Raw genomic sequence first — 71455 nt, 5'->3', positions numbered from 1 at the left:
ATTAGACAATACAAAAAATAGTTTATTTATCGTATTATAAACAGTGAACACTTGATTTACCGGAAAAATCAGGGGGGAGGAAAATTTGATTACAATAAATCTGGATGTATCATGTAAATCAGCTCAGGTTACCAATCAAAAGTTTTGGTACCCATGGCCATGTAAAGCACAGATTCGTGAACTAGCTGATTAGCTTTTCTAAAAGCTTTTAGCTTTTCTTAGAGTATTTGGCAATGATAGGTACCATTATACCACTGAAAGCTAAACGAAGCGGTTGGATACACTTTGTCAAAATCATCGCCAACCCAAAACATGCTGCTTTAGAAGAAGGTGCTCCGGTGAGAAAAGAGCGATCGTAACCTGCCTTTGCTAGAAGGTTGTCGACGTTTATGAAGTTTTCAGCAAATGAGATGAATGGCGTTGTATCAAGCCCCCTGAGGTTGTTAATCTTACATGAACATGTAAAATGAACATTAAACAATGTTAAATAACAATATATTATTTGGATTCAGGAATCAGAAGACACTTTTTTCAGCAAATTTTGGGGAGCTGGTTTACCTGTAGATGAGGATGAAGAAAGTTGTAATAGAAAGAACAGAACAACTGGTGTGAAAGACAATGAAAAGCGTTCCATACTTTTGCGTAAAAGCTTTCACAGTACTACTTAAATTTGAAGATCCTGAAAATGTTCTCCTGAAACCCAAATTTACTCTCTGATAATGATTAGCTGATAGCTGACATTTGTTCGCCGAAGAGTATTGCCTAAAAGAGCTTGCACTCAGGGTTTGAAAGGAAACTTGCAAATTATTTCCTGTTGCAAGCTTTTGTTGACAGGATACAGAAGAAAGTGACAAGGGAGCAGTTGGTATTACAGAACTTATGATTCTGCTTATCTGTTGGAATCTGACTTGAAACATGATTCCTGACTGACCATACCATGTACCTAGTAATTATCAGTAATCAGTAATTATCAGTAATTATCATATCAGTAATTATCAGTAATTATCAGTAATTATCAGAAAGTATATTAGGACTAGTATACAGAAAACTTGAAGATGATCAAAAAGATAAAAATCTTTTGAAAATTACAAAATCAGTCTAGCTGTTTCCAAGCACATATTATGTACAAAATACATCTGCAATGTACAAAAAATGTATTATTGGAAGTTTAAAAGATCGTTTCCTTCGAATCTGTGACACACGGAACACAATTCCCAACAGTTGTATTAAGCACCCCCTAAGAACCCTTGCCAGCAAAACCCTTTCCAAAGACAGCATGGCTGATCTGCTGGATAATCTCTACAGCAATGATGAAATGGAGAATGAGCCCCCGGAGTCTGAGCCACCCCCACACTTAACCCCACCCTATCCATCTCCACCACTCCGTCAATCAGGGTGGCATGTTAACAGACATGCCACAGACAGATGTGAGCACAGTGTATATCAGCAGCAGCATGTTTAGACATCTGGATGAAAAACTGTTAAGCTCTTCGACTCGTGGACCAAAGTATTTTTCTACCCAGGGGCCAACTCAGTCCAAATGTCCCAAAGACTCTTCAGTGACAGTCAGTTCAAAATTCTAAACAAAGAAAAGGTTAAAAAGGTTGTTCTACTAACTGGTACTAACTATGTTGATTCCATTGACCTCAACACAATGAACTTCAACAGTGCTACAAAAGACATTGAAGAATTTGTTGAAAAATTGTGGGCAGAATTTAATATTGCGAAAATATATATTTTAAACATTCTGCCTAAAGCTGTCACTAGATAGATATTATCCAGGGACTGGGAATCGATACTTAGAAAATATGTGTTATAAGCATGGGCTATTATACATAAACACAGAACACGAGAATAATCTCTTTACTTAATAAATAATAATAGAAAGGACAAGTATTTTGGCCATTAATATTTTATGATATAAACTGCAGTATGGTTGCTGCTTTTTTGTGATTCTTTTCAATCACCACTGGTGACACTATTTATCTCACATTCTCATTTTGCTTTATATGCACACATTGATAAACAAAAATCTTGCTATTGGTCTATGTAATATACAGGGGGGCTTAACTAACTTGGCAAAGACCCTTGAACTTCAAGAACAACTAGATATTATCGGAATTAATGAAACCAACCTTAAATCTGATATTTAAAACACTAGCACACTAAACTTCGACTTTTTAAGATGTGATAGACCTAAATGACAAGGGAAGAGGAGGATGTGGTATGTTGATTAACCAAAGTGTGAATTACAAATTAATCAACCTAGATATAACCTACTCTGATCTTTCAAAAGTTGAAGCCATCTGCCATATGGATACAACTCAAGGATGCTAATATCTACATTTGCTGTTTTTATAGATCACACAACTTTTGTCATTTAGATAAATTCGTTGATTATATGACTGAATGTATGATGAAACTTCAAGGAAAGAAAGTAATATGGATCGGAGACGTAAATTTTAACCAGAACTCCTTGTCTGATTTAGACTATAAAAAACTAGATATCACAATTTCGCCCCTCCAAACAAATCTATAGATATCACAATGAAGCTCTTTGGAATGATCCAGACTGTTACAGGAATAACAAGAGTTGCAAACCTGGACGACAGGATAACCCAAAGCACAATTGATGTTGTCATGACTAATTGCTACTCAAATTTCATAGAGTGTAAAATGCTCAATGATAGAATAAGAAACCATCAGGCTCATCCTATGAAATAAACAATGGGGGGTAGGAAGCTCAATCTTTTCAATCTCAATTTTGGAAAAATCGTGTTTCAGAATTGAAAAAATTGAAAAAATTGAAAAAATTGAAAAATGGACATCTTTATCTCTCCAAGTAACTAAATAATACACGAGCTAAATGTATGATGAAAACATGTTTCAAACTTATTACTGTGAAATGATTAATTATCTTATATTTGAGTTTGATCCTTTTGAACAGCTGCTGAGCAATAAAACGCAAGCATAATATTAAATAGCAGAAATGATTCGGTAAAATATGATCAAAGTAATCATCACAACAGATCATAAATGGGATGAATAGCATGAGAAAACAACTGAGTTCATTAGCTCTGGGGAGGGGGGGGGGGGGGGATTTTAGCCTCATCAACCCTCATATATCGGAAAAATCGGGAAAATTTAAATCTTCCCTCCGAGGTTTCTAGGCGATATAGGTAGCTATTTCTGTACTTAAATATGACAAGAAATCGATTGGTGGTGGTCCCAGAACCCCAAAATGCTTTCTTGTTCCAAACAAGAATCTTTTCGTCCGAAAAACAAAACATTGTCGTATCAACTCTTGTTTGACAGAAACATCCACCCCGGTCCATAATTGAAAGAGGTACGGTTGCAGTTGGTAATTACAATTGTAACAAATAGCGAACGCTTTAGTAACTTTTGATTTAAATTGTCTCCACAATTTGTAACAGGCTATCAGCAGAAATGGGTAGCACGGTTAATGACCATGGTCCTTTCTCAAACCTCCAATCTTCAGTTAGATACAAAGAATAGTCTACACAATTTTTAATAACATTAAAAGGGATGAAAATCACTTTATTTATCAAAATTTTTATTTATCGTGTAACAACTTTTCCATAGAACTGGAGAGTAAAACTCTGTTAAACAAAAAATTCTCGAGCACATTTTGAGTCAGGAACAGTAACATTTCAATATCTTACAGACTCAAATGCGTTTAAAAACATTTTAGTACGATAAATTGTGTAAACTGATGAGGAGGAGGAGGAGGACTGAAGAAGAGGAGGACTGAGGAGGACTGAGGAGGAGGAGGAGGAAGAATGAGGAGGAGGAGGACTGCAGGGAGGACTGACGAGGAGGAGAAGGACCGAGGAGGACTGAGGAGGAGGAGGAGGAGGAGGAGGAGGAGGACTGAGGAGGAGGAGGACTGAAGATGAGAGGGAGGACTGATGAAGAGGATTGGTGAGGAGGAGGAGGAAGAGGAGGACTGAGGATGGGGAGGAGGAGAAGGAGGACTGAGGGAGGACTAAGGAGGAGGAAGAGGACTAAGGACGAGGACTAGGAGGATGAGGACGAGGACTAAGGACGATGAGGAGGACGACTCAGGACGAGGAGGAAGAAGATGAGGAGGATGACTGATTAGGAGGAGAAGGAAGAGGAGAAGGAGGAGGAGGAGAACTGACGAGGAGGACTGACGAGGAGGAGAAGGACTGAGGAGGAGGACTAAGGAGGAAGAAGATGAGGACTGTGGAAGAAGACTGAAGAGGATGAGGAGGACTGAGGAGTAGGACTGAGGAGGAGGACTGAGGAGGAGGAGGACTAAGGAGGAGGATGAGGAGGAGGAGACTGATGAAGAGGAGGAGGACTGAGGAGGAGGAGGACTAAGGAGGAGGATGAGGAGGAGGAGGATGAGGAGGAGGAGGACTGAGGAGGAGGAGTCAGGAAGATGACTGATAAGAAGGAGAAGGACGATGAGGAGGACGACTCAGGACGAGGAGGAGGACGACTGAGGAGGATGACTGATTAGGAGGAGAAGGAAGAGGAGAAGGAGGAGGAGGAGAACTGACGAGGAGGACTGACGAGGAGGAGAAGGACTGAGGAGGAGGACTAAGGAGGAAGAAGATGAGGACTGTGGAAGAAGACTGAAGAGGATGAGGAGGACTGAGGAGTAGGACTGAGGAGGAGGACTGAGGAGGAGGAGGACTAAGGAGGAGGATGAGGAGGAGGAGACTGATGAAGAGGAGGAGGACTGAGGAGGAGGAGGACTAAGGAGGAGGATGAGGAGGAGGAGGACTGAGGAGGAGGAGTCAGGAAGATGACTGATAAGAAGGAGAAGGAGGAGGAGGAGGAGGACTGAGGATGAGGAAGAGGAGAAGGAGGACTGGGGGAGGACTGAGGAAGAGGAAGAGGACTGAGGAGGATCAAGACGAGGACTAGGAGGATGAGGACTAGGAATAAGGACGAGGACTAGGAGGATGAGGACTAAGGACGATGACTAAGGACGAGGAGGAGGACGACTGAGGAGGAGGAGGACTGACGGGGAGGAGAAGGACTGGGGACTGAGGAGGAGGAGGACTGAGGAGGAAGAAGATGAGGACTGAGGAAGAAGACTGAAGAGTATGAGGAGGACTGAGGAGTAGGTCTGAGGAGGAGGAGGAGGACTAAGGAGGAGGATGAGGAGGAGATTAATGAGAAGGAGGAGGAGGAGTCAGGAAGAGGACTGAAGAGGATTCAGGAGGAGAAGGACTCAGGAGGAGGAGGAGGACTGACGAGGAGGAGAAGGACTGGGGACTGAGGAGGAGGAGGACTGAGGAGGAAGAAGATGAGGACTGAGGAAGAAGACTGAAGAGTATGAGGAGGACTGAGGAGTAGGTCTGAGGAGGAGGAGGAGGATAAAGGAGGAGGATGGGGAGGAGATTAATGAGAAGGAGGAGGAGGAGTCAGGAAGAGGACTGAAGAGGACTCAGGAGGAGAAGGACTCAGGAGGAGGAGGAGTCCGAAGACTTAGGAGGAGGAGGTGGACTGATGAGAAGGAAGAGGAAGACTAACGAGGAGGTGGAGGACATCTAAATGTTTTGTCTGTTTTTGTCCGCCCTACTTTTTGTCCGTTTTGAAAATACAGGGCACCCCCAGCCAAGCATGTGTTATGATACAAATGTACTTGACTATACATTTAAGGTGCAGTGTACTAGTGATATTATGGTATGTTTAAAGACCGGACCACAAAATATAACCCGGTACCTAGTGTTGTACTAATACATAATAACAAGTAACAGGGATAAAATTAATGAGCAGAAACAATCGATCTCAGGTCAAGAGGCCAAAGCACTCGGGTCTTGGAGTACATGACAACTCCAACTAGTAGTGAGCATACTAGCCCCTGCAGTGCAAAAACACATAAAACATACTATTGGAATGTCCAATTGGTTCGTTTTCTCGTAACAATATAGCATATGTAGGGGTTCTGGTTGAATTATATCACTTCTGAGAGGTTTTGGCCTCATCAACCCCCCCCCCCCCCCCCCCCCCCCCCCCCCCCCCCAAGCTCTCGTAGTATATTCAGCATGAGGATAAAAGTAACTTACTGGAATCTTTTTAATAGCTTTTTTTCTCTCAACAATTAATATAAAACGGTAAAAGTGATGTCAGTAATTACCACATTATATAAAAACATAAACATGTTTGTCATTGAGAACAACTTAACTGAACTTATCAGCTCTCAGATGATCGTACAATTTTTTAGTTTTTTGGATCATGGTTGCTACCAGAGTCAATTTTATTATCTATAATGCCCTAGTCACAGTGATACATACAGATTATTGTACTCCTGTATAGTGTATACGTAATTTTAACAGTAATCGGAACATTATGGACTGATCAGTGAACTGAGTTAAACGGAAAAATGATTTTAAAAGATTTTTAATTTTTTCAATTTTTTCAATATCAATTTCGGAAAAATCATGTTTCAGAATTGAGATTGAGCTTCCTACCCCCCAAACAATCAAGAAAACAACAATTTTATTTAGTACCTATCAATTAAAGCAGACAAAAATATATTTCATATATTATATATAACTAGCACGAACTTTAGATCAGATATCTTAGGGGACTTGGAGTAGCAAGAGATTGACTAGAAGGTATTTACCTTTTACAAAGATACGTTGAGAAGAATCCAGGGTGATGCAGGATCGGAGAGAGCAGACCAAAAGTTTACGCACCCACCTTTGCCTCCTGAGTTCTTGGTTGGATAGAAATTTATGCAAACTTGGTCGTTTATACTCCAAGTCCCTTTGTTAAAAGAAGTAATATTAACTATGTCTAGAGTTAGCTTCGTTCAATATCAATATCAATATAATCAGATAAACCTACGGAATAAATTATTAAATATCAATTAATTCGTTCCTATAAGAATTTTTATAAATTTAGATATTTAGTATCTAAAAACATTACAACAAATGGTTGAAAAGCGCCCAAAATCGATTTGAAAGATTTTCTGTCTATAGTACAATTATGATAGTAATAGTAAGTGTTTGCCGCTGCAATTAGATTTAATTACTGCAATTTAAAATTGTTTGGAGTCCAAGTATCTTTTAAGTCAGCTGCCTGTGCTTGTATTAATAGTGTTTTGGTTCTCAGTTTTATCAAGTTAATGGACGTTTCTAGCAGTTGCTTGAAGTTAAAATTTTTTTATGAACAGCGTTCCAAAGCTTGGCTGCATTAACATTTGTTATCATTGCCATTCTATTATTGTTCTATACTTCTCTGTGTACATGTCACGTTTTACTGAAAATAGCAAGTATTTCACATTTGCACTTAAAGTCTCTCCTGCTATCCGATCTTGCATCATGAATGACCAAGGAAGAGCTCTTTATTTTGGAAATACCTGCCATCCTGTGTCCGATCGAGTTCATGTTGTTTCTTGTTACCATTGTCAAGGAATTGGTCACACTTCTACAAACTGTCCTACCAAGGTTGATGATCCAACTTGCTTCCGCTGCTCAGGAAACCACCTGTCTAAAGATTGCAGTAACAAGTCCAAAAGTGAAGCAAAGTGCTGTGCCAGGTGCAAAGACTCGAAGAATCCCAGTGATAAAGCACAGCACAAGTCCCATAATGCAGCATCAATGAAGTGTCCAATCATTGCCAGAGAGATACAGAGGCTAGTGATGAATACAGAATATGACTCAAAAAACATGATGTGACACCAGGACACCATCACAGTCCACCCCATGCTCTGAAAATGGCAACCTTTAATGCAAGATCCATTTGCAACAAAACGGTATCTGTACTAGAGCTACTGAGAGAAGAGAACGTGGATATATGCTTCCTGACAGAGACTTGGCTGAGAGTTGATGATAAGGCCAAAATCGCTGAGGTGAAAGACCACAAATATGATATTATTAGTGCTCCAAGACGTGGGGTGGCGGTGTTGCCTTCATCTATGACCCAAAGGTTGTCTCCCTGACAAGAAACAGTGTGAAGTTTAGTTCCTTTGAGGTTTTGGAAACTGTCTTCAGAGCAAAATCTCACTTGATCAGATTTTGTGTCCTTTATCGATCAACTCAAGTTTCTTCTCATAAGAAATATCAAGAAACCCGAAAGAAATTGTTTCTTGAACAGTTTTCTGATTACATGGATACCTTGATAACTAAATCTGGTATTCCTATATTAGCAGGGGATTTCAACTTTCATGTAGAGGATCCATCTACTATTGGGCTAAACAATTCATGGCACTCTGTCATTCAAAAGGCTTGAAGCAGCATGTTTCCTCACCAACACACATCTCTGGCGGCACACTGGACCTAGTGCTAACATTGGAATCACCGGCTGACAACTTAAACATCACAGAGCTTGAAATTGTGGAAGACACGGGCACAACGTCAGATCACTTCCTGGTTAAGTTTAGTGCACCCGAGATTGATGTGTCATCAAAGCAGCCAAGTAAGGAACAAAAAACAGTTCGTGAGTTTAGCAAAATTGATATTGATGCTTTCAAAGCTGACATTGTACTCCACATGCCATCTCCATCCCAGCTAACTAGTTTAGATGACGCAGTCGACAAATACGATTCTGTTATATCCTCAGTTCTTAATAAGCATGCACCAGCTAAGAACATCTATTTTATACCTGGTCGTAGTGACTGGTGGAATGAAAACTGCAATGATGCCCGTAAAAAGCGCAGAGCTACTGAAAGACTCTGGAAGAAGCATAAAGGTATGGCTGATGCTCAAGATTATAGAAAAATCTACAGGGAAGCTTGTGTAGATACTACCTTAATCATCTCTAGAGAACGGAATCGCTATTATGAGAAACGACTTACAGATGCTAAAGGAGATCCAAAAGCTACATACAGAATTATAAATAACCTTCTGGATAAAGATCTTTCTCGGAAGTCCCCTTCTGGGCCCACGCATCAAGCAGTTGCAGAAAGTCTCAAAAACTACTTTGACGATAAAGTAAAGAAGATTTATGGGTCTATCTCAGAGGAAAACCTGTCCAGTGCTGATAGTCAATCTGAAGACAAACCTTGTGTAAAAGAGTTAGAGATGCCTAATGATACACATAGTTCTCTACCATGCTCTGCTACAGCTTTCAGATTAGTTACTCGATCAGAGGTTCTTTCCCTGATTACTAAGACGATGAATAATAAGTCGTGTGAACTCGATCCTCTTCCAACATGGCTCCTCAAGCACTGTCTCGATGAATTGCTCCCTCATATCACCCTCATAGTTAACCTATCCCTCCAAGAGGGCTATTTTCCACATGCTCTGAAGTCTGCTATAGTACGACCAGTCCTAAAGAAAGCCTCTCTAGATGCAGACGACTTGAAAAGCTATAGACCTGTGAGTAACCTCAGTTTTATTTCCAAGGTTATAGAAAAGTGTGCCCACTCACAGTTTTCCGAGTACCTAAATAAGAACAATCTTTTCGCAGCAAATCAATCAGGTTATCGGAAAAACATGAGCTGTGAAACTGCAGTGCTCAAGGTACATAATGATATACTCCTCCAAGTTGACAAGAAGAGTCATACTGTTCTTCTTCTTCTTGACTTGTCAGCTGCATTTGATACCATCAATCACAAAAGACTTTTGAGACGACTCGAACATAGCTATGGATTTAGTGGTATTATTCTTCAATGGGTTGCAAGCTACCTGTCAAATCGATCCTTTATCGTTGGTGTTAAGGGTGAATATTCCTCTCTCTGTGACCTCGAGATTGGAGTTCCTCAGGGCTCAATTCTTGGTCCTATATTTTTCATCCTTTACACTAAACAGCTACAAGATATTGCAAGTATGCATGGTCTCCAAATCCATCTATATGCTGATGGTACTCAGATATACTTCTCATTTGATCCTAAAAAAGACATGGCCATTGAATCTATGAAGAGCAAATTGAAAGAATGTTTCGAGCACATCAAATCATGGATGAGTGAGAACTACCTGAAACTCAACGACAATAAAAGTGAGATAATCGAGATATCTACAAACTCCAAAGCCCCAAAACAAGTTGAATTCAATCTTGACAGCATTGAGCATATGCTCCATTAAACCTACCAAGTCAGCAAAGAATCTGGGATTCATTTTTGACAACCATCTCAATTTAGAGGCACAGATCAACAACGTTGTCAGAGTTTGCTATGTAAATCAGCAAAATCTTGGCAGAATAGGTTCCAAACTGAGTAAGGAGCTCAAAATCCAAATGGTACACGCTTCAATTCATTCCATTCTGGACAATGGAAATGCTACTTATGGTGCCCTTTCTGAAAGACTTCTCCAGAAACTTCAAAAAGTGCAGAATACTGCTGTGAGATTCATATTCGGACTTCACGGGAAGTTGAGACAGGAGCCCATCACACCCTATATGATTGAATTACACTTCTTACCTGTAGCAATGCGAATCAAATTCAAGATAGCGTTACTGGTTTTCAAGTGCATAAACGATTGTGCTCCTGAATATCTAAGGACAATGGTCAAAATTAGGGACACTAAGGCCCCGTGACACCCTGGACATTGCGCTTTGGCGCAAAAAAGATGCCTGCTTAAGCTCAAAAGATGCATTTCTACGCTAAAATTTCTTAAAAAACCCGAGTCGTGAACGTGCATCTTTCGATTCTTTACTCGCATCTTTTGGAGTTAGTCTTAACGCCAAAAGATGCGCTTTAAACCGAAAGCTAGAATCGTAATTCGTGTCGTTAACTCAAAAAGATGCGGTTTAAGAAATATTTTGAAAATTTTATAACGCGTCGCTAAATCGCATCTTTTGGAGTTAAGCTTAACGCCAAAAGATGCGGTTTTACAAATATTTTGAGAATTTTATAACGCGTCGCTAAAACGCATCTTTTTGAGTTAAGCTTAGCTCTAAAAGATGCGATTTAAGGGGAGTTTATCTTGATTAAAAACGCCACTAAAAAGTTAAAACTGAAATCTTACCTGACAACACAGATTATAATAGTACCATTTTAACTCTCGTGCAAGTTTACTCCTCTACTGCACTGATTTTTATTGAACTTCCAATGTTCCAAGAACTGTCCAGAAGATAAATAAGTCAAAAGCAAATGCCTAAATAGCTAAATTACAAACCTCATCCACGCCCCCGAATGAATTGTAGCAACATATAGTCTAGTCGGGAGTTTTCCATATCAGCACAATAGTGTACACAACCTTTGTATTTACTCAATTGTATTTGTACACTGTATAGACAGTTCTAATTAAATGCAGAAGAGTTGTTCCCACCTCCCAATTACAATCATGACCAACTCGAAATTGAGGATTGTATGCGGTACTAATTTCTGTAAAATAAGCACGGTTCATGTCTTGCAAAAATATAGTCATCAAAATTTTAGTCCATGTAACACAGCAGTGGGGTGCATCCTAGAGCGCCAGCATTGAAGCCGACGATCGCATGTTCAACTCTGCGTACTGGCATGATAATTTTTTTGCTCAGATCACTCTGAGCAAAATCATTTTTCATGATAAATTGATTGAAATAAATTTTCGTGCACATACAGAATGAATGTTTAATAATTTAATATATATGTAGACCAAGCTCTGTGCACGGGATGCTTCCTGGAAGAATCCAGTTCTTTTAGCGGGGCACCCTACCTAAAGCCAAATTGAGATATAATAATCATATTCCTAGGGAAATAATCAGAAATCGAATACCAATCAAATAATATGATATATAGGAGTAGTAACCATATTTACTATGCAAAATGCCCCAACCACATAGTGTAAATTTATATAAAATTCAAATTCCATATCATCTACAAATATAACATAAACAAAACTGACATGGGCCTTGCTAGGTAACTCGAGCAGCGGTAATTTGCCGATGAATTTTAGCAAGCTAGTGAATAAGTAGATAGTGTATTAAAGATACAAAGATAGCATAGTGATACTTACTAATAGGAAGGGATCAAGGTAAATAGTCTCTCAATCATATCTAATACAACTAGCACGTTTCCTTGATTTTTGTAGGGGATTTGTAGGGGATTTGACCCCTGTAGGGGATTTATGTTCCGGGGTATTTGTAACAGGTTTAGGGGTTTAAATAGTTAGTTCCTGTCCCAAACCATCAGAAAAAATCAAGTTTTGACCTCCCAACCCACTCAGGCCAATCCCAGGGGCCACGCCCATCCCAAAATAGCTGAAATCCAGGTCAAATCAAGTTTTAAAATGTTTACCCCTGTAGGGGATTTATGTTCCGGGGTATTTGTAACAGGTTTAGGGGTTTAAATAGTTAGTACCTGTCCCAAACCATCAGAAAATCAAGTTTCAACCTCCCAACCCATTCAGGCCACTCCCAGGGGCCACGCCCATCCCAAAATAGCTGAAATCCAGGTCAAATCAAGATTACTATCTTTGTATCTTTAATACACTATCTACTTATTCACTAGCTTGCTAAAATTCATCGGCAAATTACCGCTGCTCGAGTTACCTAGCAAGGCCCATGTCAGTTTTGTTTATGTTATATTTATCATGAAAAATGATTTTGCTCAGAGTTACCTAGCAAGGCCCATGTCAGTTTTGTTTATGTTATATTTATCATGAAAAATGATTTTGCTCAGAGTGATCTGAGCAAAAAAATTAACATGCCAGTACGCAGAGTTGAACATGCGATCATCGACTTCAATGCTGGCGCTCTAGGATGCACGCTACTGCTGTGTTACATGGACTAAAATTTTGATGACTATATTTTTGCAAGACATGAACCATGCTTATTTTACAGAAATTAGTACCGCATACAATCCTCAATTTCGAGTTGGTCATGATTGTAATTGGGAGGTGGGAACAACTCTTCTGCATTTAATTAGAACTGTCTATACAGTGTACAAATACAATGGAGTAAAGACGAAATTCACGACTAGCTAAAAAGGACTATCTGAAAATTGAATCCGGAAAATCACTTGCCAGTTACAAAGAGGCTAGGCTTCGATTAGATAACCGATTCCAGTAATCAGTATCAGTAACCAGTGCAGACTGCAGAAGAAAAGAAGATATTTATCGCACTCCACTCTTTCTGCTGTTCTTACTGTGTTTCATTTCTGTTTCAGTGTCATTAACCGCTGCTGGTTCTATCCTGAATGCTTGTTAAACCGGGGACCTGTATAAATATATAAGTTACAGTTATTTTTTAAAGTTACAAATATCAGCTGATTTGCAAAATGCAGCAATTCAAGAATTCGGAAGAAGAATTTTGAAATTTCGCGCGAAAGTATTTCCCAAATCGCATCTTTTGAAGATAAGGTTAACTCAAAAAGATGCCATTTGAAAACGCATTTTAAGATTTTACGACTTTATCCGTCAAACGGCATCTTTTGGCGTTAAGCTTAGCGCCAAAAGATGCAATTTGGGGATAAATCTCGATTATTTCAAGTCAAAATTATTTGACACGACGTCAAATCGCATCTTTTGGAGTTAAGCTTAACGCCAAAAGATGCGAATTACGAAAAAATGTCCATGCTGTCACGGGGCCTACACTAGTAAACATCATGTCAGAATGGACCATGACTTCTTCCTACTGGAACGCCCTCCTTTATCAAGGCTGAGGGCTACAGCTGGTGCTTTCTCTCACACTGCTCCTAAAATCTGGAATACACTTCCCTACTCACTACGCTCCATCTCTCGACTAGATGTTTTCAAGAAGGCTCTCAAGACCCATCGATCTATTTCATCAAGCCTATCCTGTATGTGCGAACAGTATTTTTGGTGATTCAGTAGTCATGGACGCAGGACTTTAAGATCAATCTACAATTTATAAATTTGAATTTTTGATTAGAAAAGGGACTACTAAGGTAAATTTATCTGCACCGCTTTGTTGGCCAGTATCAACTCCATTTTTTGGACTTTGGTCGCTTATACGGCCTAAGCGGTATACAAATAAAGCGTTATTATTATTATAAAGGGTCTCAATAAGAGGTCTCGACTGCCTAGGCGTCAGACCTTGGCAGTCGGTAGTTTTCCTCTGGCCCGGGATCAGCTGACCCTAGGGACCAGAGGATAAAGGTGTAGAAACTATATGTATCTACAAAACTTTCAAGGTTGTTTTTACAAGAGACAGGGCTTGCTGCGCAAGGGAAGAAAAGCGGGAGAAACACTCACAAATTATACAAATAAATATTATAAAACATAGCAAAAAGAAATTCAAACAATCCTACACTACTACAAATGTAGTAGTTATTATTATTATTATATCGGGTCTCAATAAGAGGTCTCGACTGCCTAGGCATCAAACCTTGGCAATCGGTAATTTTCCTCTGGCCCGGAGTCAGCTGACCCTAGGGACCAGAGGATAAAGGCGTAGAGACTGTGTGTATCTACAAAAGTGGTTGTTTTTACAAGAGACAGGGCTTGCAACGCAAGGGAAGAAAAACGGGAGAAACAAACACAAAATGTATGTTAAATGACTTAGAAATTCAAACAATCCTACACTACAATAAATGTTTATTACATAATTATAATATGTTGTACAAACAAGAAACAGGGCTTGCAGGGCAAGAGATGGGACACATAAGAGCTGGCCACAGAGTGTATGATACAGTAATTCAGCAAACGCCTATTACTAATACTGAAAACTGAATCACAAATTATCACAATAATTACAAGAATATATGAAATACTAAACACAATTTTTATACAAGAAACAGGGCTTGCAGAGCAAGGGAAGAAAAACAAGAGAAATAACTGTAACAATTGTATATCACAAAGTCCAGACGAAAATAATCTTTGCACAAATCTGGGAGTAAATTCAATACAGTACTTAATAAATACAATAACTTTCCGATATGTACATTGATATGAGTTAAAAGTTGTATAAACAAGAGACAGGGCTTGCGGAGCAAGGGAAGAGATAAAAGAGGACCAGGCAAAAAGTATATATTACAGTTATACAGAATAAACTAAAACTGAAAGAAGTGTGTATTAAACACTCAATTAGATGTCCAAGACCATCCTGAGAATTCTGGCTGATCCAAGCAGAGCTGTCTTCTGAAGATTAGAGATGCTCAGATTGCAGTGGACTGCATCGAGGTGCTTACGAAAGTTTATGGTGACAGTTCCTAAAGCGCCTACCACCACTGGGACAATTGTAACCTTTCGTAAATTCCAGTTCTTCTTAATCTCTCTTTTTAGGTCTTGATAAGCTAGTATCTTATCTTGCTCTCTATCCAAGATCCGGGTATCTCCTGGGACTGCAACGTCGATGATGGTTGCTGCGTTGGTTACCTTGTCTACCAGGAGAAGATCCGGTCTGCAGTGCTCAATAACGTGGTCTGACTGGATGTGAAAGTCCCACAATAGCTTGACTTTTTCGTTCTCCAACACCTTCTCTGCTCGGTGTTCGTACCACTTTTTACTGCGTGGGAAGCCGTATTCCTTGCACAGACTCCAGTGCAATGCGGCAGCTACTTTGTCATGCCGACACTTATATTCTGTCTGTGAAAGTTTTGGGCACCCATTCAGTATGTGATCTATTGTCTCATAATGATTTCTGCAGAGTCTGCAGAGTGGAGAAGAGCCAGGTGTTTTGTCAATCTTATTCTTTACATAGTTAGTCCTAAGTGCTTGGTCTTGGGCTGCTATCAACAATCCTTCTGTCTCCTTCTTCAAGTCTTGTTGAGTGAGCCAGTTCCAAGAGGTTATCGGATCTGCTATACCCGTCATCTGCCTTGGAAACTGTCCGTGCATCACTTTAGTAGTCCACTTCTCCTTGCGTATTTCCTCGCGTTGTGTTCGGTTTATTATTATTATTATTATATTATTATTATTATTAACTGTAAATAATATTACTTACGATTTCCAAAGTGGGCATCTATGTAATTTTCAACATTAATTGTTACCTTCAATCCCACAGTTCACTGTTAAATCATATCTTATTTTATCACTCATTAATTTATTACTTATTATGTTTTACCTTTTACATGCTATAATCCTTATGTCCATAGAAGGGTGTTTTGCTAACAGTTTCGACTGACTTGAATGTCCTGGACAGCAGATTGAAGCTTCTTAAATTATTTTCTATTCTTCTTGTATTGCTGGGTAAATTTGATTATAATTCTAATTCTAATTCTAATTCTCAAATGTACTCTCGATTTTAAAGAAAATTAAGCTTGTAAATTCCAAAAGTTCCTTTAAATAAGAGTTCAATCCCTTAATTATCTCGAAGCTCTGAGCTATTTCCTCGGTACTTGCATTGACTACATCAATATTAAACTAGATTATACTAATGTAGACCATGCTATATCTATGGACTCAACCATCATATTCAGAAATCATGCGATAATTTCTGTTCAGCTAAACAGATTAAATGTAACAGCGACTTTCTATTCGAGCCTTCTAAATAACTGTTGGCTGGAATACGGAAAAAGAAATTGCTATGGGGTCGTTCACATATTACGTAATCAGCCGAGGGGGAGGGGGGTTTCCAAATGCTTACGGTTGATTACGGGGGGGGGGGGGGGGGGGTTTGGCCGTTGATTACGTAATCAAAATTTTCTTTTTTACCCTCTAGAATAATAACAATTTGACAATATTTTAATTCAAATTCCACTCAATTTCACTCTGAGTGATAAAATTTAGAAATTGATCGAATATCCGGCTATAATAGTAAGTAGTTTAGAAGGTGCTTGGCCGGCTGTCATAACAATGATTTCGGCTCATCATGATAGCATGATTATTGATTAGGGTAGCATGAAACGTAGAGAAAAGTGTTTTCTAGGAAAAAAGTCAAGGGGGCAGGGGGGGTCAGGCCATGATTACGTAATATTGCTGTCAGGAGGGGGGGCTGGGTTTTGATTACGGTTGATTACGGAAGGGGGGAGGGGGGTAAAAATTGCTAAAATATTGATTACGTAATATGTGAACGACCCATATTCAGAAAACATAAAAATTTTTCAGAAGAAATAAACAAATTTAATTGTAAAGTAAAGTAAAGTAAAGTGGATTTAAAAGGTATATGGAAAATAATTAAACATGCTTCAAACTTACCTGAAAAAACACCTCTCCAAATAACTTAAATGTAAACAGAGTCAACCTACATTTTGCCACAGTTGGAACAATCATACAAGAGTCAATTCTATTCATAAATGATCTTTACTGGGCCGCGCTCAGCCTGTCTAGGGACTACCGGTGGGTGATGAATAATTGAGAATCCAACAGGATGCTGTTCTCTTCATTGTGCTGATTCCGGGAAGCATTCGTTTTACGCTCTAATCCTATTAAAAATCGGGATATCGGTCATTGAAAAATGAATAATTATAGGCCTGTTAATGATTGCAGCCCAATTAAGAGCTGATCAGTTGCAGCTACTTGTGCCATATAAGGGATAACTGAAGTCACGTGACCGCCAATCCTATCACGTGACCTTGATTCGTAAATCCTTGGTCACGTGATCACATTCGTAACGTGTCGAATGCTGACTAGGATATCTCGTGACGTCACCAGAGCTCAAGCTTCCTGACCAGGCCTTATATGGAATAATATAGTGTATCATGTGTAATTGGATCCAATTAAGATGAGCTGCGCAATTATCGCAGCATCTCGATCTGGTATCACCTTTTGAAACCCAGCAGGCAGCTGGGCCAGAGATTTTAAAATAGAAGGATTTTTTGTTGATGAAAATCGGAGCGAAAATCATGTAACCCTATGTTTCCGAGGACGCCGAACACGATAAAACTGGTTATAATTATCATACTCAAGGGCAAATTGCTTTAAAATGCACTTGAATGTCATCTAGATGTTATTATAAGCTAAGCGGCTTATCGGGTGGCACCAGTCTCTCTGCCGAATCTCAGTAATTGTAAACAACGACGCTACTAGTTCTCAACTAATAATCGGGCTTATGAAGGAAAGATCTCAAGTTCAGAGGACGAAAGAAATTTATTCAAATATTTGCTTAAGATTAACGAATACGGATTTCAACCAATATCGAAAAGGACTACCAAGGATTGTATCGGGACTTCTATAAGCGGTAATTCAAGTCTTTATAACGGTTTAAGGATGAACTAACGGTATTTAAGGATTGTGCTAGGGCTACTTACGGATAAGTTGACGCTCCTGTTATGAGAATGGTCCCTTCTGTTGTACACTATTCATTGCCTTCTGCCTCAAATTTAAAGTTAACCTTACCTTTTACTTAGCATATGTAGTTAATATTACCTTGTATCTTACAATTTGAGTTACCATTTACTTGTGCCTTAAATTTAGAGTCAATGTTACATTATACCTTATATATGGAGTTAACGTTCCATTATACATTACATCTAGAGTTAAAATTACATTATACCGTACATCTAGAGTTAACGTTACATTATACCGTTAACGTTACATTATACCTTACATCGTGATTCGTGAGTTAACATTACCTTCCACGCCACATGTAAAGTTAAGATTAAAGAGGTCGAATAATAACTTCATAGTTCGTAACTGACAGGATCAGTATTAATGAGGTCGAATGATTACTTCATAGCTCGTCACTAACTGGATCCTTATCGACTAACGAGGTCCAGTGATTTCTTGGTAATACGTCAAAAGAAAGGTAAGAAAATAATATGAATGTATAATGTAACGTTAACTCTAGATGTAAGGTATAATGTAACGTTATAACTCGAGATGTAAGGTATAATGTAACGTTAACTCTAGATGAAAGGTATAATGTAACGTTAACTCTAGATGTAAGGTATAATGTAACGTTAACTCTAGATGAAAGGTATAATGTAACGTTAACTCTAGATGTAAGGTATAAGGTAACGTTAACTCTAGATGAAAGGTATAATGTACCTAACGTTAACTCTAGATGTAAGGTATAATGTAACGTTAACTCTACATGTAAGGTATAATGTAACGTTATAACTCTAGATGTAAGGTATAATGTAACGTTAACTCTAGATAAAAGGTATAATGTAACGTTAACTCTAGATGTAAGGTATAATGTAACGTTAACTCTAGATGTAAGGTATAATGTAACGTTAACTCTAGATAAAAGGTATAATGTAACGTTATAACTCTAGATGTAAGGTATAATGTAACGTTAACTCTAGATAAAAGGTATAATGTAACGTTAACTCTAGATGTAAGGTATAATGTAACGTTAACTCTAGATAAAAGGTATAATGTAACGTTAACTCTAGATGTAAGGTATAATGTAACGTTAACTCTAGATGTAAGATATAATGTAATGTTAACTCTAGATGTAAGGTATAATGTAACGTTAACTCCAGATATAAGGTATAATGTAACATTAACTCTAAATGTAAGGCACAAGTCTTCTGAACTTGAGATCTGTCCTTCATAAGCCCGATTATTAGTTGAAAACTAGTAGCGTCGTTGTTTACAATTACTGAGATTCGGCAGAGAGACTGGTGCCACCCGATAAGCCGCTTAGGCGCTTAGCTTATAATAACATCTATGACATTCAAGTGCAATTTAAAGCAATTTGCCCTTGAGTATGATAATTATAACCAGTTTTATCGTGTTCGGCGTCCTCGGAAACATAGGGTTACATGATTTTCGCTCCGATTTTCATCAACAAAAAATCCTTCTATTTTAAAAGCTCTGGCCCAGCTGCCTGCTGGGTTTCAAAAGGTGATACCAGATCAAGATGCTGCGATAATTGCGCAGCTCATCTTAATTGGATCCAATTACTCGTGATACACTATATTATTCCATATAAGGCCTGGTCAGGAAGCTTGAGCTCTGGTGACGTCACGAGATATCCTAGTCAGCATTCGACACGTTACGAATGTGATCACGTGACCAAGGATTTACGAATCAAGGTCACGTGATAGGATTGGCGGTCACGTGACTTCAGTTATCCCTTATATGGCACAAGTAGCTGCAACTGATCAGCTCTTAAATGGGCTGCAATCATTGACAGGCCTATAATTACTCATTTTTCAATGACCGATATCTCGATTTTTAATAGGATTAGAGCGTAAAACGAATGCTTCCCGGAATCAGCACAATGAAGAGAACAAGATCCTGTTGGATTCTCAATTATTCATCACCCACCGGTAGTCCCTACAGCCTGTCATTCCGCCTAATCTCTATTCGTTGTTAATGAACATAATAGCCTGGGGTCCTCAGGTAAAAATGATCTTAGTAATAATTGCACGAATAACCGGCTGTATCGTAGCCACGATACTAGTGAACGACACTTAGTGAAACGACAATGGGGGTCACGACGTGATACAAGAATTAACACGCTGAGACTAAATGTTTCCAAATCATCATTCATAGTATTCGACAAGTGTCTTTATCTTGATAGCCTGTTGATCCTTCTTGATTTGGAAAATAGCAGTCTTCACATAGAAGTAACTAAATCACAGAAATATTTAGGTTTGATGATAGACAACCTGTTAAACTTTCAAAACCATATTGATTATGTGATTTAATCTAAAGTTGCTAAAAGAATAAGAGCTCATTTCCAGAAAGTTACAAGTTAAGAACTTGCTAGGAACCTACAATATTTTGCTGAAAACTATGTTTATGCTGAAAACCAAATTTTCGATAAACCAAATCAGTGTGTCTATAAACACAAAGCCTTGGATCCCCAAGTAAAATTTTAAAAAGTGAGAAGAAGTAAATCGGAAAACTCAAAGCAAAGGAAACAAATATAAAGGATTTATCACAACTGGTTGTTTATGTAGCGCTTGATTGTACAGTGCGGTACAAATAAATTTAATCAGTTAAAATACGAAATAACCGCGCGGCGCGTTAATTAGAATATGCGCGGCGCACCAATTTTTGATTTTATGCATATCATTTAAAAAGAAAAATAGTAATCACGCTGAATGACAAATATATTACTGGTTTTTTGCCTTGAGCATCCTTCATAAAGCTTTAGCTTTATCATGTACATAAAAGCGGGGTTTCATAAGCGGGGTTTATTATATTAGTTTAGCATAATACATTTAATGCCAATCCTCTTATTAGCTTAATCACTAGTAATTTTTATAATCGTGTTTACTGTTTATATGAAGCTAAGTGTGAACACAAAAGCTTAGCTGAGATCCCTCGGCCTTGTAGGTTTACAACTTACCTTGGTTGACAATGTCAACCCATCGAGATCGTTGCTCTGCGAAGCAGAGCAACGATAAGAAGCAAGAATGCTAGTTCGCGCGGCGCGTCGAAGCGGCGAAGTCCTCCAACAACTTACCACTACCAGGACGCGCGCCGTGTTGGAACAAATATATTTACGATCAGTATCACCCGTTTATAATAAGATCCCCAGCTGTGCTCAGGCCTCAGCTGTTATATAATTATATATAGGTCCCGGCACTGTTGCAAGCAGCAAGCTGCTGCCAAGTTGAAACCAAATAAAATCGTTCGCGTTTCTCAATATTTAACTTGACATGACACCGGCGCGGATTTAATTTCCAAATTACCACATGCACATAATACATATATGTCATGATCATAACCATGCTATATATGTGGTGCAATAATATCAAATATACGCTTATAAGGCACAAGTTATTGGCAAAAACTGTCCGTTTTTTGGCCACGTGACATATCAGTATCACTACCGTACCAGTTTGCAATTACTATTAGTCGCAAATTAAACTGCATTTTAATTTTAATTTAGGCTGACATGTTATGTTTAGAAACTTTAAATTAGGCCGTTACGGTATTGCAAGCGAAAGGGCTTTGGTTAGAGCTACGTCAAAAATGAAATTGTGTTATTTATTGTAACATGTTAGGGTGTTTTTCTTTGGAAACAAATACCGCGACCGATAATATTTTGAATTTAGCCTTGGCCTTAGGATTACAATTGATAATAATATTATAAGTCATTCCGTTATTAGTAGATAATAATTCTTCGATTTGGTATAAACATTTAATCTTGAAAATATATTAAACACAATTTTTCGGTGCTAAAATTTAATATTGATGTACATAATGTTCACAATGTACATACTTTTCATAATGACGTTAATCAGTTAATAGTTGTAACAAATTTTCAAATTTTGTGGCTCTTCACGAAGAAATGACTTTTCATGTAAGAATGCACGAAGTAGAAGAACTAACAAGTTTACACTCTAGCTTCGAAATGTTCACTCAATTTTAAAGATCACCGATAATAATAGCTGAACAGATCATTATTCAAACTCAGCAGTTTTTCGATTGTCGATAAAGCTCAAGATATTTTCACTAATCTGACAAGGTTGAAAGTTATTTGAATAAATGAACAGTGTTCAAATTCTCTCAACATTCCCAGGCGCCGACTATGTAGATGACACGGTCTGGTATGCTGGAATGTCCATCTTTTCGATCGGGTGTGAAAAGTCGTTCTGGGTTGTGGTACCAGGAGTTGCTGAAATTTAACAATTATAAACGTGGTAGAATCAACAGTATGAACACGAATATCATGGCAGTTTAGTTTAGAAAGGGAAAGTAGATGCGAAATTTGGGTATAAAATTAAAATGTTCTAAGAAAACTACAAAAGATGAAAGGCCTCTTGAAGGTCATTAATAGTGTTTTGAAATTGTTTAAATCTCGACAAATGTTTACCAGAAGTGTTGTTCATGTGGAAATAATGAGAAGGTTGGATTTTCTGTTTGTCAATCTTTACTTCCATCTCCTGACTCCTGCCATATAAATTCTTTTTTAATTTTAAATTTTACTTTTAGAGGCAAGTAACTTATACTATAGTTTATCAACATAAGAGTAACTTGTTGAACTATAGTTTATCAACATAAGAGTTACTTGTAGGACTATCAACATGATATGGTTGTTATTTAATCCATAAAAAACGATCACTAAAAAGTAGTCTTAAATCAAAAGATAAGCAAATTCAACTACCTAAATTAAACGAGTAACCAAAGAGTCAGAACTGAGTTTTTAAAACTATAAACAAAAATGTTTGAAACGTTTACAAAAGTTTTTAAAATGTTAAAACGGACCTCTCATTAATTGGAGTATAACTGCTCTTCATGACCGTTGTCATTCCTTTGGAGCTGACATGTTGAATATGCACACCCAACTCATCTGCAAACTCGTTGTAATCAATAGAACCGTCCTTGTTCTTGTCTAAACTGTGAAAAGGGGGATTTAATTAATTAAGATTTAATTAATTAGGATTTAATTAACTAAGATTTGATTAATTACGATTTGATTAATTACGATTTAACTAATTAAGATTGTGTGCTAGGTTAACAACCAGTCATTGTAAAATGAAAGTGTGATATTAAGTTGTACACTCTTAGTAACGTACCAGATGAAGTATCTTCTGAGAGTTGCATCGTCCACTGGTAGTTGCAATCTTTTACAGGCCTCCCTTAGTCCTGCACAATACATAAAAGTAGTGTTAGTGGGTAGCACAACATTTTACTTTTTGTGTTATGCAATATGAAGTCCAGCAAGGCACTACAGGCAGCTACAGACCTAAATCGGCCATAGTTTAATTAAAACATTAAACTCGCAGTATAGAAATTATAACCCTCTACTTCTTATTGGGCATTGGTGCATTGGAACAATTCGTGTATAAAAACCGTATACCGACCGTATAACGACCGTATAACGACCGTATAACGACCGTATAACGGCCGTATAACGACCGTATAACGACCGTATAACGACCGTATAACGACCGTATAACGACCGTATATTGTATAACGACCGTATAACGACCGTATAACGACCGTATAACGACCGTATAACGACCGTATAACGACCGTATAACGACCGTATAACGACCGTATAACGACCGTATAACGACCGTATAACGACCGTATAACGACCGTATAACGACCGTATAACGACCGCATTACGACCGTATAACGACCGTATAACGACCGTTCTTCGTAGTATTTAAATGTTTTGCTTAGTATCTAATTTCATCTTACCGGTGACAGTTATTTTTCCGGTGTTGTTCTTGTCAAATTCCTTAAACGCTTTTTGTAGGTTGATGTTCAAAGGGTCACGGTGGTTATAACATTTCTGAAAGTTCATAACTTATTAACAAATCACTTTTAGTTAAACATTGGTCAGATATTTTGCAAAGGATACCGATAGTTGTTCAAACTCAGAAATGATGACGAATATAACTCATTCAAAAAACCAAACCAATGCCATCTGTACTCTGAATATTACACTAAATAAAAACCACTCAAACCTCTAAAATAGTCTGTTTAATAGAGTCCTGCAAACTCTTGACACTGGGATCGCTGAGAGCTGTCTGGTTGTCACTATGGTGGATGTGCTTGTGTTCTGCTATCGGACCACCTGCTATACCAGCCGCGGGGTGTCCAGGGTTTACTTTGGGGGTCTTGAACTGAACTGCCTGGCGAACATTTAATTAGCTAATTAAGTGACTGAGTTATTTACTCGTTATAAAGTTATCAATAAATGTGGGTGATGGTGGGGAGATGAATCGTATTTGATCTGATTAAGTTGTGTAGTGTTATTTGATGATTCTCTAAAGAAAATTTCAGATTTTATCTGAATGGACTCAGTGATGACAATGTTCTAATGAAGATAAATAGTTAAATCATGTGTTGAGAATTTTTACGTCATTAGATAACAAATTTTTAATGACAATGTGAATCTTGATAGTTTCTGGGGTTTGATTGGTCAATGCTGGAAGCTGATTGGTTGATAGCTGTCACGTGTCCCAATATATTTATCGACAGCTAGAGGCTTGTAACCGAGAAGTTAGATGATGTATTAAATTGTGCCCCTAGATAGTAATTTATCAACATTTTACATGAGAAGATTTAGGGAAACGTATTTATTTCATTTACTGCTGTCATAAGGAACGATTCAATTGACAGTGACTGTAAAATTAACCACCAAGGTATTTCTCGGACTCTGTACATAAAGTCGCAACAATAAGATATATCTATACAATAAGATATATCTATACAATAAGATATATCTATACAATAAGATATATCTATACAATAAGATATATCTATACAATAAGATATATCTATACAATAATATATATCTATACAATAAGATATATCTATACAATAAGATATATCTATACAATAAGATATATCTATACAATAAGATATATCTATACAATAAGATATATCTATAATACTGTAAGATATATCTATACAATAAGATATATCTATAATACTGTAAGATATATCTATACTATAATATGATACTATGATTTACGTACCATTTCTGACACGTCTCCAATGTTAGCGTCATTACCAAACTTCAAATGACTGCTCTTCTCATCGTTAACACGCACCTTAACATTAAGTAGGGTTACCAAATAGTTCGGAAAATATTCGGTATTCGGAGTTCGGTTCGACCGAATAGACCGAAAAATTTAAAATTTCGCCAAAACATGACTAGTTTACTTCCCAATTCGATTGTAAACCTCTATGATCGGTAGACCAAAAGCCGGCCCCCAATCGAATTTTGATTCAAAACATCACGTGAAAGAACGATTAATTAATTGACTAATTAAGTTATTAATTAATTTTACCTTTCGTAGATCTTTGTTTAGAATGAACTCGTTCTGAGCAGAGGTAGATTTGTTGTTGAACGCATCCGTGTGTTCCGAAACCATTGGACCTGGGATGGTGGGCTTCGTTAGTATCTAACGAGGAGGGTGGTTGCCGGTTGGGGGGGGGGGGGGGGGGGCATGGGGGAGGGTGGTTTGTACTCGCCGAATCGAAGTTATGTGCTATCCTTGTATTGAATATTGTTACATTTGAGACAAATAATCTCAGAAATAATAAATTAATCGATAAATCATACAATCAATGTTACATTTAATAATAATAAACGACACTAATATTCTCATGTACCCGCAGTTAGGTCAGGAAGAGCATCTTCAGTCTTAAGATGGTTCCACTGTGACTCGAACCCTCGAGCTCGTTCACATGGAAGCAGCTTCTTAGGTTGGTACGAGCTAAGAGTAAGACTCTGCATGTGCAGATCCTGTAGTTGGGATTAATTAATTAGCTAATTAGTTAATCAGTTAATTAATTAATTAGTTGCAATTTTGTTTGTTAGTAATATCTTATTTGTATTCAGTCAAAGTGATAGAGACGTTAATTGATAGAGTTTAAAGGATAAAGAAACAGTGCCTTAAATCCGTGATAGGCCAATTAACCGCGTGACGTCACCAATAAACCACGCGACGTCGCCAACCAATCACGTTACGTCAGCAGAACATAAATTCACCTTGGACACCTCACTATCATTCCCAATAGCAAAGCTGGCGTTCTCATGCAAGCTCTTGTTAGCACGTATAGTGGCAGCGCGCTCGTCAGCCATTTTGCGGAGATGTGTGAAGTGACAGTGGTAGTCCTCTCTCTGTATACTGTTAGCTGTCCTCATGTGCTCCGGTTCTACTGGCAACATCTGGGTACAATCGGTAATAAGTCATAAAGTTAATATGTTACATAGTCAATTATATGTCACATAGTCAATATGTTATAAAGTTAATATGTTACATAGTCATAAAGTTAATATGTCATAAAGTCGTTATGTTACATGGTCGATATGTTTCTAAGTCAATAAGTCAAAAAGTTAATATGTCACATAGTCGATATATTACTAAGTCAAAACGAAGCTAATTTGTTAGCATTAATTAATGATTAGGTTGAGAAATATCACATACCTGTGATGGAGGGGGAGGTTTAGCTACTTCAGGGCGAATACCATGCTTAGTAACTTCTCCAAATGTGCTCTTATACAGCGACTCCGAGTTCTCCATTCCTTCACCGAACCTTAAAAATGAAGAAATCCTAAAATTGTTTTCTTTTTTATTGTATTGAATTTCAAAATGTACGTCTTAAAGTATTCATCTTGTTCCTGTTTTTAAGTGATATAAACGATATTAAACCTGGTTTAATTTAAACCAGAAGCATATCGTGAAAATACCCAAAGAAAGATTTGTTACTTGAAATGAGTTTTGATCTGGTAGCTGCCGTCCACAGGGGAGTTGTCCGAGGATCGGGGTCTTTTTGCCCCCTCCAGTAGACTTGGTTTATACGTATCTGAAACACAAGGATTTATTTTAGGTTAACATATTTAGTCATGATAAGACATGGATTTTACGATGAGACACGATTAGTCTATGGAATAATTTTGTCAGTGAATATCCTCTATCCATTTAAAAGACAAATACTATACATGAGCCACAAACATTTTAAAACGACAAGAAAAGTCAAACGCAAGGATAAACTCTCAAAATTACCTGAATAGAGTGAAGCTTCTTTCTCAACTTCCGGGAACTTCTGGTTGAGGAAGGTCTCGAACTCAAGGTAATCGATCTTACCGTCGTTGTTGAGGTCGAACAGAGCCACAATTTCACCCACCATAGAATGATCTGATGGGTCCAGGAAACGTTTTAGGACACTTGAAAGACTGTCGTAGGAGATGAAACCTGAGTGGAGGGTAACCGGTGAAATAACTTGGTCGAAGTGATGATCTTATATTGTAGTTTCCTAGAGTTAACAGTATACACTCCTTTAAGTGTAGTATGAGACGCAATAGCTAATTTATAATTTTCAGAAATAATATTATATTTTAACGTTATAAATCTGGTAACAATGAGGACAAATTTTGATGAAGATTGAGAGATTTCACAAAGTCCTATAAAAAATCTACAGTAATTCATTTAGAATAAAAAGTACGTCCGTCGTCCATAAAATTTTCTTTAATACATACCTGTTCTTTTCTTGTCGAATAGAGCAAAAGCTTGTCTAAGGTTAACCTGACACGGATCTCTGGGATTCTGGAACTTTTCTCTCAAGTAACTGTACAACTTCTTGGAAATAGCGTACTTTGTATCGTCCATTTTGATGTTGGACCTGAAATATGCGAGATTTCTTCAGACAAGCTCTGAATCACAGTTTACGACGAGCTTTCACTAACTTTAAAACAAAATTTAAAATGTTATGATGCATTTTCATGGTGATTTAGCCCTTAATAAAGACAAAATAACACAAATTAATAATCGAGCATAAAATCAAAATATTTATAGAAAAAATCGCATCTGGGAAGCAGAATCCTTCAAATAAAACCTTGAGTTGATTATGTGATCGTATCCCTTCTGAGTTGATGGAATTCCTGCGTAGGACATGGAGAAAACTGATTTGTTTTCCGGCACTTTGGTTATGTTGTAATCACCATTCCTAGGGTAATGTTAATAACTTGAAAGTGGAATTAATTACCTAAAAATTTTAACAAATGATAGATTACTACAACTGGGGACGAAATGAGAGTCTCCACACACTTTAAAACAAAATACATCATGTATTGTCGACGTTTCGCCTTTTTCTTAGACGAAACGTTGAGATTACTCTTTACATAGTTGTAACACACGATTGTTATAATAAATCTATTCAAATTGTTCTTTTTATTTTGACAGATTTATTTGAAGAATGATATGCATTACAATTCGTTACAAAAAATTGCACTCACCTAAAGACGTTGTTTGTACGTTTATCTTGCTGTGCTCGTTCTGCCGCGACAGAGTTTTTGGCTGTTAAAGACTCTGCATTTGAAAATGCAGCTTGAGCTTCAGTCTTTTGTCTGAAACCAATAATGATAGTTCACTCTGAGAATTAGCTGTTTGAATCGTTCATGAACTGAACATTTGGAAAAGAATCGAGTTCCTCAACTTGAAAACTGGTGGTGAGGTGGCACAGATATCAGTTAGATTCGTCAACATGTGAAGTTGCTCACTGCTTTTATTTATAGTGCATTTGTTATCGTATTGGTATAAGCATCTGCAAATTTTATTTTATGCGCGTTCCCATGGAAACGCACCTTAAATGGTTATCGATAAAATTATTTTCATACAAAAATGTCATTTGACGTTCGCGCGCACAAAAGATGAATTCGAGCTTTGGTCTTTTGGTAACACAAGTTACAACTTTTGTAGTTTTGTAACGTGATCTTTTTTCATCCTCCACTTTAAAAAGAAAGGATGAATATGAAATATGAATGGCAATATAAATGAAATAAGGGAAATTGGGAAAAGTGGGTCTAAATATGTCGAATGTCCTTCCTTTCCTCCATCCGTCACACTTCGACAATACGACAATACGACATTAAAACAGAATCTTACTCTGAAGGATCGCTACCGAGAGTAAAGTGGGTAGCTCGTAGATAATTCGTAATTGGGTTTCCTGATCCGTGTATCAATACTTTGTTCTTCGCTTGATGTCGAACCTGCGAAATTTTCAGTAAAATATACAGTACAGTCAACAAGATTCCGCCTCTGTTATTTTTATCGAAGTTTGGTTGCTCTTCAAATCTACGTGCAGAAAAAAAGCAACAAATCCCACGATTCTTGTGTCACGTGATTGTTAAGTAGATAAGCGAATGTGTAGACGTAGCAGCGCAGTGTAGTAGAGGGTAGAGCCGACTAATTGCTAATTAGTTGAGTAGAGCCGACTAATTACTAATTAGTTGTGTAGAGCCGACTAATTACTAATTAGTTGTGTAGAGTTCCAGGTAATATCCAAGAAGCCCCAACCCCTCCTAACCGCAATATCACGTAATCAATGCCTGAACCTACCCCGGCCCCCACCTTCAACTTTTTTGAATCGAGGTTCCCCCGATACAATCTCGGAAGGCAGGTCTCCCTTTTGCAATCCGAGCTCGGGAGCAATTCACTACGATAGTCATAATTAATTGCATCCAAGATACCAAGATACCAAGATACCAAGATACCAAGATACCAAGATACCAAGATACCAAGATACCAAGATACCAAGATACCAAGATACCAAGATACCAAGATACCAAGATACCAAGATACCAAGATACCAAGATACCAAGATACCAAGATACCACGATACCATTCATTACATAATATCATGAAATTTGAATGAAAGAAATATCATGATTGGTATGCGGTCATATGATCTGCTAACCATCATGTCATACGTTGTCGGGCTTCTTGGATACCACCAATGTTTTAATTGTTTATAACATAAATTGATCAATAAATTTGTCAATAAATTGATCAATAAATTTATCAATTAATTTATCAATTAATTTATCAATTAATTTATTAATTAATTTATCAATAAATGTTTCATCGATTGAATAATATTAAAGACAAACCAGAGCATCCTTGTCAAACTCAGCAGCATAAGATGATGTTATAGGGTTTGCATCAGTTTGGTATTTAGGATCCAAGTCGATTATGTTGATGTTATTTGCAGGCTTGAAACTGTTGACCTGTAAAATCAGTTGAGTAACAGGATTCAAAACAGTAGAGTTTGGCGGTAAATTGTTTCAGTTGAGACTTCTGTTGGAGTTGTCACTTCTGCGATTACATATTAAAAAGGAAAACATAAAATTATGTTTAATTTAATCGACCAATACAAATTAAAATAAGATTTAAAACGAATTATTAAGTAACCACGTGACATCAACAGGCTTACTTTGAGTATTTCTTGGTGTTGTAATCACTACTGTGTATAGAGGATTTCCCGGCAACATAGGACCCGAAACTAATATTAGTCTTTAGTGTCTCCTGCAATTTTACCATTATTTAATGATATTTTATCACAAAAATGTCAAACGTGTAGTATTTATGGGTTATATTTTGGTATGATTTAATATCAAACTTAGATGAAATAGCTAACCACAATAACATTAGAAAATAAAACTCTGAGTCAATCTGTATAGTTCACTTCTCTGATTATGGATTACCGCATCTTTACATCTTTACATGCATCTTTGGATAAAAGTGTGCCGGAATAATTATTTTTCCAAACAGCTTGTGAAATATATTGGAATTCTGAAATGTGCACTTCAAACTGCTTTATTGTACGGCATGCAATTCTATTAAAAGTAATTAAGTAGGCTCCACAGCCAACAGTGCTGCTTTATTTCTACAGTCAGCGTTAAAGTAGGCTCCACAGCTAACAGTGCTGCTTTATTTCTACAGTCAGGGTTAAACACGAGTGCTCTAAATAATACAGTGCTGCTTTATTTCTACAGTCAGGGTTAAACACGAGTGCTCTAAATAATACGGTGCTAATTTATTTCTACAGTCAGGGTTAAACACGAGTGCTCTAAATAATACGGTGCTGCTTTTTTTCTACAGTCAGGGTTAAACACGAGTGCTCTAAATAATACGGTGCTGCTTTTTTTCTACAGTCAGGGTTAAACACGAGTGCTCTAAATAATACGGTGCTGCTTTTTTCTACAGTCAGGGTTAAACACGAGTGCTCTAAATAATACGGTGCTGATTTATTTCTACAGTCAGGGTTAAACACGAGTGCTCTAAATAATACCTGATGCTTTTTGCCTTGGTTTATCTGCAAATGTCTAATAATGAAAACCTAGCTTATTCCAAATTGAAGTGAAACAACAAGACTTTCATAGCAATCCTCTTGAATAAACGCCATCGAAAATATCTCCGGGGAGGTTCAAAAACCCACAAGTTGGACAACCCTAGTAAATTTAAACAACCTGTTTCACTTGAGGAGGTCTCAACGCGGCCCCAGTCCAGGCTTTGTAGTCGTCAGCTTTAGTGGTAGTACAAGGAACGTCATAGTCGTATAGTTCGCCTTAGGGATTCGTTATTCATTATCATTATTTCATCTTAAAGAAAGCAATCCATGCAAAAGAAACGTTTATATATAATATTCAAAGTTTGTACTTTTTGTTTATCAGCTTACCTTTCTTCAGAACGTTGTCACTTGTTAGTAAATTCTTGATGAGCTCTCTTTGGGGGTCTTTACCGTAAAGTAAAGACAATTGCTCGTTCTTTGACATAACTACCTTAAATGGTAAGTGTCACTGTTCTCTTTATACTTATTCCTTAATGTCCTTACAGCGATCCAAGTGTTTCGGTGGGTGGCAAAGAATTCACTATTGTTTTGGTTAATTGCGTTCCTGACAGCAAGTATTAAACATCGTAATTATAGTCCGTAATAAGATGATGAATTCTGCTGACAGAATGTAACCGGAAGGCTCAGCCAACGTCTACTACAGAGTGATATATGTAGTACCAATTACCATTATAAGAAACTAAAATGGGATTTTCTACAGACAGATTATTATGGTTAATACCATAACATACCATCAGTAATGCAAATGATGCTAGAAACTGCATCTGCTTGGTTTTAATTTACAAACCGCTTAATCAAGAAAACGATAAGAGTTTGGGGACCGATTTTTTTCAGTATAGTGCCGATAAGACTCTGCCGAAGCAAAATAATTTAAGTTTTAAAAATCGTTAAGTGCAGTGGTTTAAATGGTACTTTTTGCATTTATTTTGGTCACTTATCACTGCAGAATATATTATATATATCTGAAGTGTATACAAGTTCTAATTTGATCACGGCTCACAGCTCTAGTCCTGTAGTAACTAGTAAGTAGTCGTAGTGGGTCCAATTTGACAATTTTGTTGCAGGTCCATCGAGCAGGTTCATACTTTTGCACCTTTTTAACTGCAACAGTGAAACCCGTCCGAAGGCAGAAGTTGCACTAGTGTGGTTTAAATTTTGGTTTACCGTCATATGAGACAATTCATAAAATTGATTTGAATGTTCTTCGTAGTTTCATAATCAAATGCGAATTATTTGATAATATCATTGTGTAATTTGCTGTATAATTCTTATTCTAATGTTTAAGTACAATCAAGGTTAAACCACGGTTATAATACATGTATTATGTATATTTAGCCTATATGCTTTAAATCACAACAGAGAGAAAGAGAAAGAGAGAGAGAGAGAGAGAGAGAGAGATCCTTGTTATAATAGGAATCAGGATTCATGACTGTATTTAGCATGTTATTATACCGGAGTCCAGAAATTTAATTAAGGCCAAATCACTCCTAAATCCCTAGAGACAGGGTGAAGTACTAGCATGAGTACTATCATAGATGAAGACTGAAGAGATGGTTTTTTATTTCTTTTAGAGGACATGCACAAAAGTTTCTTCTTCTGTGCAAAATTCTAAAAATGTTGTCTCCTATTTCTATCCTTTTTTCTACAACCCTAAAATTAGCTAAAATTGTTCAGAACGGACGATCGGTTTAAGGTCAATTTTCAGTGTTTTTTTGTCCCCGTTGCAACGGGGGATTTCGCCAAGTTTAAAATACATAATATAGATAATATGATAATTTGAATTCCAAAAAGTTCCAATTTAATCTTTACAAAATGGGCAGAATATTTTCGGACATCATAAAACAATATTTTTTTAAATAATACCAATAATCAATATGTAAGCTTGGTTTTGTATCTGTTGAGCTCCTAATTCCTACAAAGATCTATGCCACTTCAATAGATATTTGGTCTACAGTTTTGTGACGATACACGGATACAAAAGTGGTAATTACTCTATTGAATACATAATAGTAGTAACTACTGAAATAATTTTAGTTAAAACAATTCTAGTTATTTATAAATATTAAATATGTAGGAATAATTTAGAAATGTTATGCTATTATAAAAATTAATCGAATTTATAGGGTTCAATTCTATTTTGTGGTCCTATTGCATTATGCACTACCCACTGGCAAGTATTTGAGTGCAAATCTAGGCTCTTATAGTGCCTGAATATACGGGGTGGCCCAAAAGTAACTGCCCACACGCAATCCTTTAATAACTCACTCAGTGATATCTTCACTCAATCAATGCCCTAATTGGTTGGAGACTACTTTTAGGACAGCAACCAAAGCGCTATAACGCAAATTTCTTCGGTTTTAAGGAACGTCATTATCAGTATTCACTCAAAGTGATCAGATCGTCATCCACCAACATGCTCGTTACCGCCTAATGAGTCTCATTGTTGCTCCCTACTCCCTAGCGAATAGCTCCCGATGAGATTACTGATTGGGTGACGAAATCAATGATTAAGTGCCAAGATCACGTATCTGCAATATCTTAATTAAGGGTCATAACTCGGTTAAATTGTAACAATAAGCTTGAAATTTTGGGAAAGCACTTTAATTATCAAACCAAACATGTCTAGAATCTTTGAAGTTCCTAGCTGAAAGCCTTCTTACTTTATGGTGAAAATAGTGAAAAATAGGGAGTATGGCGTGCCACACCCACTGTATTTAATTAAATTTGACGAAACTTTCAGGAAATCTAAGTTTGACCCAGTCAATAATGTCTGAAATTTCTGTGCAATTCTAAAAAGAATTCTTAGGTGTTGTTATAGATAGTAAGCTAAACTGGATTGCCCACATGCACTGCATCCGTAAAAAAACTGCGATCTATGACTGGTGCAATCTGCAGAATTCGGTACTCGATACCTTCTGAACTATATTTGAAAATATATAATGCTCTCTTTGAATCACATCTCAGTTATGGTATAAGTGTTTGGGGTGTTGTCTTCAAATAACGGTCCAATGATAGTCTTTTTATCACACAGAAGCACTGTATAAGGATCCTTTTTGGTGAATGTAAAATATGGAGTTCCCCAAGGTTCCATACTAGGCCCTCTACTTTTCTTATTATATATGAACGACATAATAAACTGTTACAAAGGCGATGAATGCAAATTTGTGCTCTATGCTGATGACACAAATATATTTATCACTGGACCGTCCAAAGAATCAACATACTTGAAGGCCAATAAAGTTCTTGATTTCATATGCAAATTCATGAGAAGTAATCTCTTACATATAAATATGTCTAAATGCTGCTACATACATTTTCTACCTGCATACGAATCTGATGAAACCTGCGCCAGAGTTAGGCCGTATGCCAATGAATATGACAAATCACAAGGAATATTTATAAATGGACACAAAATTGTCAAGGTTAGCAACACCAAATTTCTTGGTGTAGTAATTGATGAAAAACTTAGCTGGGGCCCACATATAGAATATCTAAGAAAAAAAATTAGATCCACTACAGGAGCACTTAACAGGATTAAACATTCAGTTCCAGGGGAACACTACCAAAAAATATACTCTGCATTATTGGAATCACATCTTGCTTACGGAATAAGTGTTTGGGGCTCAGCCCTCAAAGACCAACCAAACGATAAGCTGTTCATAACTCAGAAACGTTGTATAAGAATCCTTTTTGGAGACCTAAATGCATACCTCGACAAACATGCCACTTGTGCACGAGCCAGACCTTATACAAAACAGAGGTTAGGAGCTGCTTTTTTCGAAAAAGAGCACACCAAGCCCATTTTTAATCGACTAAAATTGCTTATTGTTCAAAACTTGTACAAATACCACTGTATATCTGAGATATTTCGAATCATGAAATTTCGCACACCATACTCTTTGTATTGTACTATAGACTCATCAAAACGTGATACAAGCAATGTCGTAATCCTCCCAAGAAAAACTAACACGTTTCTTTATATAGCCTCCAAATTGTGGAATAGCATACATAAACGGATTCTAAATGAGAATGGGGAAATCCTCACTACTTCTGTATCTTTGGTTAAATTACGCTGTAAAAGTATCATCCTGGGATCCCAATCCATCAACAATAATAACACCTGGACTTACCACAACTTTCACATCGCCCCTCACTCAGTCACAGACCAAACCAGTTCATCACTCACTCACCAAATTGCCGACCCAATATCTATTGAAGAGGCGTAAATTTTCTAGACAAATGACATATCGATATTATTGCTGCAGCAGATACAGATACAAATACCAACATTATTATATTCCCAAACGTTTGAACCATTAAATTAACTAGAAAATTCAATCATCAACTTAACTTTTACTGTTTAAAACTGATATGATGATATTAACTTAACTTATTATTATTTTTTAAACATACTTCTTCTTAGTGTGGTGACTTGGGGTTCATAAATATAACAATACAAGCTGATAAACCAAAAAGAACAACTGGGGTAGGTAGGTAGCCCTGGTGGGTGCGTAAACTTTACGGTCTGCTCTCTCCAAGATCAGCCTGCTTCTCCATTTTACCGTGAAGCCTAATTTCTAGTTTTTATAAATACAATTCAAGTGCAGGTTTACTAATCTTAATCTACTTAACAACTCAATAGCCCAAGTCACCATACCCGTAGTATATTCCATGGTAATAGAAGAACTTTAAAGTTTTTAAAATTGTTGCTATAATTGATTTAAATAAAAAATGTGTTGTTTTCTTGAAGAAAAAAAATTTGTTGTTTTCTTGTGATCTCGACTCATATTTAAAAAACTAGACCATCAACACTTTGAAAAGGAGCACACAAAACCCATTTTCAATAGATTAAACATTCTAACGGCTCAAAACTTGTACAAATATCACTGTATTTTAGAATTCTTTAAGATTATCAAGTACCACTGCCCATAATCCCTTTATTTCAATATTCTAAAAAGAATTACGTGAGTTATTAAAGGGTTACGTGTGGGCAGTTACTTTTGGGCCACTCTGTATATTCAGCCACTATAAGAGCCCAGATTTTCACTCAAATACTTGCCAGTGGGTAGTGCATAATGCAATAGGACCACAAAATAGAATTGAACCCTATAAATTTGATTAATTTGTATAATAGCATAACATTTCTAAATTATTCCTACATATTTATAAATCGTAGTACTTGCCTCGGGCTAACATTTCGAGAAAAAAGCGGCGTGCATTACTTCGACGTAATTTTAAAAAATAACATCATTTAACTTAAACTAATTGGCTCTAGTAATTAATAAATGTGACATGTAATTGTAAGATACAAATTAAATGGATCCTGTGCGCGGCGCAAACAGCCGCACATAAGGATTTCTCAACAATGTGTGGCTGTGTGCGCGGCGGGATGTATATATGGTTGAAATTCAAATTTGAATTTATTTATGAATATAACATTATGTATTGATTTTAATTGAAAATGTCAATTCATCGCAGCTCGGCGCGGCACAGTAGCGCATTTCGCTACAAATATTGATTGTTTTGTTGTAAATAAAAATTGTATCTTTTTATATTAAATTAATTGTTTTTGTTGAAGCGCGATGCATTACTGAACTGCGCAGCGCATTAATAAATTTTTCTCGCAATAACAATTTAGTAAACTGCAGTAAAAAGCAATGTAATAGATCGGCAAAATGTACTATTGGGCTTCTCCTAACTACTATAACGGAAATTGCAACATTATGAATCATTTTTATTTGTAACATTTTTATTTGTAACGAATAAATATACAATATAGTTACTTTGCATTTGGCATTTAACGGGTAATACTCGCGTCTTTAAATATTTGTTCCAAATATTTTTATTCCAAATAAAGGACCGTCGACGAGTCCAACTTGGCCTTAGAAAAGTTAAAACAATTTTCTGGATGACTAAAACTTTTTTTACATTGTATGATTCGCCGCGCACTCGTGCGCGGCTCCACTGCATCGTACAAACGCTAAAGTGAAATAAACACTCATGACTTAGTAAAACGACAATATAATAAAAGACAATAGTTACAACGTGATACAAGTTGTACCGGCCCCATTGTCGTTTCACTGTGTAGCGTTTCAGGTTTCTACTAAACAGGTTTGGACTACTACTAAAAATTTGGAACACAATTGCACCTAAACTTAAGCTCTTTGACTACTCCTACAAGATTAGCTTTGCTAAAAGTCGCCTGAAAAAGGCACTTCTTAAGCTGCAACATGCTTATAATGATTCGGCATGGACCACAAGCGATTATGACATAATGCAGCTGTCATTTGAAAACAATCCCCGTCATCAAATTTAATCCAGTGATCTCGGCCCACAGGCTCCTCCTATTAAACAATTTTGATTTTTGTAAATGTGTGCTGACTCCACCACCTATGTATTTAACCTAATATTTAGTGTATTACAGGTAGAAATTGACTTAGGTAGGTATTTTTCTCTTAGGTAGATATTAAGAATTTGGATAATTTCTTAATTGTATGACTATTTCCATTACTGAGACGTTTTTAATATTTAATTTAGGAGGGTTTTTGAAATTTTTATAGGACTGGTTCACAGAGTGAACAGATTCCAGATTTATATATTTTTAAACTGATATTTAATAAATGATTAAAAGAACAAATTTTAAAGTTGCCATTTGATCCAAAAATACACCTATTATGCTCACTTAAAAACAACTCTAAATCAGTAGGCTGTCACTCTATTAATGCACCACACCGCTACCTCCACTGCACTAATAGTTATACAATAAATTCTACAATCCTAATTTTGTGTCGTGATGGAGACCGGTGTTCATACAAAACATTTACTAGGTTGCCGTTTGGTGTGAGCAATAGCGAACAGCACGCACACTCCTTTGCCCCGTCAACCTATATCTAATCTATTTAAAGAGTGACAACCATACTGCACATTGAATTAGGATTCCGTTAAATATCAAATTGATTTATTGTAAACTTGTTTAATCTGTAATAAATGGCATAAAATTGAAATTTTTGTTTAACTGAAATTTTTGTTTAACTGAGGTGGCCGCGCACTCGTGCGCGGCGGGTCATACAATGTAAGAAACAGTTTTTGCCATCCAGAAAATTGTTTTAACTTTGAAAATCATTTCAAATAGGATTATAGAATTTATAAGTACAACGTTAGTACAATGAAAAAAATTGTTTTCTAAATAGATTCATTGATTTATATAAAGTTTCATATTTTGTTTTGGACAAAAGTTTCACGCATGCACGTCAGACCAAGGTTAAAACTTTAAATGCGCAATCTTTCAATACAAGTTCTCTGATCTAACACCTCTGAAGCAGTCCAACACGGCTGAGTGGTTTATTTGGTCAAATATACCTGCTAAATTATTAAAGCGTTTCACGAGGTTCCAGGTTCGATTCTCAGCTAAGAATCCTATGTAGAAAAATCCTAATGCAGCCCCTCCCCTCACCACTGGTCCACTCAGCCGAATGCTTGAAAAATCAAGTGTGAGGGTTAAATGGGGGAGCTGCCCATTGCAGTGAAGTCTCGGGCGAAGAAATTATGGTACTCACTATCTAACTGTCACTAATTGTATCATTTAGCTTCCCGTAATTGCCTGGTTACACTCGTGTAACAAATATGGCTGTTTGAATGTATGATTATTATTAAATCTAAAATAGCTAATAATTTAAAACTATTATTAACATAGATTATATCTACAATTCAAGTCTATTACTCCGATTCTGTTAATTGTCTCTTTAGATCTGTTTCAGTCTTTCATTGTGGGAGTTATCACATTTGTTGGTTGAGAATGCTCAACATAACACAGATGATGCTTGACTGTTTTATTGACCTGGGCAGACATCCCAACACCAGTGCGTTGGGACATCGTGTTGGGCTGCTTCAGGATGTGTTATATCCCAGAGAAGCCGCCGCGCCATCCCTTTGCTGATTTAGCTCAGTGGAATGTATGAAGTAAAATAAGTGTTAGAACAAAATATATGTCTTATATATGTCTTAAACTTATGTTGGGATGTCCGCCCCAGTTCCTACCTTGGTCAATAAAGCAGTCAAGCTATGTTATATTGAGCATTCTCAACCAACAAATGTGGGAACTCCCACAATGAAAGACCGAAAATAGTTCTCAAAACCAGACATGAATTTGTATTAGACAATGAAAACTTATTGTTTCATTGAATTGTTATGAAGAGTATGTTATTGCCCATTTATAATATAAAGGGGATGACCGATCATAAATTATTTTTTTATATAAAATATTCAAACAATATACACATAATATAGCAATGACCCTATATAAAATCAACCCTTTAAGAATTCAAAAAATTCCCTTAACAATCAAAAAATTGTTTACCCTTGGCCTTGTGGCTCCAAGTTAAGATCTAGACTGTTTATATCAACAATGTTTTTTCTCGCACCTCTGTCTCCACGGAGAGAAATCACTGTTGTTCTGAGGATTTCAAAGCGAAGGCGCTTTCTTATGTATCCTACAGCGTCTGAGTACCTCTGGCCAGTGTGGTACTCCATCTTACTGGCCAGCTTCTTGACCAGTCTCTCAGCTTCACCACCCATTCCACCAGAAGTCGAGAACACTAAAGGTGTGAAGCTTCCTTTCTCCACTTCAAGAACCCTTGCATTGTAACATCGCTTTTTCTCATTTTCATGGGACAGGTACATTGCTGGTATCGGTTTGCTTGCATTGGAGGGGGCTGGGGCATGAAATACCCTTACATCAAAAAATGCCCTCCGATCATAAATTAAATTATTTGCTATTTTGATTTAATAATGATAATCATAGCTGAGAATAAGGGTTTACAATTTAATTTAATTAACTGTTACTAACTTCTGTTTTCTGAACAGTTTCTTGTTTCACCTCCGTTCAAGGCAAAGATCCCAAAGATGCACGATCTCGTTAATTAATTATCATTTACAGCTGAGCAAGGGTTTAATTTAAATTATTTAACCTTTTGGTGCTGTATAAAAATAACATTAATTTATTATTATTATTAAACGTTCATTTTAAATTGTTTTACCCCTTAAATTTTGGCCGCATAAAAATAAAACTAATTTATTATTATTATTTTATGTTCTATCACGTTGTGAGACTAACTAGAGTAACCCGTGCCTTCGGCCGGGACTTCACTATTGCAGTTGAATTGCAAAAGTAAAAATGGTACAAAAGCATGAACTTGCCCAGTCAAAACTGGCCGAATTAGTCAATTTAAGAAAGAGAATTTTTTTTCTCTCTTTAATACCACATATTTGGGGTACAAAACCATCGATTAAACCACTTACCACCAATTCTGAAAAGCGGCTATGTTTTATATAAGCCAAACCTTTGCACACTGACTTATGGGCTCTTTTGAATTTCAATTATTCTTATTATACTATATACAATGATTATTTAAACTTGGTGATGCAACAGATTGGAGGTTACAGTATGTTACGTTCACTTTGATTCACTGCTATGTTGGGTTAAAATTCGAATCTCATAAAGAGACAGACATTCAAGTATTTAATAAGTTAATTTCTCAACAAATAATTTTGAGTCCTCACTTTCTTTTATCATATAAACACAATGTTCAAATACACCACACTCTGTTCACACTCATTACTTTGCTCTAGCTCTTGAATTAGATAATTCAGTGGATTTTGTTCTAGTATTCTATTATTTTAATTATCGTTATTCTTATTTTACTCTATTCTATTACTCTTTTCTAAGTAGACAAGATTTCTGTAACATTCTACACTATGCATGATGTGCCTACAGTGAGATTTGAATAACATCCCTGCAATGATTCAAATTATATGATGTTTTCTAAATGGAACATATTTTCAGTTCAGAATGCCAACATGACAGTAACAAATGTAAGATTAAAACATGAAAAAGCTGTTTGCATCGTCGAAGCAGGATTCTCAGTATGACTCCTTTGTTGGTAAGCACTATGGTGTAGGGGACCTGACACTTGTCGTTGAGGATGTCATCGCTGAAGGTATGCTAATTTTTTGATGTTGAATCAATTAATTAACCAATTGTTAGAATTATGTCTGGAATAATAACTTAATTAGTTTAGATTTGAGTATAAAAGTTCTTGTGGCTTGATCAAAGAGAGATCTGAGATCTGAATCAAGGTTAAATAAAAGTGATTGATATTATACACTTATATTGTATATGTATAGTTTTAAATTTATCTAGTATTCTTTACCTTTCAGTGCAGTGAGCAGGTTACATAATCACGCCTATTTTGTTTGTATTTCTCTTAATAGTGTAGTATAATAAGTATAAGCATGTGGTACCATTTCTATTTCCTTCCTCTAAATTAAATAGCCATTATCATCACATGTGTTATTGCAGTAATTCATATAATATTTACGGTGAGCTATAAATTACAACACAGTTAAATTGGTGCATGTACGCTTTTGAATAATATTTAAGTTTTTACTCTACAATCCAGGAAGAAATAGATATAATTCATATTATATGGGCGATTCCATGTAGTGTAAATTACACTTTGTACAAATTATTGATTTAAAAGGCCTCTTGTGTAAACACATATATATAGTTTTCCACAAGAATAGCAGTCCTAAAGGGCCAATGTTCTGCTCTTCATTGTTCACGTTCAGATATGCAGTGATAATAATGTCGGAGACCTCCACCTCCATACTCAAGGTTATGTGTTCCTAGGCCCTACCAAAAGAGAAAGTATCTTCATAGAATACCCCTTCGTACATCTAGATTGTAGTGTATTGTAAATATATTAGTAGTACTATACTATATTAGTAGTACTATACAATAAAATACTATACCCGGACTGTTACATTGTACATAAGATGTTTGTTGTTGACGTTGTACACTGTACAGTGTACAGTGTACACGTTATTTCCGCGATCAGTTCTGTTAAGCATACTATTCGTACAATGTATAGTTAACGTGGTCACCAGATGTATTTGAATCTTACCAAATATATAACAATTAAATATATAACAATTAATAAGCTATTAAATGATTATTCCTTCAGCTGTAAATTAATCAATTATACAATAAAATGGTGAAATTATTCTGCTCTGATATTAATGAAGAATCATGTAAATGAAATAAGTAGTAGCGTTTGCTCATCACTTAGTTTTGTTTTATGACATTGACAAAGTCTCTAAATTTGAAAATCCTCTCATGTAGATGACTTACTTAATTAAAATTAATTAAATTGAATAACTTATCTTATAACTTATTTATTTAATAAAGTAATAACTTATCTATTTAATCAAGTAATAACAAATATAACCAAATAATTTCAGGAGGTTTCTCGTTTGTGTTTTTAGTTCGGGACACCACAAAGAACAGAATATTTGCACTGAAGAGAATGTTAGTCAACTCTCAAGTTGATCTGGAAAACTGTAAACAAGAAATTCTTATAATGGTCAGTTCTTTAACTATGATAACAATTAATAATAATCAATTAAATGGTTCTTTACAAATTCCAGAGTATCTGCATATTTTAAGCTAAGTCCGTTAAACTTTCCCTTCCCATTTTACTTATGCTCTTCACGAAAATAGAAATCATTTGTCATCGACACTGGCTTCAAATTTAAAAAATAGCTTCTAGCAAGTTTATGCTCTGGACCTCCTTTCATTATTAAGGAACAAGGGAGCCGGGGTCTTCATGAAAATTTCCTCGAAACCTATTTTCTAGTCGTTTCTAATTAAAGAGGAGGAGTAAATAGAGGGGAGTAATATCCCTTAGTTGCTTAGTGTAATAATTAGTTGCTTTTAGTCCCATCGAAAAATACTGTTCCTAGCCGAAGTTGTCGTTGGTCAAAGGTCAGTGCTCATGTATGATTGTAGTGTGCAGCGATTTTCGATCGCATACACTGAAAATCGAGTCTACAAATCTATATTTTCCTATACCTATGAGACGCTCAAGATATGTGCCAGGGATCATTTAGAAGAGATCATGATCAGTCATACAAAATTATGAGATGAGGCCTTGAAGCATTTTTTCTTAGACTTTGAAAATCTTGGACCTCGTTTTTTTTTCGAAATTAAGAAATTACACAAAAGCGCTTAACTTTGACCAATGATAACGCTGATAGATATCACTCCTATCTATTAAAAACGACTAAAAAGTCAATTCGAGGAAATACCCACCTACCCATGCCCCCTAACAGATTGTGCCAAGAACCTGAGCGCTTGTAAGGTTATTTATTTATTAGAAGGTTTTTAATTTACCAGATGATTTATTTTCAGAAATCGTTTCACCGGCATCCAGCTATGGTATCATTTAAAGGACACCACACAAAGCACATTGGAAACGGGATTTATGAAGTGCTACTTCTCATGCAGCACTGTCCAAGTAAGTGCACAACAAAAACATTGCACTGAAATTTATTTGTATTTACCATGATGTAGCTGCGCTTATGGTACGGCACCAGTTTGTCATGCACGTGGTAACCGAGTGACGCAGTCACGAGGTACAGTCAGCTGATAGATAACGTGACTTATATTAGCCAGCGAGAAGGGCTGGATTTCATGCTCAAGCAAAATTAGATTCACAATTCACATCCTTATAGTTTGAGAGAACAGCAAGGGTTGAGTCAAGCTTGAAATATCACTGTAATCGTTGGAAATTAGAGGAGTGTCTATCGCAAAGGAATTACTTTCATAAAGGAATTTAACAGGAATTTAACATTTATTCAGTACTGTACTCGATAAATGTGATCTATGAAATACAGTGCTCAATAAGTATCAATAATCAAATCGTCACGTGACAAACGTGCGCTGTCCAATAGCAGTTTGGTAAGCTGTCATGTGGCAAACACGAGAGTAACACGATGGTAGCAGCATGGCAGGATGCTCATTGGACAATGAACACTTTGTGTCGGAAGTAGTTACAGTTTTTTGCCAATTTGACACGGTTAAAAGGCACCAAATTTCAAAATTTTGGTCGGAAAATGTTCCTAAAACTGTTGTCTTGTGCCGTACCATAAGCAATTTATAGAACTCCTGACAAAACTCGTGCCTTCGGCACTCGTTTGGTCAGGAGTTCTATAACTTACCATATTTTTATAGTGTTGGTCTCAGCTCAGTAAGGTCAGTCATTAAAAATACACATGAAAATCAATCTAACCATTGCCGGACCACTTTTAATCGATTGTATTTGTACGGTTAAAAGTATGTTCAGAGATCCTAGTGTGTCGAGCGGAAATACCACGAGGCCGTCTATTATACTATGTATAATCATCAGGAATATTAACTGCTAATTCTTAATCGGTGCACTATAGTCTCATAATGCCTTTACAACTGACTCTATCAGACTATTACCACCTCCCCACCCTGAAGAAACACAATCTCACCTCAATATTACCTCAATCTCACCTCAATATTACCTCAATCTCACCTCAATATTACCTCAATCTCACCTCAATATTACCTCAATATTACCTCAATATAATTTCTTCAGACGGCACGGTGGTGGATCTGATGAACCAGCATTTGTCATCCGGGTTTACCGAAACATTGATCAGGCAGATATTTACTGGTATTGTTGATGCTGTTGCTCTGTTGCATGAGAACGGGTACTCTCATAGGGATTTGAAGGTACATTTATCTTGTTAACTTTTAATTGTTTCAATATTCATGCTAAGATTTTGTCGTTATTCAATTTTCTTTACGTCGAATCGTGATGTTTAGATAACTGCTAATTCTAGATTCTTCATTATTTCCATATTTTCTAAGTATACTGTGCTCTATTACTCTTAATTGGTAAAAGTAAATATTTATAATTTTTCAGGTTGAAAATATACTGATAGGACCCAGTAAAGAGTATGTATTGTGTGACTTTGGAAGCGCTCATCAAGGAGACTTGGATCCAGAGGTGGACTTTCAAGACCTTTTTCAATTTTTCTATTAATTACATATTTAAGTATGCTTCTATTTAGTCTTTGTACAAAAATTAGGTAAATTCACCATAAGACGTTAAAATTTCAGGCACATGGACACAATTTTGTCGAAGAAAATATTTTGAAGTGAGTAGATACACAGTTCTTACCCTATGTAAAGAGATCGCTTGGTCCATCAAATGTTATACTGATTCACAAAGCATGAATTCTATTTTAACACTTTAACTTAATCTCCAACCTGTGACTTATGACGCCCAAAATAATTTATTGCTAGTTTTTACTGAAGATTTAATTTTAAAGTACTAAAGTTATAGCACTTACTCCAACTTAAACGCGCGCGTCGCGCGACTAATTCAATTTTAGCTCTTGGTCAAAAATGAAAAAGCTCTTCATTTGCACGACACATTTCGTGCTGGCTGCTACGTGCATTACTATACTAGTGCTAATAATTATAAGCTTTTGGTTTTTATCCTAATCCCAAAATATAAACTACTGAAGATTTACCGAAAATATTGCACAGGTTCACCACGCTGGCTTACAGAGCGCCTGAAATGTGCGATATGTATCTCGGGTACAAGATAGGACCGGCGGCAGATCTCTGGGTAAATCCATTCGATAATGGATGATGTTTATGTAGCAGTCGCGATACACAAATATGATATGTAGAGTTAAGAAACTGTATTTGCCTTCACTGCACTCGGTAATGTAGTTAAATATCACTACATTACGAGCGCTACACGAAAATGAAATCAGCCCCTCGTTCCTAGCTTGCTAGGTTAGCCATGTAGTTTTTGTTGTTGTTGTTGTCGTTGTTGCCGTGACATATTAACCTAACCTTCATCCAGGCACTGGGTGTTTTACTTTACAAGCTCTGTTTCTTCACCACACCCTTTGAAGAGAACACTCTCGCGATAGCTCGCGCTAAGTTCGCCATCCCTGACCCTGATAAATATAGCGACAATCTCATCTCCATCATTCGTGAGTTTTAGTTAGTATTAACGTCTTGAGGATCGTTCACATGTTGAGTTAGCCATATTTTGACCATCCTCAAGCCGTTTTGCACATGGATATCGTGTAAAAATTAGCGTAAATTATGAATACCCCTTCCCTGGCTAGCCTACCTCATATCATAATTCATATGTGAACGATCCCTTATGTATACGTAATTTGTATAATTGAAGAATTAAAGCATAGATCAGATTAAGATTAGACACAAATAGAAGTTAGAAATTTCTTGCTCGCCAGCTTTAGCTTTACTGATCTAAGGTGTGTAGGAACAATTTAGCGGAATGTAGCTTCCTCATCAGTCGATGTGCATCAGTCATAGTTTACACATGAACAGTGAATGTAGCGTCTTCTAATGTCGGACTCGGCTCATCCCTGTGTTCTGGTCGTATATAATTGATTAACTGTTAGGGTGAGAATTAAAGTTTGGAAACAATATGACACTCAAAATCAGGGAAGTGTGAATCAAGCTGCAGCCCTTAAATCAAATTCGCTCTGAAAACGGTCCTCTTTGAGAGTGTTACTATTACTGCGTCATAAATCGTCTGTAATTGTGACCTCCGCTAATTTTTAGCAGTTTATTAAGACTGTACTTTGTAGAGCTCTCCACGCTTTTTCTGTGTTTTGAGAGAAAATGTGGTATATCTTCTCATGGGTACCGTCATCTATTGAAAGGAAACCGTACATTGTACATTGTACATTGTCATTCAACAGTCCGTGCCACAAAGATATTTCGTTTCAGGAGATACGTTGAAAGTTAATCCTTCTGATAGATTAAATGCAAGACAGATCATCTCACGATTGAAGGTGAGTATAAATGACAATTTCAGCATCATTTTCATCCTTTAAGTTTATGTAATATATATATTTCAACCGTTAAAACTAAAAGGTTATTTGTCTGCTGATTTTGTAGGTACAGTACCATAACCCGCCTCTAATTTAGAACGATGAGGTGAAAAGTAAAGAGCAAGTCCCTGCTTCCTTAAAAGAGGTGGTGCAGCCGGCTCCTTCAATCAAACGGGTCCAACCTGCGCTAGTTACTCAAGACCATACCAACAAACAGTATGTTATATTATAATATTATGTTCTACTGCTATTCAATTATTTAATGTAGACTGTAGAGTGTAGAAACATCCAAAATATATCGAATTACCTCCCATCCTCTGTAAACTTAACATATTTTTTTAGTTTCAAACCCAACAATCTTGCAACCCAGCGTGGAACCAGCCACTCCGAATGAGGACAGTTCCACGGTCAAATCAAGATCTCGACCTCGAGCTATCAACAAACCGAGCGAAGTCTTACTTATAGCACCCCCCGAAACTGCTTTATCACGAGATCACGCCGCGCCCTCACGTGACATAACGATGACATCACGTGATAGTGTGATGACGTCACGTGACACTAATGATTTAGAAGTCAGAGTAAAGCGACACAGCCTTCATTCTAGTCCGCAGGTTGTTCTCTTGCCAATGTCTCTAAAATCATAATTATTTTTTCGACATCAAAACTTACCGCTTATCTGTAACTAGGTTAAAATTTTCGTGCTCACATTTTTGAAGATCGTGGGTAAAAATCAGCCCAATTTGGCTTCTAGTCATATCCCAGTTACAACGTTGAATGTCTAAGTTTTATCCATTTTCACTTGAACAGCACGCCTTTACATCCTATACTCTTCCATGTCTTATAAATGTAGCAAAATTAAATGAATGACACGACTCTTTATTTTCAGCTGACCAAAGGTGAAGATCCCTGGGGAAGTACATCCTCTGCCAACGCCAGCCCTGTAAGTTAAATAAACCAATAGCTTGTCTCATGTTCGTTTCTTAATACCTGGTATGAGTGCTAAATGTACAAGTCTTTTCTGGCCTGATCGGTTCAACGTTAAGTCTTGTTAACTCCTAATTAGTAACATTCGAACGAATTCATTGGATATCCCAGGGGAATCCATGCGGGTTATCCTACCAGTTTTATCAACTAATGAAGTTATGTTTTGAATACAAACGGGCTTAACGTTGAACTGCATGATGCATCTAGACCCAGGCATGACTAGACCGTATATAGAGTATACCTGTAATGTGACTGTGCAAACTGCTATGAGTGCGACTATGATGCGACTATAATGCATAGTAGTAATACAGCATGTTATCTGACCGACGTACACTGACACCCATAAATCGTCTCTCTGTTGTGTCTTTTTCTGATCAAAACATGTCCTTCTCCCTGTTTGGTGACTTCTTGAGTATAGAGCATGGAATCGTGAATACAATTACATTTCTTACTCTGGTGAATTATAAGAGTGACAGTGCTTTCAAGCACATTTACAAAAGCACAATTCTGACTCTTTTCTAATCCGATGACATGATTTAGGAACTCTAAAATTTGATTGTGACCTCAAAAAAGTGCATTTTTATACAAGCCGTTTGGGAATAGGAGGCGTTTTGTGAGCAAAAGGCACAGCATGAAGAGGAAACACATTAGACTTGACGGAACAACCTTAGTTTGACTGTCTTTCTACAGCACCAAAGACCCCCGCCAGCCACCCCAGCGACTCCCCTCTCCACTACCTCTCCGCTGGTCTTTCTACCGCCACCCCCTGCCTCTCCCTCCCACAAGGTTGTTAGTCGCCGGGGTCACTCTCGTGCCAAATCGGACACCACTTTCCTCAAGAATATTTCCAACCCGATGAGTAATCCTTTCTTGTGGGAGGAGGAAAAGAGGAGCTACGAGATGAGTAGCAGCGCGGGTCAGTTGTCAAGCGGTGCGGGACCACTGCGCAGCGTAGCACCCACTCCAGCAAGACTACCACGCAGCGCCGCCACCAGTAGGGAGGAGGGCGTCAACAACCCTGTGTACCGAAGTGGGTTATCTTACGGCAGTGAGGTTCGTCCGGTTGCCGCCATATTTCCAGGTTTTATTTTTGAGTAGAGAGTCACGCAGCCATTGAAGAATGATTTCTTCGTTAAAAATTCTGTCTGATGATAACTGTAGTTCAAATAAAATATTACTAAAAAGTGGCCACGACATCTGTTGACTGTAAAATATTGGGTGCGTGACTCTTGCTCAGTTGTTATCAAATCCAAGTTCCTAATTGAGGATATACGATGGCTGTAGTGGTAAATGTATCAGTGTATAGCAATCAACATATAACACAATATCTAGATATGATTTAGATGTCCTGCATGTATGTATGGCTTGTAGAAAAGTAAAATAACATGTAAAATCTGGAGCGTGAGTAGCATGTGTTATATTAAGTCACTACACGATGTTATGACGTCACTACACGATGTTATGACGTCTCTACACGATGTTATGAAGTCACTACACGATGTTATGACGTCACTACACGATGTTATGAAGTCACTACACGATGTTATGACGTCTCTACACGATGTTATGACGTCACTACATGATGTTATGACGTCACTACACGATGTTATGACGTCACTACACGATGTTAAGACGTCATAATGCCATGTGGAAAGCATGCGTCGTAAGCAGTATTCTACCACTATGCTATCCCGAACAGCTTTAAAAGCATAAACTATGCATAATGGCTATGTAACTTTCATTCCTGAAGGTACTTATTGGAATAATTTCTATTAATAGCATAATGATCGAGGAGCAGTTTAATAGTTAGGATAGAGTGAGATCTTGTTGATTTTATCTGAAAGCACAAGCTGCCTTGTAGTCCATTTAATTATACCACCCAAGAGATAACCCACGTTTTCCTGACGATATCCCATTTCAGACAAATTTTGAAGAGAGTGGTAAGTCAGGTGGATAAAGCGATTAAATCATGTGATCCTTCAGTTTCTCTTTCTTTTGTACCAGCTCACTTACACTACTGGCTATACTTCTCTAAAAACATGGCTCAATGCCAGCCAGATAATCTTCCAGCACCGTGTCTCTGTTTTTGGAATTGAGCCAATTTAATTTTAGAATATTATGTCTTTCCTATTGTAATTTTGTATGTAATTCAGATAACAGTCAATAAGTGCATCATAATTAGTTCAGATGTTTCGATTGACGACTATTCTTTGATTTGTAAACACATACACACACACACAATACAGCTACAGTTCACTAATTACACACAATACATCTACAGTTCACTAATTACACACAATACAGCTACAGTTCACTAATTACACACAATACAGCTACAGTTCACTAATTACACACAATACAGCTACAGTTCACTAATTACACACAATACAGCTACAGTTCACTAATTACACACAATACAGCTACAGTTCACTAATTACACACAATACATCTACAGTTCACTAATTACGCACAATACATCTACAGTTCACTAATTACACACAATACAGCTACAGTTCACTAATTACACACAATACAGCTACAGTTCACTAATTTCTTCAGGTTGGTCGAACAACCCTTTTGAGCCAGCCCCAGGTGAAGATGAGTTTTTGAAACTGAGTTTAAGGGACAAGGGTAGCTCGCAAACCAGGTACAGTAAAATCTCGATTTGCCGTAAACTTCCCTTCCCCCAAAATGCGGGGGAAATGTCTACATTTTTAGTTTAATATCACGTGAATTGTGGCTTACAAATGGGTTCTTGATCTCAAGCTAGATAGTGAGACTCATGACTTCAGTGTTTGTGAAAATGTGAACCATAGTTTAAATACTGTATTGTGCTATCCTGGGTTAGGGCTTCTTTTTTTGAAAATATAGATGAATTTCGTTGGAGAATTTCTTAAAATGTGGTCTTAATAAGGTGGCTAAAGCAGTTCCCTATCGTTATTATCAGTGGAATTTTGCCCTTTTGGTATCTTATTTTTTTTTAATTTTGCGTTTTTAGTATCCAACAAATTTTGATATTTAATGATCAATTCACCTAGTATTAATATATTAATAGATTAATTGATTAATTGATTGGTGAATTACTGTTTCTCCCAGACTGGATCAAATACCAACCGACCAGACAAACAATAAAGCTGGCAAAAGCAGCAAAGTAGCTCGAGCAAAAAGTAAGTAGTATTAAATTCCACTTTTGAACCGTTTCCTATTTCACTTTCAGTTTCTGTTTTACGTATATTTTTGTTTGTTGCCTGCTGGAATGAAAGTCTTGACGTGTCGTGTAGGTTATATTATATTGAAAAGACATACAGTCTAGTCGAGAGTATTTTTGAATAATGATGCATTTTTTGAGGACCAAATGACTGAGAACCAAAATCTATACTTTACTAAGCTATAGACTTACTGAGTATTACAATAACGTATATCTAACAGTGTGTATGTGAGTGTTGATAGTGTTGAACATATATCTAACAGTGTGTCTGTGAGTGTTGATAGTGTTGAACATATATCTAACAGTGTGTCTGTGAGTGTTGATAGTGTTGAACATATATCTAACAGTGTGTCTGTGAGTGTTGATAGTGTTGAACATATATCTAACAGTGTGTCTGTGAGTGTTGATAGTGTTGAACATATATCTAACAGTTTGTCTGTGAGTGTTGATAGTGTTGAACATATATCTAACAGTGTGTCTGTGAGTGTTGATAGTGTTGAACATATATCTAACAGTGTGTCTGTGAGTGTTGATAGTGTTGAACATATATCTAACAGTGTGTCTGTGAGTGTTGATAGTGTTGAACATATATCTAACAGTGTGTCTGTGAGTGTTGATAGTGTTCAACATATATCTAACAGTGTGTCTGTGAGTGTTGATAGTGTTGAACATATATCTAACAGTGTGTCTGTGAGTGTTGATAGTGTTGAACATATATCTAACTGACACCAAAGCGTTCTCCCACAGCCCCAAGAGCAGACCCCGCCCTGTTGTCAAGCGAGCAGCTATCGTTACCCAGACCCCGGGCCTTCAGCAATGAGGTATTGTTTCCAGTATAACCTCAGATAATATTCTAGACATTTCTACAGATACTTTAGTACTGAAACATGGTTGAATTTAATCAACAAAAAGTAAACATGTTTTCTCTGACTAAAATGTAGTTTCAAAAGTGCATTTTGACAAATTGAAACTCCAGTTGATGATGGAGGGGGATTAGAACCCATCTTAATCAACATTATACCTTTTGTTACATCCTCAATAATTGTAATAGATTTGTAGTGTTGTAGTTTGATAATTTTATCGCTGTCGTAAAAACCTTTCATTTCCAGCAAAAGTTTAGATATAATATAAAAAAGTGGCCTCTACCATTAACCACATGTTAACTACGTGTTAACGAAATGTTAACCAAATGTTAACCACGTGTTAACTACATGTTAACCACGTGTTAACCACGTGTTAACCACGTGTTAACCACGTGTTAACGAAACGTTAACCAAATGTTAACCACGTGTTAACGAAATGTTAACCACTTGTCTCTATCACCAGGCTATGATGCCGCTCAACCGGACATTGAGTGACCCGGAGCCGACTGCTTCGTCCCCAAATCTTCATCACGGGAAATCTCTGAACTCCCTGGATAGCAGATCTACTTCTGCCACCAAGAAGAAACGGAAGATTAACTTCTTCGGGAAGAAGAAGGTCCTGTCCCAGGAGGATTTTGTCGCTAAACACAGCGGTACATACCGCTCGGCTGTCCTGGGAAATCCCCTGTACGACGATCTCAATACTTGAACTTGAACTTTTAATTGGTCAATTAGTTGAGCAGTTATAAAACTATTCAGTGAGCTAATTGGTTAAGTGGATAATAATGGATGCTTGTTAATTTTAAATGCGGTGTGTGCTTTTTGTATGTTTGGAATGTGACGGTTCTGGTATGAGCATCACGAGTTGGTGCCAGTAGTTTATAATAGAGAATGTGATGTAGTGGAATGTAGAGTGGAATGTATACGATGTATAGTGGCCTGGAATGTATACGATTAGAGGGTGCACTCGTTTTGTGGTTCTGAAAAATTTTCCCGCGATTTTTATGAAAAAGGTGCTATTTTAATTTACTGTTTCATAAATTACCTAACCCAAGATGGGAATCCTATTTGGATTTTCCTTTTTCTGTTTCACATAGCGAATATGAAGATAAATTTAAGTCTGTATGGAGTGTCCTCTAGATATTTGTTATACAAAAAGTAGAATTGCAGTTAAAGTACAACGTTTACTTTAAAATTAACACTCCATCGGCGGAAACTTAACCAAATGTTAAAGTTTAGTTACGGTTTCTCTGAAAAATTACATTTATGAGCTCTGAATTATAATCCGATTAGATTTTCAAGCTTCAAAGTTTTTGAGATTTTTTGATATAATCTGGATTTCTCAGTTTTTACCAACACGAATTTATGTATATTTTAGTGTGTTTTAGCGATCAGAATTTCTCGATTTGGGGACAGAGAGGCTTGTTGCTTCATATTCTTTTTTTAAATATTTTTCGAATTTTTCGTGCGATGGCGAACCGTTCGTAGATTACGTATAATGATTTAGTATTTAGATCTATAAATACATAATTATACATATACATATTTGTGGTTTAATTGATGCGATAGTTTGATCGTTTATGTTTGATACTGCCTATTTTAATATATGGTATTAGTACTGCCTATATAATGTGGTATTAGTAGATCCACACACTACCAATTATTTTTAATGTGGGATCAAAACCTAGTTAAAAGACAAAAAGAATAATTTGTGACCCAACGGCAACGTTCTCATATTATTTGTACATTTAATTTCAAAATTTAGTACTCACTGTACCATCATACTCACAGTACCGTTTTGATATTTTTGATCATCTTATTTATCTCGAACGAGGTATGCAATATGCATTTTATATCACGTTTTCTGATGAATTTGGTACTATTTTTTAATAATTCGGGTATAAATATACACTCATCAGCGTTCTGGTGCCGTTTTTATTAAGGAATTTTACATGGTCACACATTTTACGTGCTTAGAAACTGAAGTAGTTAAAGTTTTGATAATTTATATATTAAATTTTTAAATTTATTAACCGTGTTTGGAATAGTTGTGTACGAAAATTGATACAACCACGAATAAAGAGGTTTGAAATGTAACAATATTGGAGAAGTAAATACACGATTTATGATATTGATATTGATACAAATAGTATCAAACCGACTGATTTTGTACAATCCTACTTTTGTGAACCAATTTTTGTGTATCTACTAATTTTTGATTATTTTTTCTATCTCTAACTATTTGAGAATAAGACACAATATCAAGTTGACCCCACCAATTCAAAAGGCACATTGGATCTACTAGACTTAGAGTGTTAAAATTACATCACTCTACACTCCAACTTTGAGATTTGTTACAGTAGAACAGATCTCGCGTAAGGCCGAGCGTGAGTTTGAAACGATTTTGTTAGTTTGAAGGAGCATCACGGCTCTCGACAGTCAAAGTACAAAAACGAAATGAAACTAGGCAAATGTGATAACAAAAGTGGAAAATAATACGGACATGTGTACCTGACGTTTCGGCACTTACTGGCCTTTTACGAAGGATATAATTATATACAAAATACAGTAGAACTAGAAACTAACTCGAATCGATGTATTTTTGAGCTCTTATTCCGAATCACCCCAGATGCGCTCCTACTAAATCGCTCGCCCAAATTACAAGAAAATTCTTGTGAAAAGTCTTCCCTGGAGAGTTATGGGCAAAAAACCGTTTTGGTCACGTGACAGGCTAGTAAAACATGAATTCGGGTTAGGGTTAGGCCGGTTGTGGTAAGGATTATGGATAGCTTTGGGATTAGGGTTTATGTAATACCGTTTTGTACGGCTGCAAAACCATAAAACCAAAGTCACGTGAAATTTTTGGGCGAGCGAATTAGAAAGAGCCCCCGGCCCAGATTACATAGGCCTAGGGTATGGAAGCGCATGTGTATCATTTTTATAAAATGACTCTTCACATCTATCCCTATGATCCCTTAATCCCTATCTTCATCTCTCTACTACGTGATGAAGTTGAACTGATCGTCTCTTGATTCACGATGTCAATCCTTCGCAGCTCGGTGAGGCACAGTGGTGCATCTCGCCGATCTACCGAGAAGAATTATTTGATGCGCGGCGCGACCCAGTAGTGCATCGCGCTACAAATCGTCTCACGACGGCGGGCGCGTGCTACGGTGCTACTGCACTTACCTAGCTTGCTAGTACAGTATATAGGACTAGGCGTAGTTATATTTGCTCGCTTCTCTTATGTCTCAGATCAAAGCTTGAAAAGAGCACAGGGACTGGTGTGCCAGGTAAAATTTGCATAGGAGCTATTTGTCATACGTTGTATGACCCGCCGCGCACGAAGTGCGCGGCTCCCCCTGTATCGTCAGGACGATACACTACAGGAACACACCATAGTGAAACGACCGTGGGGGTCGCAACGTGATACAAGAAGCTATAATGTAAATGTTTATAAACATATTGATTGAAGCCTAACTGCTGCGGAATGAAAAGTGAGCGCCGCCCACTCTACTGCAGCAGACACTCTACTCAGCCCAGTAACGAAGACTGAAGAGTGTACTAATAGAACTACGCCAACAGGTAAGCTCTTCGCAAGCGAAAAGGGAAATTGGAAATGCAATTCGTGTATCAAGTCAACCATCAACCATGCCGACAATGCAATGAGCCATGTTGGTTGACGATTTTTTTTTTTTTTGGGTTGGGGCACCCACTTTACCTTCCTCTCGGAAGGCTACGTCCGTCTGGTGACTAACGTCTATTGGGGTCCCTCCAGTTGTAGGTGTCATAGGGTACGGGCACTTGGCATGGGCTAGTGCTCCTTACCCTCCGGAGGATAAAGCCTGGTGAGCGACGTTTTCCCGAAGGAAAACTGTCATAATGCTCGTTCTCGGGAGATCACCACCCATGCCTAAGTGATCTCCCGGGCGCTCTTTTAGAACAGGCTGCCCCCTGTCTTTTCTAGTGAGCAGACAGGAACCTACCGGGCAAACCTCAGCATCTAGTATCTCTTTCCCAAATCTATGATTTCTTTATTTGCGCGCGTCTTTGCGACGCGCGCGGTATAATGTTGACATTAAGAAGCTACCAAGCAAATTTGTGTTTTGTGAAGACCCTTTCTTTGTTTAATTTGAAATTTTGGGCCGCGTGTGACTTTTCTTTGTTTGTGTGTTCATGTTGCTTCCGTTTACCGGAGTTTTTCTGGGTGCTAATTATCCACTAGCTGGAAAAGGAGTAAGTGCTAGATATCCACTAGCTGGAAAATAACTAATTGCTAGATATCCACTAGCTGGAGCGGCCCGGGGGGCGGCGTGTGAGTGAGTGAGTGAGTGGGGGTGGGTTCGCCTGGAAATGAGACTGGTGTGTGATCTGATCCAGTCAGTATGGAACACTGTTGCCAGCTGTCTCACCAGCAACAATGCAAGTCCAAGAAGAAAGAAGGAGAGAACTGTCCGTTATCTGGGTGAGCTACCACCGACAGTGCTCCCACTTCTGTGGGGCTGAGGGTGTTGGCTCCAAGAACCAGCCGTGAGCGAACAGCGCCTGACCCCCTCTATGGTTAACTTGAGAATAACAGGACTATGCCTTTCTCCAGGCCAATCCGTTCAGTAACCAGCTGACCCAGCACCACCTCTGATGGAAGATGTGGTTCGGATTGGACTTCGCTAGGATTTGTCAGTTTTTCTGTAGACACTAATGCTCCCTCGAGGGAAGACATGAGCCCCGGCGAAACTGACCAAAAACGTGGCAGGGATTCTCACCCTGCGTTGGTTGACGATGTCAACCCATCGAGATCGTTGCTCATGCTCTGCGAAGCAGAGCAACGATGCGAAGCAAGAATGCTAGTTCGCGTCGAAGCGGCGAAGTCCTCCAACCATTGTTAATGATTTGGCTCGGCGCGCGCTACTTCTGACTTCGAAGAAATTTAAACGAGTAACATCAAACATCCGTCAATTCAAATGTCGAAGTGAAGCAAAAATAATAATTCTTATTGATGGTTGAAGAGGCGACGTCCTCCAAGTGACACAATAGACAAAAGATTATATTACTGCGGGCGACGCTTTGCCTCATATTATCAGATTGTCCACTGTCATTCTGCCATATAATTTCTTTATTCAAGATCGAGCGTGTTTAAAAATCACTTTTCAATCGAAGTTCGAGATTTTTATTCTTTTAAAAGGCCCCCAATAAACAATTATAGTAATTGAGATCAAGTTGATCATTAACTTAATGCTTAAATCGATGTATTTTTGAACGCTGCACTGATTTCAAATAACACTATTATGGCCATTGGCCATATGAATATACAATATTGAATACAGAGTTTAAATGCTCCCCTAACGTTGCTACACGTTCGCGTTGTATAGTATACCTTTTAGTTTTATCTTTTGCGCGGCCGAAACAAGGTATACAAGTACAACGTGTATACCTGGCGAAATATCGGCGAAAACAGTCTCAATCTTACTGGGCCGCGCTCAGCCTGTTAACGGGTGATACTCGTAAAATATCTGTTCTATATACAGGACCGTCGACGAGTCCAACTCGGCGTGCGTCCTGGTAGGTTATAAACCTACAACCAGCCTGTCATTCCGCCTAATCTTTATATTCGGTGTTTACTTTATGTTTATGAACATGATAGCCTGTCGAGGTCCCCAGGTAATCTCAATCACGTAATATAACCATGATAAAAGAAAGTTGGTATAATTTTTCGTTAGGGCTAGTGTTTTAGTATATTCTGTAGATTGGGTTCCGATTAGGATTCCGATTAGGGTTGGGGTCAAAGTAAATATTAATGTTAAAGTTAAAAAGAGGTTTCATGATTCTAATGTATCGGCAGATATAATGCCCGAAACAACCTATACTAGCTAGCGATGCAAAAGTTCTATAATGGAGCTGCATCAATATCATGATGTTATGGTTGCCAAAATCCTTATCTTAATGAGCACTGAGCGAGCAGTACAGCAGTTCAGTAGTTCAGTCAATATTCATACACAATTGATTAACTTCATCATCTGTCGGTACAGAACCCTGCGATAAAATCCAAAACAAATTTGTTTTTATTAAAGCTTCTTCTGCTGCATCACTCATTAAAATTGTAAAATTTTTGTATGCGTTGAATTATTCAATTTCAAATGATCAATAACCAAATCGTTTCAATCTCAGTTTATATTTTTCATATTATTATATAATCTACCTTAATTATCTCAACACATCCTAGTGCTCTTATCACAGGTATTCCGAAATTGCCGTCTGCTCAAAAATGCCCTGAGCTGAAATATAAGCTGTAGTCTTCGAATTGAATTAGACTTCCAGCCTTACTCGAATCTTGTACTGATTCAACATTCATTATCTTTTCCTCTCATTGCAATGAAGTGTTGTTTTGCTCTACTTTATTTAGGTTTGCTCCAGTTCCTGCCCGAAGTGAGTACTGGACTGAGTGGACGGTACACGTTTCAAGACAATCAGGGGGGTACCTTCATAGTCAGAACCAACAACAAAATAAGTAAGAAGTTAAAGAAGAAAATAGCAGCTCTGGATGGCGTAGCGGCTTGGAATGAGTTTAACAAACTTTATGGACCGAGACTGAAGAGCGCCAGATTGCTTGTTTCGGCTGATCAAAAAACACAGCGTAAAGAGCAAAAGAAAGAAAAGAGGAATTTTCTGAGAAGTCTGAATGAGGTCTGTATAGAGTTCTACTGCACCTTTTAGTTATTGTTAAATGTTTATATATGGATAAACTAGACCCATTCATGAGCCAGGGGCTCACCAGCTCTGCATCTAGTGGATTTATCATTTACTTTCAACCCGTGTACTGTTATCCTTACTCTGAATAACACTATTATATCATTTCATTATCCTTCATTTGTTTATAGTTTCACGTTAAATCCGCTGTTATTAGTGCTAGAAGTTTGAACCAATCTTTTCAGGTTAAGATACACAACATTGAATACAAAAGCGGAGACAGCAAGTACGAAACAACAATGAATCTCTTCTCTACAATGGATACCTGGGAAAAGGAGAAATACCTTGGTCTCGACAAAAATATTAGTCGGTAAGTTTCAGCAGAAATAGTAAACGTTGATGATCAAGGACAAGCCATCGGCCAATCATTCAGCAAACATCGTTGCCTTAAACGTTTAAACGATTTATGGGGGTTCCTTCGTACTTATTTCTGAACGTAAAACCTTATCAATTTGTATTTACGGTTGGAGTAACTGCAGAAAAATTCTTTTGAGATAACAAAACTGCAATAAATTGTCAATAGAGAGGAAATACCAGATGAGTTGGAACTGCCAGATGGGTTGGAAGCCTGTAGGAACAGATACACTTCAACGAGATGCCAAACCATTAAACTTAACGGCCAATGTGATGAAAATGGGGAACAATGTGAGCTGACATGCGGTAGATGTGGTAAGTTTCAGTTTCAGTTAAATAATATATAACCAAATTAAGTTTCAGTTAAATAATATATAACCAAATTAAGTTTCAGTTAAATAATACATAACCAAATTAAGTTTCAGTTTAATAATATATAACCAAATTAAGTTTCAGTTAAATAATATATAACCAAATTAAGTTTCAGTTAAATAATATATAACCAAATTAAGTTTCAGTTAAGTAATATGTAACCAAATTAAGTTTCAGTTAAATAATATATAACCAAATTAAGTTTCAGTTAAATAATATATAACCAAATTAAGTTTCAGTTAAATAATATATAACCAAATTAAGTTTCAGTTAAATAATATATAACCAAATTAAGTTTCAGTTAAATAATATATAACTAAATTAAGTTTCAGTTAAATAATATATAACCAAATTAAGTTTCAGTTAAATAATATGTAACCAAATTAAGTTTCAGTTAAATAATATATAACCAAATTAAGTTTCAGTTAAATAATATATAACCAAATTAAGTTTCAGTTAAATAATATATAACCAAATAAAGATTTCGGTATACACAAATCTGTGCAATCTAACAATCAAGCGTGCTATATATTTGCACCACGTTTGCTAAATTCGGGTTTAGAAGACTCAATCAATAATTTGTCTTCAGGTGAATTTAAGCTTCCGGAAACCCTTGACTGGAACGCGCGAGGTTATGTCACTTCAGTGAAGGATCAGATGAGTTGTGGGTCATGTTGGACTTACAGTGCTGCGAGTGTGATGGAGTGGATCTATAAGAAAACTACAGGTTTGAACAACACAATTGATCACAATCTAGATCATGATAACATTTTATAATCTTCAATAAAATTGATTTGACTGTTTATACCAAAAATTAATTAAAACTTCTAATATTTGAAATTTTAGGGCGTACACTGAACTCTGAAGTTCCATTTATCAAATTTCATGATTTGAACCATTTCTGACTCCAGATAATAATTACTACAATACCAAATACATTACAAGTGGGCATCAATCAAAAATATTTCTCCAGGAAAATTGATGCAGCTCTCCGTGCAAGAATTATTGGATTGTACATATGATGCGTATGATGCGTATGATGGCTGCAAAGGTGGGTTCCCGGAAGATGCTTGGACGTATGTAAGAGATAACAGTCGGCTAGCAAGCAGCAGTAAATACCCATATGCCAACTCCGACGGTGAATGCAACATATTAGCTGTAGGTACAATGGAACATAATTTCGGAAACGAAATAGAGGGAAAGTTCCAAGTAGGAAATCCTGTGTTACTCCCACCAAACCTGGACGGGTTAGTGAAAGAGGCGGTTAACACCATGGTACTAACCGTAGCTATCTACGTTTCCAAGGACACTAACAGCGGCTTCTTCCAGCTGAACGAGGGAATATTCGACAGCTTTGTCGACTGCCCAGCAGGAAGCTCCCCAAATCATGTAATCGCCCTGGTTGGCTACGGTCCTGACTACTGGGAAATAAAGAACTCGTGGGGTGTTGACTGGGGAGATAACGGGTTTGGAAAGTTACTGAGAGGGCAGGGTATCAACATGTGTGGTATTCTGAACAACGTGGCGTACGTGGGCTACACAGACTTGAACCATAGTGACGGAGAGTCTGATTTCTCAAGAGAAGCAGTTGTGGAGGAGGAGGCTGATGTTGATGACTGTTTTGATGATCCTGAGTATGCTGGTGCGGGTATGTGTCCATATTGGGCTGCTGAAAGCTACTGCACTGCAGGAGATTATGTTAGCTGGATGGCTGATAATTGTCAGAGGTCTTGTAAGCTGTGTGCTGAGAGCTGTGATCCTGGTTACTTTCTAGCTCCAGGCACCAGCTCAAACTGCCAGATTTGTCCAGCGAACAGCTACAATAACTTATCCCGGGCAAGGTCCTGCACGCTGTGTTCTGCAGGTTCCTGGTCTCTATCAGGAGCTAGCTCCTCAGACAACTGCACCGAGTGCCAGCCCGGCACTCACCTATCTCCAGATAGCAACAGGTGTGAGACTTGTCCCATTGACGCTTACTCCAACTACGGTGCTACCACCTGCACGGAGTGTCCAGAAGGTTCTAGATCTGCTGCAGGATCTACTGATGATTCTGATTGTATTATTCCTCCGGAAGATTGTTCAGATGCACTTCCAGAGTCAAAGTGCCATGAGTTTATGAAGGCTGGAAATTGTGTCGGAGGAAAGCACGTGACTACAGCAAACTGGGGCTGCAAGAAGACTTGTGCTTTCTGTCAAGTAGTAGAAGTGTGCGAGAATAAGTATGAAAGTGATTCAATATGCGACGAGTGGGCAGGACTAGGCTACTGTGACGATGGTCAGTACGAAGAATGGATGGAAGAAAACTGCACAAAGTCATGTGGGCTTTGTGAGGTTGAGGAATGTGTGGACCTAGAGCAAGATTGTTCTGCTTGGGCATCATATGGCTACTGTATTGAGTCTAGTGAGTACCACCCATACATGGCAGCTCATTGCAGCAGGTCATGTGAGTTTTGCACTGCTGAGGAATCAGCAGCGTGCACCTACCAACCAGACAGTCACCAGTACTGCACTACATGGAAGGAGCAAGGCTATTGTGCATCCTCCACTTACATTGAGTTCATGACACAGCAGTGTTCAACTTCCTGCCAACTGTGTCCTGATCAAACTGACACCCACGGAACAGTGCCCGTTTGCAAAGCTGATGACCCCACACAATCCTGTGATTACTACGCTAAGCTGGGGTACTGTAGGTCCTCCTGGAGCAACTACATGGAAACATACTGCGCCACAACATGTGGCTCCCAATGTGCTGGATCCTGCAGGGACAACAACCAATACTGCATGAACTGGGCAACACAAGGCCAGTGTGAGTCAAACCCTTACTACATGAACGTGAACTGCAAGTCTTCCTGTAACAAGTGCTATGAGAACTCTGTGAGCGAGGTTAGAGGAGTTCCCGGATGTCAGGATAAGAATGAGTACTGTGTGGTGTGGGCAAGCCAGGGCTACTGCACCAGCAACAGGGCTTACATGGCCGGGAGTTGCGCGCTCAGTTGTAATACCTGCATAGAGAAAGGAAACTGTGAGGATAGTCATAGCCACTGTGAGGATTGGGCCACTATTGGGGAGTGCCAGAGAAACAGTGCGTATATGCTGGAGAACTGTAAAAGTAGCTGTAACGCTTGTGATTGAGTTAGCAGTGGTACTGCAAAGATAAGCTCCACCTGTGTGGATTATGACAGTATGTGTCGAAGTTGGGCTGCTCAAGGTTATTGTCATAAAAGAGGCTATATGTATAAAAGCTTCTGTAGAAAGTCCTGTGGGCTGTGACCAATGCTAAAAGGACCCTTGAAGCTCTTGACATTATTTTACAATAAAACTACTACTAGTCTTATTTAGACTGGCTGGTTTAAATATTATACATTTTAAATATACAGTTATGATTTAACTAGTATTTATCAGTTATCAAATAAAAAGATAAATCAACAATTATCGACTTTATATCGACCAGGGCTTTAATCAAGTTTATTTGCTGCACAAAAGGACAGTACGACTTATTCATTTTTTCCGCGATTTTGACTTCCAGTAACCAAAAACTGCTGTTCCAACTTTATCAAAGGCTGGTAACCTACTACTACGTAGCTAGAAGGAAGTTATTTTAGAAAACGATCGAGTACCAAATCTTTATTAACTAAGACAAACAATTCACATATTAAATAAACAATTTCAAACGGACAGCTTACCAGTTTAACGATACGTTTTTCTTGTAAATAAATTTTAATTTTAATTAAAATCATTTAATGATTTTTTTATTTCCTTTCTTATTCTATAAGAGATTGGGTGATATTCATAAATATCTAAAGAGGCAAAAAATACACCGATAGTATAACAATACTCCAATTACACACAATAAAACAATCTGATGGCCACTAATTAAGTAATTACACTAATTATTGCAACAAAACACCCACTGATAACTGATAAAAAGGTTCATTAAAGTATCGGTGAAGTTTGCAGGTTTGAGAACATACCATGCTGGCTCAGTCAAAGTTCTCAAAATGATAAAATTAGATTAGATAAATCGCCTGGTTAAGTATTTATTCAGACAAATTGAGTTTGGACAGATCCCACCTCGAATAACAGTTATCTGTTTTGGTACCTTCATATTATGTACGTGTTGAAACCGCCTGACCAATGAGAACGTAAATGTGTTTTTACTTCTAGAGTAGTGGCACATCAGGCACACAACTTTAATATCTAATGACCAGTATACTGCACAGTACGTGTGTGATATACCTTATCGGACGTTATTTGAACGGGCATTTGTGAACGGACATAATTTTGAACGGACATTACAATGAACGCTCAAAGGCATTCATTTAATATATTTAATTTAACTACCTTGTCTGACTTTATTTGAACGGACATTAAAATGAACGCTAGGGCCTCCAGCGTCCATTTAACTAATTAACTAATTAAATAATTAACTAATTAGCTAATTAATGATGTCCGTTCAAATAAAGTCCGATATGGTAGTTAATTTCATTTCAATAATTTGATTTATTTCCCCTGAAAATCAATAAAATCATTTAAATTGAGTAAACCTTATTTTGTTTTGTTCGTTGGTAAAGCTCTTATTTTAAAATTTATAGATTTTCTTGTGAACCGAGATGACACGATGAGTAATATCGTATTGCTAACGTTTTTTGTCTCTTTGAGTTTGTGCAGCCAACTAATCTCTTCTCGAAAGGGTAAATGCTTAAATGTTGAACGCTTACTCCTGCACCAGTAAATACATTATTGACCGACCTCAATAAACCGGCTTTTACTAATTCGCTCACCCGAAAATTATCACTTTGGTTTTGAGCGCAATGAACCCCGAACTTCCTCAATCGCTATCTTTCCGTTTCAGCGGATAAGTTTTCCTTGGTTGATCAGAAAGGGAAGATAGTCCAGGACAGCGGTCTCCTACTTTGGAACGGTGGTTTGGTATGCTCCACTAGGTTCTACACAAATGAAGCAGTCGCTATTTGTCGAGAACTTGGATTCAATGTGAACGGAGCCAAGGCCTACAATCTGGATGGCAGTTGGAAAATTCAGAAAAAGTTCCAAGTTAAAATGCACGAAGTGCGTTGTACGGAGAGCAGGAACTGGGAGGAGTGTGAGTTTCAGGGTAAAGTCCATAAGAAGAAGTGTAGAGAGAGTCATGTTCATTTGACGTGTGATGGTGAGTTTGAGTTTGAGTTAGATGTGGCTTTATTTTATACTTGAAGTGTTGATCTAGAGAGATTTTGGGGAAGTAGGTGCGTTTAATATTATGTAGGAGAAATTAAATCTTTACAAAGTTGAAATTTGGATTTCTAACCTCTTCGATTATTTATAACAAAAAGATTTTTCATCACAAAAACACGAATGAATCCGAATGCAGGTTTTCACCGTAGTAATACTATAACAGACCCAAACATTTCCAATTACCCTATTTCTCACAAAACATTACCCATGATTCAACTCCAGTAAATTTCAAACTTGTGGACGAAAACGGAGATAACAGTGGACCAAAAGGACTTCTCCTGCACAAATACGGACCATTAGACGACCAATACGGTACAGTATGTAATGCCGCCTTCAGCCACCAATCTGCAGACTCAGTGTGTCGTAAGATGGGGTACGATCGGCACATAAAGTGGGCTCCGTATGATAAGTGGGCTATCCAGGAATCTTATGACATCTCCATGACTCGGTTGAGTTGTAGTGAAACTCAGACTGGGTTTATGGAACGTTGCACTTTTGCGTATTCTCCAGCAAATTGCAGGCATAGCGAGGATGTTTTTGTGGAGTGCATCAGTAAGTTTCATTTAAAGATAATAATAAATAACGAGCGTAGTTAATACGATATTTATTAGATTTAATGAAATTAAGTTACTTTGTGATCTCAAATCTAGATGATAGATTAATAAAACAATCTTATATCGGAGAATTTTTCTAACAGAAGTTTCCACCGCAGCGGATGAGTTTACTCTGGTGAACCATAACGGAGAACACGTGACCTCTGGAGGTTTGGTTCTCTTTAACGGAGGTACAGTTTGTGATGACGGCTTTAATGACAATGCTGCTGTGGCGATCTGTAGAAAAATGGGTTATGACGGCTCCAATGCGGCGTGGAATGTCATGGAAGATGCTGATGATGGTGGTACTGCGTGGAATATTCAAAACAATTACGATACAAATCTAGATAATGTAGATTGTTCTGGAGAGAGTTGGACCGAGTGTAGATTTGATGCCCGCTCTGAAGATTGTAGTCATGATGAAGATATTTTCTTGAGCTGTCGAGGATCAGGTAAAGTTATTTTATCAATGTTTTACTCCTCAACGTTTACTTAAGTTTTACCACAGTCGCTAATCAATTTTCAAAACCTCAAAATTTAAGATCCTTATAAATGCACCGTCCTATAAGTATAATAAGTATTTCAAGGTCATCCAACCTTAATTTGCAGATTGAGAAATATTACTCCAAAAGTCACCGCTCTTAATGAAAATAATTATGTACTTATCGGCCTTAATTTGTGTCCATACTAATTAGGGCCGGACATAATTCTTGGTAGGCCAAATTACTATTAGGGCCGGACAGTTGGTTTTCGTATAAATTGTCCAAATTCTGGTCGAAATTACAAGCTGATCAATCTAAATGCTGCAACAACATTTTGCTTAATATGGCCATACTATTTAAGGGCCGGAAAAAATAGGACCTGATAAATAAGGCCTGATGTTTTCAATTACCGCAGTTGGATTGTTCTCGTTAACAGACGATGCTGGAAACCCAGCTGTGGACTCAGGAATAATCACGTACAACAAAGAAACTTTCTGTTTCGAAGACCAACATTTTGATAGAAACGTAGCTAACGTCATTTGCAGATGTTTAGGATACAACATTGCAACTAGTTGGGTTAGTGTGGAGAATGATAACTATTTTGCTCCTTTAAGTAAGTTGAAGTGTTGGAGTGAAGAGTGGAGTTCGTGTACTTACTCCGAGGACAGTGAATGTGGGAGTTCTCGAGCTGTCAGGATAACCTGCAAATGTGAGTTAACATTCGTAGATTTATAATGCAATAAATTTTATGATTAGCAGCATGTCAATTTGGCTAAAATCTGTAGAATCTTCATTGCTTACGACTGGAATACAATTATGTTGCTGTCTTACACGATAGATTTGAAATATTTCAGATGATTCGTTTTCCTTTGTCGATGTGAATGGAGTTCCCAACGCCTCAAAAGGTTTGCTTCTCTTCAACGGAGGAACAGTATGCAAAAGTGGCTTTAAAGATGCCTCTGCTGAAGCTATCTGTAAGAAAATGGGATTTAATGGTTTCACTGCCTGGTATGAGCTTGAGTACGTCTCCTGGCAGCTCAAAAACAATCTTGATGTGACCCTGGTCGAGGTGGTGTGTCCAGAGGGAACGTGGGAGTCGTGTACTTATGAAAAAGATGTTTATCCGTATTGTCAGGAAAATCATGATGACATATACTTGAACTGTGGAGGTAAGTGCAAGTTTTTGCTGGTGTTCGTTTTTTATTTTTGGCGGGAAAGCAGTGCTGCACGCCGCCGTTTTTTTTTCAAAACGGCGGCGTGCAGCACGGAAAGCAATGGGTGGATGAAAATTGAAAGGGAATCCGAGCGATCAATTTTAGTGTTTATCTTATACTATAATGCTCTAATGGGAATATTTGTGTTATTCCAATAGTACCAACGTTTTAAAGTATAGATCCATATGTGCCTTTATCGACTTAACTGGATTAGAAGGCAGCGGACTTAATTAATTTATTGGGTTCATTAGAAATGTTAAGTGACTGGAATAGTTAATGCCTTTAGTTACATTAGTCATCGCGGTGGCCATTGTGCGCCGTGACATGATGGCACCGATGCACACTGATAATAATTTGGAAATTCTTTACTCGCGGCCCACTTTACCTCTCTTTTGAATCCTGCAACCTAAGCCACCATAATTTATAAAATTTTAATAACAAACTCCCAGAGAAATCCTTCTCACTCGCTGATTCAAACTACAACGACGTGAGTCCTGAAGGGTTACTGCTTTACAACGGGGGCACAGTTTGTGACGACGAGTTTTCTGACACCTCTGCTGATGCCATCTGCAGAGAAATGGGCTTTGAGCGGTCCACGAGTTGGAGGAAGTTTGGATCCGTATGGGATATTCAAGAGAAAGTTCATATTACATTGGATAATGTGAACTGTCCTGTGGGTGGTAGCTGGTATTCATGTAGTTACAGCGAGAGTAATAATTGTGAGCATGCTGAAGATGTCTATCTCTCATGCCAAGGTGAGAATAATCATAAAACAAACCCTTTGCCTTTTGAGTTTTGGAACGACAATGTTTCACTCGTTTTACTAAAATTAATGCTATCTGCATGAACGTCTCATGATCGAACTCCAAAAATTCATCACTCTGACAGCGAATATTTGCTGTCTGTAACAAGTTTATAGCTAACAAATACCTCAGGTGCCAGCTGTAGCCCTGGTCAGTACTATAAACATGGTCAGGGCTGTGTGGCGTGTGAGCCAGGCAGCTATAATCGGGGCGGGGCTGACGCGGTTTGTGAACCTTGTCATGCGGAGGGGAGCTGTAAGGAAGCCTTTAGAATGGTAGAGGGTCCTGATGCTATAGCTGATGTTGCTACCGAGGCTTCGCCGGTCTCTTCCGGTTAGTATTAGTGTTATGTTTGTAGATTAGGATGACTATAGCCATGATTATAAAAATGATCGTTTCTGCTAAATGAATCTCCAAGAAGAGCCCTGAGGGTATGAATATAACTTCCCTCAATGGCCCACTGTTTCAGGTGGGCCATTTTCTCTTGTCGACAGCAGTGAAGCACCAGTCCGGGAGAGTGGACTACTCCTTTACAAGGGTGGGACTGTGTGCGGTGGTTCATTCTTTGAAGACGAAGCCGTTGCAGTCTGCCAGGTGCTGGGATACGATGTGAACGGTGCTGCATATGATTCACTTTATGAGGAATTGGAGATCCAAAGTACCCTGCAAGTTGGGATATATGATGTTGACTGTACGGATAGTCAAATTTGGGATGAGTGCGAGTATGAGACTGAGAGTGACAGTCAGGAGTGTAGATATGGACATGTTTTCCTGACGTGTGATGGTGAGTACATTAGAGGTTTGAGATAATCACTTCAGAGAATGTGAAATTAGGATATTGTATTCTCTCTTCGTGTGATGTCATTCATTTAACTTATAGTTAGACTGAAAATGTTAGCCAATGATAAATTTGCAGCTGCATGACCTACAGAAGGAGATTATTTTATTTTTGTTTGTTCGAATCCGATATAATAATCAGTCATGCACATTACTCATTACTGAGTGCATACATGACATTCTGTGGATCAAAGCGTCAGTTGACAGGTTTTTGTCTTGTCAGTTTATACATATCTAACTAATGTCAAGAGTCTAATAATTAATTGACCACTCTAATTCAAACCTGGTTTACTGATTGCCAGAGTCAACCATTCGAGCATTCAATAGCAAACGTTAACATGTTCTTTTTCGATCACTTGAAGCAGTCTGCTCTAGTGCAGAAGTATGTTCAAGTAAATCTCACTTCCTAATCTAAAGTTTATCTCTCCAGTCCATTTCAAGCTTGTTGATGAGGATGGAGAAGAGACCGGCCCATCTGGATTACTCATGTACAACGGAGGAACCGTCTGTGACGACTCTTTTGGAAGCAACTCAGCCAAAGCTGCTTGCCAGAAAATGGGATATGACCGTCACCTGAACTATTGGGTCGGGGAGAAATGGGATATACAGAACTCGTACGATGTGAAGTTGGATGATTTTAGTTGTGCTTCGAGTGGTAGTGATTTTATGGAGAAATGCAGCTTTTCTTTGAAGCCAAATTGTCAACATTCGGAGGATGTGTTCGTTGAGTGCATCAGTGAGTAAATACTAACTGGAGTTGATTAACACGTTTTATTTTAAAGCTTCTGAAACAAAGAACCTGTCATATCAGTTACATGTATCCAGAATCTCCTCCAGTACTTATGTTAGACTATTAATTAATTTAGACATTATAATTGTAGCTGTAACAGGTAAAAGCATTTCTATTAACTGACTAAACCTAGCCAGCTGTCATATAACTAATGATCACCCTTGCAGCGGATGAGTTTACTCTGGTGAACCATAACGGAGAACACGTGACCTCTGGAGGTTTGGTTCTCTTTAACGGAGGTACAGTTTGTGATGACGGCTTTAATGACAATGCTGCTGTGGCGATCTGTAGAAAAATGGGTTATGACGGCTCCAATGCGGCGTGGAATGTCATGGAAGATGATGATGGTACTGCGTGGAATATTCAAAACAATTACGATACAAATCTAGATGATGTAGACTGCAGTGGTGATAGTTGGACTGACTGTACATATGATGCTCATTCGGAAGATTGCGATCACACTGAGGATATTTTTTTGACGTGTAGCGGTAAAACTAAAGTAGTTTTTCAATGTTTTTATAATTATTGGTAAAAAAACAAAATAAAAATTGGAGTTTTAGAGATTAGCCTTGTTAACACGAACAGTGTGAGGTGAAAATAAAATGAGACTATTTTAATAATACATATTCATTGGCCTGTATTGGATTGTTGTATAAAATCGTACCATGCTACCTTACTGTGACATTCCCCTTTTCTCAGCTGGAACATTCACATTAGTTAGTGACCCTGCAGCTGACTCTGCAGCTGAGTCTGGTACTATTCAGTATAATGGTGGTGATGTTTGCTATGAAGAGGGTTACTTTGATGATAACGCTGCCACCTCAATTTGCAGAGTATTGGGATACGACTATGCTGATTCCTGGGATACCGTCCAGGGGGGCAACAACATTGGTACTTTGAGTAAGATAAAGTGTACTGACGATGGGGAGTGGTCTTCTTGTTTATTCTCTGATGAAAGTATCTGCGCTAGTTCAGACGTGATCATCGTCGTAAGCTGCAAATGTGAGTTAATTGTTGATTGTAACCTGGATTTTGACTTTTCAACAACAGATCTGTTTTTTACAAAATGACCTGACTTTATAGTTGAGCAATTGATATCAAAGTCTATAAATGCTTTGATGATGCTTTTTATTAATAGATATCTTTCTAACGTAAGATTTTCATAGTAAACAGAATAAGTTTCATGCAAGCTACCACAAACACCTTCCAGACGACACCCTCACATTTATCGATGTGAACGGAGAAGAATCCTCCAACCGTGGACTCCTCCTAATGAACGGAGGGACAGTTTGCAGTAATGGGTTCAGCGATACTTCAGCACGTGCAGCTTGTGAGAAGTTGGGTTACACCGGGGTCAGCGGCACTTGGGGGGAGTTTAGTGGTTATCAAAGATGGCAAGTTAGAGAAAGTCTTGAGATTGCTGTAACTGAGATGAAATGTCCAGAAGGCACGTGGGGGTCATGTGGGTATTTTACTAAAGATGTGGGCAGTTCTTGTAGTCACTATGACGACATTTATTTGGACTGTGGAAGTGAGTTTTCTAAGTTTTGTTGTTCAAAAAGTACACTCAATTACAAAGGACAGTCCTCAATTTCAAAAAGTCCCCTTCTGAATGAAAGAAAATTGTTGTTGTATATCTTTTATGGATTCTTAAAAACATTTCCGTAGATACTAACATTATGCGGTACTTTCAGGCCATCCCTTTGCACTATCTGACAAAAACTACAATGAGGTGATTACAAAAGGACTTCTTCTCTACAAAGGTGGAACTGTTTGTGACGACGGATTTGACGACAATTCAGCAGATGCCATTTGTAGAGAAATGGGCTATGCACAGTCAGTGACATGGCAAAAGTTTGAAAATAAATGGGACCTACAAGAGCAGCTGCAGATAACTTTGGACAATGTGGATTGTTCGAGTGGGCACTGGGAGACCTGTGACTACGTTGAAGGGAGTAATT

The 71455-nt window shown here is 37.6% G+C and overlaps 4 protein-coding genes and 1 long non-coding RNA gene across 10 annotated transcripts in view; 3 read left to right on the top strand and 2 right to left on the bottom strand.

Annotated features, from left to right (window-relative positions):
- LOC134824316 (uncharacterized) overlaps positions 1-14422 on the bottom strand; it is a 14537-nt gene extending 115 nt beyond the window's left edge. The window contains exons 1-3 of the long non-coding RNA XR_010161387.1: positions 14412-14422; positions 559-943; positions 1-434 (exon numbers count right to left, since the gene is read on the bottom strand). The exon at positions 1-434 is cut by the window's left edge and continues 115 nt beyond it. This is a non-coding gene — a long non-coding RNA (uncharacterized LOC134824316). The remainder of the gene's footprint in view (positions 435-558; positions 944-14411) is intronic.
- A 7377-nt stretch (positions 14423-21799) lies between these two features.
- LOC134824031 (uncharacterized) lies at positions 21800-31706 on the bottom strand. Of its 2 annotated transcripts, XM_063835682.1 has the most exons (22): positions 31596-31706; positions 31387-31484; positions 31209-31232; positions 30351-30442; positions 30028-30144; positions 29024-29127; positions 28375-28485; positions 27975-28085; positions 27619-27761; positions 27146-27334; positions 26849-26945; positions 26567-26675; positions 26128-26307; positions 25749-25881; positions 25424-25512; positions 25109-25183; positions 24092-24259; positions 23823-23916; positions 23192-23261; positions 22881-23012; positions 22489-22565; positions 21800-22290 (listed from the first exon to the last, which is right to left on the bottom strand). In XM_063835682.1, exons 8-22 carry the CDS (start codon positions 28031-28033, stop codon positions 22202-22204), a joined length of 1704 nt encoding a protein of 567 aa, XP_063691752.1. In that variant the 5' UTR covers positions 28034-28085; positions 28375-28485; positions 29024-29127; positions 30028-30144; positions 30351-30442; positions 31209-31232; positions 31387-31484; positions 31596-31706; the 3' UTR covers positions 21800-22201. The 2 variants fall into 2 exon arrangements, with proteins under 2 accessions (XP_063691752.1, XP_063691751.1); XM_063835681.1 differs by lacking the exon at positions 31209-31232.
- A 9388-nt stretch (positions 31707-41094) lies between these two features.
- On the top strand, positions 41095-54285 carry LOC134824243 (AP2-associated protein kinase 1-like). 5 transcript variants are annotated; one of them, XM_063836026.1, is made up of 18 exons: positions 41095-41263; positions 42567-42688; positions 43516-43621; positions 44729-44865; positions 45059-45142; positions 45256-45293; positions 45688-45769; positions 46013-46145; positions 46915-46979; positions 47116-47234; positions 47389-47629; positions 47905-47958; positions 48693-49055; positions 49924-49942; positions 50562-50649; positions 51099-51169; positions 51958-52031; positions 52537-54285. In XM_063836026.1, exons 1-18 carry the CDS (start codon positions 41152-41154, stop codon positions 52780-52782), a joined length of 2154 nt encoding a protein of 717 aa, XP_063692096.1. In that variant the 5' UTR covers positions 41095-41151; the 3' UTR covers positions 52783-54285. The 5 variants fall into 5 exon arrangements, with proteins under 5 accessions (XP_063692096.1, XP_063692095.1, XP_063692097.1 ...); XM_063836025.1 differs by having other exon boundaries at positions 49924-49951; XM_063836027.1 differs by having other exon boundaries at positions 49924-49951; positions 51945-52031.
- A 4099-nt stretch (positions 54286-58384) lies between these two features.
- LOC134824083 (uncharacterized) lies at positions 58385-63282 on the top strand. The gene is made up of 5 exons (XM_063835788.1): positions 58385-58754; positions 59003-59127; positions 59341-59486; positions 60133-60270; positions 60517-63282. Exons 1-5 carry the CDS (start codon positions 58443-58445, stop codon positions 62673-62675), a joined length of 2880 nt encoding a protein of 959 aa, XP_063691858.1. The 5' UTR covers positions 58385-58442; the 3' UTR covers positions 62676-63282.
- Positions 63283-64133: 851 nt separating this feature from the next.
- Positions 64134-71455, top strand: part of LOC134824004 (deleted in malignant brain tumors 1 protein-like) — a 10468-nt gene continuing 3146 nt past the window's right edge. Inside the window, exons 1-14 of the mRNA XM_063835634.1 lie at positions 64134-64234; positions 64396-64710; positions 64998-65327; positions 65488-65820; positions 66266-66559; positions 66705-67019; positions 67514-67819; positions 68000-68200; positions 68337-68651; positions 69135-69440; positions 69662-69982; positions 70194-70496; positions 70705-71025; positions 71189-71455. The exon at positions 71189-71455 is cut by the window's right edge and continues 36 nt beyond it. Of these exons, the coding sequence (XP_063691704.1) occupies positions 64162-64234; positions 64396-64710; positions 64998-65327; positions 65488-65820; positions 66266-66559; positions 66705-67019; positions 67514-67819; positions 68000-68200; positions 68337-68651; positions 69135-69440; positions 69662-69982; positions 70194-70496; positions 70705-71025; positions 71189-71455 (4000 nt within the window). The 5' untranslated portion in view covers positions 64134-64161. The remainder of the gene's footprint in view (positions 64235-64395; positions 64711-64997; positions 65328-65487; positions 65821-66265; positions 66560-66704; positions 67020-67513; positions 67820-67999; positions 68201-68336; positions 68652-69134; positions 69441-69661; positions 69983-70193; positions 70497-70704; positions 71026-71188) is intronic.

This window comes from Bolinopsis microptera, chromosome 12 (assembly GCF_026151205.1).
Source record: "Bolinopsis microptera isolate Bmic1 chromosome 12, MBARI_Bmic_1.0, whole genome shotgun sequence".
Taxonomy (NCBI): Eukaryota; Metazoa; Ctenophora; class Tentaculata; order Lobata; family Bolinopsidae; genus Bolinopsis; species Bolinopsis microptera.
Note: the sequence above shows the minus strand (reverse complement) of the source record. Positions and strands in the feature narration are given on the sequence as shown.

Excerpts from the sequence above, each read along its gene's own strand:
- LOC134824031 (XM_063835682.1), bottom strand. The coding sequence starts at position 28,033 with ATGTCCTACGCAGGAATTCCATCAACTCAGAAGGGATACGATCACATA. Across the intron at positions 27,335-27,618 it reads ATTCGACAAGAAAAGAACAG|GTTTCATCTCCTACGACAGT; the intron begins GTATGTATTAAA and ends CCCTCCACTCAG. Across the intron at positions 23,013-23,191 it reads CTCAGAAGATACTTCATCTG|TTTAGACAAGAACAAGGACG; the intron begins GTACGTTACTAA and ends CCCTTTTCACAG.
- LOC134824243 (XM_063836025.1), top strand. The coding sequence starts at position 41,152 with ATGAAAAAGCTGTTTGCATCGTCGAAGCAGGATTCTCAGTATGACTCC. Across the intron at positions 45,770-46,012 it reads GACCGGCGGCAGATCTCTGG|GCACTGGGTGTTTTACTTTA; the intron begins GTAAATCCATTC and ends ACCTTCATCCAG. Across the intron at positions 49,056-49,923 it reads GGTTATCTTACGGCAGTGAG|ACAAATTTTGAAGAGAGTGG; the intron begins GTTCGTCCGGTT and ends ATCCCATTTCAG.
- LOC134824083 (XM_063835788.1), top strand. The coding sequence starts at position 58,443 with ATGAAGTGTTGTTTTGCTCTACTTTATTTAGGTTTGCTCCAGTTCCTG. Across the intron at positions 59,128-59,340 it reads CTCGACAAAAATATTAGTCG|AGAGGAAATACCAGATGAGT; the intron begins GTAAGTTTCAGC and ends AATTGTCAATAG. Across the intron at positions 59,487-60,132 it reads GCTGACATGCGGTAGATGTG|GTGAATTTAAGCTTCCGGAA; the intron begins GTAAGTTTCAGT and ends ATTTGTCTTCAG.